The sequence below is a fragment of the Colias philodice genome, chromosome 22 (genome assembly GCF_061535455.1).
Source record: "Colias philodice isolate Cphi_HAF_F1 chromosome 22, ilColPhil1 Martin Lab GWU primary, whole genome shotgun sequence".
NCBI lineage: Eukaryota > Metazoa > Arthropoda > Insecta > Lepidoptera > Pieridae > Colias > Colias philodice.
In genome coordinates, this window is record NC_143107.1 from 5,871,847 (window position 1) to 5,943,935 (window position 72,089).

The following is a 72,089-nucleotide window of genomic DNA, read 5'->3' on the forward strand; positions in this document are numbered from 1 at the left end:
TATCTTTCTTGCCATTTAATTCTTTTTTTTATTCCATTCAAAGATCTAACGATAGTAAATGTTACCATACTGAATTGGCCTATCTTTCAGCTTAGCACACAAAAAAAATCAAGCATCTTCCGCAATCATTGACGTCAGCATGAGTGAAAATATCATCGTACTCGGCGATAGGTGAAAAATTGAAAAAATCGTCATAACTCCGAAAATACGAAAAATCGCATAACATACATGGGGGTGATTCGGATAGCCCTCTAGGTCCTCTACCTCTCAGCTTCCGTTCATCACTACTTTTTGGTACACCCTGTATAAGATATGTATTGTAATACCAAACCATATTCTCTTCACTATCTTCACTAAACTTTATATTGTCTAGCAAATATTAGATCGCGGCACAAGTGAGCCTAACTTACCAAATTACTAAGTCGAGCCCTCATTACGCCTCTTACCAACGAAACTTTGACTAATTCTCGCAAGGTTAAATAGATTACACTGAAATATTTATTTGGCGGTTACCTAATTAGAACTTCTTAAGTTCTTAAGTAAAACATGAATTTTTGATTTGAAATTTTTGAGTGTAATAAAATTTTAAAAGGAGCCTTTTCTTAATTTTTACAATTTTCCTATCACACTATATTTGACAGGATAGTAGGAATACCACTACACTTGAATGATATCAATTATTAAAATATTGCCTCTTATTTAAACTATGTTCATGTAGTAGATAATATATAATAGTAGTTAGCACCATAGAAGTATTTTTAATTATTTATTTATGACACTTCATTGTACACAATTATAACGAATTTAAAATAAATGAATACATAAAATTGGAAAGTGTACAATAAGCGGCCTTATTGCTTAAAAGCAGAAGTATAATATTAAAACATCGTTAGAAATAATATTCTTATTATTTTTCCTTTTACAGTAGGTAACAATTTTCTTCGGTATTGGTAACATTATCTAGCTTTCCTACTTCTTGATTCATTATTACTCGTACTATAAGCTTTATTTTTACTATCCTTTATAAAAGACCTATATCAATACCTCTACCAACAAACAGTTCATTCGTTTCATCACTACCCACAAAAACAATGTTATTTAGTTCCAAAAAGTTTCAAGTGGCTTCATTGCTTATCTATACTTATATTATAAAGCTGAAGAATTTGTTTGTATGAACGCACAAATCTCAGAAACTACTGGTCCGATTTGAAAAATTCTTTCAGTGTTAGATAGCCCATTTATCGAGAAAGGTTATAGGCTATATATATCATCACGCTAAGACCAACAGTAGCGGAGCAATGTGGGTAAAACCGCGGGGCACAGCTAGTTTAAAACAAAACTTTATTCTGTTTGAATTGCAGCTCCTTTTCTTAAAACTAGGCGCCATTAAATATTGCAGAACCTCAATGGCATTACCGCGGTTGACCTATTTTAAAGCACGATTATGGAATTAATAAATTCGTTTGACCGATTTTTAATATATTTTTAAATACTTTTTGATATTGACTACAATATGATAAAAAGAAGATTTGTTTTTAGGACCTTGTCGGAAAAACAAGCCGATTATGTTCTTAGTTACTAAAGAATAGATGGTATTGGTATAAACATTAGAAAATAATTTTGGGTATTTGAACCTATAAATTTCTTGCCAACATTTATTGGAAAATTTTCTATCCGAACCGGCGATAACAGTGTATTTACACCAAACGAACTAAGAGCTAGAGCAAGAGCATTCTTTCGTGAACTTTTAGTGTAAACGAAAACTCGTATACAGTGTTGTTCAGTATTAGAACATGGCATAGAAGCTTTTCTAACGAAAGAATGCTCTACGCCTGTTTACACTAAAAGAATTTGACACAGTGGGGTTAGAACTAGAATGAGCATTCTATCGTTTGATGCACCGTAATACGAAGAAACATAAACGCTTCTGAAAGAGGTCTGGTTGTATACATAAATAATTTATTTATGGATATTATAATATAGGCTACCTACTTATTATCATGTTTGATATTATGCAAAACACATGATTAATAATTTCCATGTTGCAGTTTGATAAATTTCTAATTGAAATGCACATTTTTATAGAAAATATATGTGTTTAATTATTATTCAGCAAAATTTTATGAGAAGACTAATTTAAAATTCAAATTTTAGCCGCAAACAATGTATATCATGAATAATCGACGTATTCGTAATTAACGTTTCTTTATGGCCTAATATAATATTAGTAAAGTGTTCATAATAAATTCTCAAGGTATGACTTCAATTTTGGTAAAAAAAAAATAATAAGACTTAAGTCTGTGTTATACTAGCTAAACAATTCAGTAATGTTTTCTTTGGCATTATTTTTAATATTGAAGGTAGTGTAGCGGCAGAATTTAGAGAAAGAGAAAAAATTAAATACCCAGGAAGCCATCTTAGCAAAAGGGATAGCAAATTCTAAAAAATGAATAATATAAGTCACTCTTGAATAGTATTTTGTAAAACGTGGTCCGTGAAATTCGCTAAATTCTAATGAAAGGAATTAACTACCAATTGGCAATATTCAATAACCACTTGATATAATATTGCTATAATTATTATTGAAGTGAAACTTCTTTGTCGGGGTTGGAAAAAAATTTAGTGTAACATTTTTTCATTACGCGTCACATTTTTCCGTTACGCGCCATCTTTTTCTTATCCCTACCACGCGTAATTCGACGTATTTCTGTAAAAATGCATATAGTAAATTATTTTTTGAAAAATAATGACATAAAGAAGTAACTTCTTACGTGTGTACACTAGTACGCGCACACATTTTTATTTGTTATTATGTAATGAATATTGCTAATTCTCTTTATTACAATTTAATATAAGTTAACGTATAATACTATCACATACTACATATAAAAGAAAAGTGATATCATAACCAGAAGCTTGACTACAGTTTACAAGGATTCAGATCCAATTATTTACTCAGAAATTCCACGAAAGAGATAATACAGCGCAAAGATTGGATCGCTGATTCAAATATGGTTTCTAGGAACACACTTGTATGTAGAGCAATAACCACATTTATAATTATGTCAATACTACTATGTAAACATTTCTGTTAGAATAATAATAGATTTCACAATATGAAGGTTGATGAGGCTTCTGAACACTTTCTCTTCTAAACACTTGTACATACCACGTTAGTTTGTTCTAGCAATGGCATCTCGTTTATGTATAATATTTTTATTTTTCGCCTGTGTGTGTAATGGTGCTAGGATATTAGGAATATTTCCAAACCCATCAATCAGTCATCAGTTGGTGTTTCGATCGATAATGCATGAACTTGCAAAACGGGGACATGATGTTATAATCGTCACGCCTCAACCAGCATTTTCTAAAGGAACAGCTCCAGAAAACTTAACTGAAATTGATATCTACGATATAGGAGCTTCATTTAAAAGGAAACTGGTTTCAAATCGGACTGGAAACAAGAAAGATTCCCTTCCAGAAATCAGGAAGGTGGTCGAAATTACAGTAGAGATTATGGATCTTGTGTTTGAAAGTCCGAATGTCATGAAACTGTTAAAATTGAAAGATAGAATTGATTTGATAATTCTAGAAGGTTATGTTCGATCTGCTTTAGCACTGTCGCATGTTTTTAAAGCACCGGTAATTCTAGCAAGTTCGTTTGGAACTATTCCATACAAAAATTCCAAGTTAGGTGGTCCTACACATTCTTGGATTTACCCTTATATGTTTCAACAAAAGTTGTATAACTTATCTCTTATGGATAAAATTAAATCTCTAATGATGTACAAGGAAATGGACGATATAATGGATTCTGTTGAAGATAGTGAATCTAATGTGATTCGTAAATATTTTGGTGAAGGATTGCCAAATATTAAACAATTAGAGAAAAATGTTCAAATGATGTTTGTGAACTATCATCCGCTTTGGGCTAACAATCAACCACTGCCAACAAATATGCAGTTTATAGGTGGAGTACATAAAACACTTGATGAACCTCTGACTCTGGTATGTAGTTTTTTTAATTAAATTTATGATCATAATATGAATATTGTATTTTATAATCTCATCTTTTTTTAGGATTTACAAAATTATTTAGATTCGTCACAGAATGGTGTTATTTACGTAAGTTTTGGCACAAATGTAAATCCGTCTGGCTTGCCAAATGAGGGGATGAATAAAATAATGAATGTTTTGTCCAAAACTCCGTACGATGTCCTATTTAAATGGGATTCGGATAAGATTCCTGAAGAATTCCCTAATATTAAATTCGCAAAATGGCTGCCGCAATCGACTCTGCTCAGTAAGTTAATTAAGTTAATAATTAATCATAATATAATTCTCTTATTGTGTCATTAGAATATTAACCGAATTCCCAGAAGCGGTAGGCGTAATTGCAAAAACAGTGCACTAAATTTTTACTGTTTTTTTAACTATGAACCAAGTACTAAGATAGCGAGTTAACTTACACAATAAACTTTAAAGAAATCGACAGAAAAATCTAGAACTGACTTGTTTTAAGATAATTATTGGTAGCACTCTACTCTTCTTATTGAAATAATTACCTATCCAAAGGGATAAATTATAATCGTTGTTGTTAATATGGCTCTTATTTAATAGACCGATTGTTCTTGAACAAATTATCAAAACAATTGTACAAATAATGTTGCCTTTATTTACAGAGCATCCACAAGTAAAAGTTTTCATCACACAAGGTGGTCTACAATCATCAGTGGAGGGAATGAATGCTGGTGTTCCATTAATTGGATTTCCGATTTATGCTGATCAGTTTTATAATGCAGAAAAATATGCTCACTATAAGATTGGTTTCAATTTAGATTTTTTGACTTTTACTGAAGATGAATTAAAGAATGCTATTGATAAAGCTATCAATGATACGAGGTACGGTACAAATTACAATGTTTAATATTTACCTATAGACAAAACAGTAAAATACAGTTGTATATTGTATAGAAAATAAAGTCCTTACTATTTCAAGATATTCGTTTTTAACATTTTTATAAAGTACTAGCGGTCCGCCCCGGCTTCGCCCGTGGTACATGTTTACGTTTTCTCTACATAAGAACCATCCTCGTACTTCAAGGAATATAATACAAAAAGAATTATCGAAATCGGTTCAGCCGTTCTCGAGGTATGCGCTTACCAACACATTTTGCGATTCATTTTTATATATAAGACTAGCGGTCCGCCCCGGCTTCGCCCGTGGTACATGTTTACGTTTTCTCTACATAAGAACCATCCTCGTACTTCAAGGAATATAATACAAAAAGAATTATCGAAATCGGTTCAGCCGTTCTCGAGTTATGCGCTTACCAACACATTTTGCGATTCATTTTTATATATAAAAAGATTAATTGCTTTGAAAATTCTGAAACATCGATTTTTTATATTAAGTAGACTTCCAAGATATACATTGAAAAAGTAGTATATAAAAATGATGAATATTCTCACTGATCAAACTTAACACGGAGTAAACCAATTTCTAAATTCTTATTTTTCAGTTACAAGAGAAACATCGAAAACTTTGGCGCCTATATGAAAGATCTGCCCATACAACCTCTGGATAAAGTTGTGTGGTGGGCAGAACATATCATTCAGCATGGTGGTGCACATTTACAGCCATTATCAGCTCATTTATCGTGGACAGAATATTTTGAAATACATTTAATTGTAACTGTTTTAATACTATTGGTTGTATTAATAGTAATAGTTGTAGCTATGCTAAGATTTTTGTGTGCGTTGCTGTATAGAATGTGTTGTGGTAAATTAAATAAAAAGAATCTATAGACAATTACTTGTATCAAGTTTTAATTATCCCTGTTATGTTAAGACTTAATTATGAACGATTTATGGAAGAATTATTATCAAAGTCTTCTTTCACATTATTACAATTCTACAATTCCTCATTTAAGGCTTTGTCAGACAGGACGCGTACTTAGCGCGCGTCAGAGCGTTAAGTTGACGCCGCGATATGACGCTAAGATGTGTTCTACTACCATCGTAGAATACCGTCAAACAGAGCGCCGGCGCTAGCAGTACGCAACGCTCTGTCGCGGCGTTAGGACGCTTTAACGTCGGGTGTTGTATTTTTTTACAAATTTTATTTTAGCGTCGGAGTTAATAGGCGTAAAATAATAATAAAATACTGCATAATGACCGAAAATTTGATAGAATTGGTTAGAAAATATCCATGCTTATATAATACGAAGGATAGTTCATATAAACTATAAAGATATATCAATGAAGGCAAAATTGTGGGCACAAATCGGAGAAGAAATTAATGAAACTGGTAAGTAAAAAATTCTTCCGACTCCGGAGTTAATATCGCTGTACCTTGTTTTGTTCGTAAGTAATAATTATGTAAACAACATGCAGCTTTAATAATATCAATTGCTGTGTCCTAACGCGCGCTAAAGCGTTCTGTTTGACGAAGCCTCGCGCGACGTTAAAACAGGACGCTGCAGCGCTACTACGCAGCGCTAAAATACGCGTCCTATCTGACAAAGCCTTTACAGTGAAGGCTATTCGACTATGGAATGACTTACCAATAGCCATACGCAAAGCGAGATCCATCGATGCTTTCAAAAACATGCTTTTTGACCACTACATCTCCTTAGTGGCCAAATGATGACTTTAATAATTTTTCCCTTATCTATATGTATTTTGTATATATATTATATGTGTATACAGGGTGTCCCGTTGTTGGTATACTAAGCTCAAAGGAGGTTATAGTTTTGCATACGCTGAGTTCGTAAAAAATACTTATAAAATTCCAGACGCATTTTTTTTTCAAATAGATTAATTCTTAAAACTCTATGTGTACACCCATAACAAGCAACCCGCCCAACTTTACCACCAGCACGTGAGCTATCGTTTAAGATTATGTTTTCATAGACAAAATGCTCACATAAGCGAAGCGGTATATGCCGGCTGCGCGAAGCTAGAGAAGAAAACATGGATTTTCAGGAAAAATTTAACAAAAATTTTTTGACGTAATTTTGTTGTTTAAGTATTTTTTACGTGATCAGTGTATGCTAAACTACAAGTCTCGTCGCGCTTAGTATACCAATAGTGGGACACCCTGTAGGCCAGTGGAAATTAACATTAAATTCGCAAAGCACGATGTAGATTTCAATTTTTGGTATGTTGTTTGGATCAGTTAGGGTGATGTAAATCCCAATTTGCAACTTCGAAAAAGTTGTGCTCGCTACGCACCACGTGATAAACTGCGAAAATTTTGGACTTTTTTCACTTTTTGCTCTAAAAGTCATAAACTATGCGTTTCCGACAAGTATGATTCAGTACATAACTTAAGGTTATTAAATTTGCAACAATTTAAGCCTAACCGCAGCTCTCTAAACCTTATAACGACTAAACTGTGGCCATTCGAAGATGGTTCATTTTTCCGGAAATATTGAAATTTTTAGTTTTGCTCCCGTTTGAAGCAAAATATTGGCAAAAACCGCTCGTTCTATGAGAAGTTCGTATAATAAAGTTGTAGTGCATTTAATTTTCTTTCATAAGAGTATAGAACAAAGTCTGTGAGACAAATATTTCACACACAATATCTGAAAAACAAAAAGAAGGTAGAAATAGATTTTTAAAGAATTGAAACTGAGAGCATATAAAATCATAAAAAGAATAATACTTTTTCATTTGCAGGATAGGTAATTAACAAAATTACAAAATTTGGGAAAGTAGGAAAAAAGATTATACGCAAATAATAAACTGCGAAAATTTTGGACTTTTTTCACTTTTTGCTCTAAAAGTCATAAACTATGCGTTTCCGACAAGTATCATTCAGTACATAAATTAAGGTTATTAAATTTGCAACAATTTAAGCCTAATTAAAGCTCTCTAAATCCTATAGTGACTAAACTGTGGCCATTCGAAGATGGTTCATTTTTCCCGAAATATTGAAATTTTTAGTTTTGCTCCCGTTTGAAGCAAAATATTGGCAAAAACCGCTCGTTCTATGAGAAGGTCGTATAATAAAGTTGTAGTGCATTTGATTTTCTTTCATTAGAGCATAGAACAAAGTCTGTGAGACAAATAGTTCACTCACAATATCTGAAAAACAAAAAGAAGGTAGAAATAGATTTTTAAAGAATTGAAACTGAGGGCATATAAAATCATAAAAAGGATAATACTTTTTCATTTGCAGTATAGGTAATTAACAAAATTACAAAGCTAATTAAATTTGCAACAATTTAACCAAACTGCAGCTCTCTAAACCTTATAACAACTAAGCTGTGGCCTTTCAAAGATAGTCAGTTTTTCCCGAAAATTTCAAATTTTTAGTTTTGCTCCCGTTTGAACCAAAATATTGGCAAAAACCGCTCGTTCTATGAGAAAGTCGTATAATAAAGTTGTAGTGCATTTAATTTTCTTTCATTAGAGCATAGAACAAAGTCTGTGAGACAAATAGTTCACTCACAATATCTGAAAAACAAAAAGAAGGTAGAAATAGATTTTTAAAGAATTGAAACTGAGGGCATATAAAATCATAAAAAGGATAATACTTTTTCATTTGCAGGATTGGTAATTAACAAAATTAAATTTTCTACAACTTAATTTTATGACCTTCTCATAGAACGAGCGGTTTTGCCAATATTTTGGTTCAAACGGGAGCAAAACTAAAAATTTGAAAATTTCGGGAAAAACTGACTATCTTTGAAAGGCCACAGCTTAGTTGTTATAAGGTTTAGAGAGCTGCGGTTAGGCTTAAATTGTTGCAAATTTAATTATCTTTGTAATTTTGTTAATTACCTATCCTGCAAATGAAAAAGTATTATCCTTTTTATGATTTTATATGCCCTCAGTTTCAATTCTTTAAAAGTCTATTTCTACCTTCTTTTTGTTTTTCAGATATTGTGAGTGAACTATTTGTCTCACAGACTTTGTTCTATGCTCTTATGAAAGAAAATTAAATGCACTACAACTTTATTATACGAACTTCTCATAGAACGAGCGGTTTTTGCCAATATTTTGCTTCAAACGGGAGCAAAACTAAAAATTTCAATATTTCCGGAAAAATGAACCATCTTCGAATGGCCACAGTTTAGTCGTTATAAGGTTTAGAGAGCTGCGGTTAGGCTTAAATTGTTGCAAATTTAATAACCTTAATTTATGTACTGAATCATACTTGTCGGAAACGCATAGTTTATGACTTTTAGAGCAAAAAGTGAAAAAAGTCCAAAATTTTCGCAGTTTATCACGTGGTGCGCAGCGAGCACAACTTTTTCGAAGTTGCAAATTGGGATTTACATCACCCTAACTGATCCAAACAACATACCAAAAATTGAAATCTACATCGTGCTTTGCGAATTTAGGGTTTTTTAGTGTCGATTTCTACTGGTCTACTGTATATATGTATTTATTTATATTATGAATATGTATATATTATTTATACTTTTGCTTTTCTAGTATTTATACTTATTTTATCATTGCTTCATTTTTAGTATACACCGCCTACTTGTATTCGTAATTTATTATTGTTTTCCTTGATTGGGTCACCTGGAAGAGATGGCTCTGTAGCCATAAGGTCACCCATTGTGCAATTTATTTGTATCTTATTTTATGTTATTTCTTTCAACTGGTGTGTGCAATAAAGTATTCATTCATTCATTCATACATAAAACGCAATTGCTTAATTTTTTACAGAAGGCGTAGAATATTGTGATAGAACATATTTTCTTTGCTTGTAAATTCAAGTCGTCAAATATAAAATAAATCGTCAACTGTATAGTATGAACGTCACCACAAGGTCACCACGACCAGAAAAATTATCAATCTTATCAATAACTATCATACCATCCAGATTTACAAAAATAGTGTGATTTTTTAATTTATGATATACGTCTCTAATCCATTATTTATCTATATTTGTGTTGATAATGTTTTAAATGAAGATATAATTATAATGTTAATCAGTTTTTTGTAATGTGTCCAAAATGTTACAAGTGTTGTTATTATTATGTGCTGCCAATGTGTTCAATACTGCAGAGTCTGCAAGAATTTTAGCTTTCTTTCCCGCTCCATCAATAAGCCATCAAGTGGTATTTCGACCATTGACACAAGAACTGGTAAAACGGGGCCATGAAGTAGTTGTTATAACTCCCGATCCTGCTTTTCCAAAAGGTAAAGCACCAGCTAACCTTACAGAAATAGACGTGCATGATATTTCTTATGCATTCGCTGATAAATTCCTAACTAAAGACAGAGGAAAGAAAGAAGATTTCTACTCACAATTTGCCGCTCTGATGGAAGTTTTTCCCGCTATTTTCGAAGCTCAACTACAAGTACCCGAAGTAAACAGAATTATCACGGAAGAAAGACACGCGTTTGATTTATTAATTATAGAATCGTGTGCGCGAGCCGCCTTGGGACTGAGCCACATCATTAAAGCTCCTATGATACAAATAAGTTCACTTGGAGTTACAGGACTTCAATATGCCCTAGCTGGTACTCCAATCCAGCCATTTTTGTATCCAACGTCTATGCAGCAACGAATTTATAACCTATCGCTGTTTGAAAAAATAAGACAAACGTATGATTTGATTTACTTGATGTACAGCATATATAGAACGCAGCACCTAGATTACGCTGTTACCAAAAAGTATTTTGGAGACGATATGCCTATATTTGAAATATTATTTAGTAATACAAAAATACTATTCATAAACGAACACCCATTCTGGGCTGATAACCGACCTGTAGCTCCAAATGTTGTATACATTGGTGGTATACATCAAACAAAGGATAAACCATTACCAAATGTATGGTAAATATTAACTTAAGTTTTTATTTGTCTATCAAGTGACAAACTGTCAATTAATACAACTAAATTATTGCAGGATCTCAAAGCGTATCTGGATTCTTCTAAAAATGGTGTTATCTATGTAAGCTTTGGTACTAATGTCAAACCGCATATGCTCGCGATGGACAAAATTAAAATAATGGTGGATGTATTATCAGAAATGCCATATGACGTGCTCTGGAAGTGGGATGCTAACGAATTGCCAGGAATCTCAAAGAATATCAAAATATCAAAGTGGTTGCCGCAGTCTGATCTATTAAGTACGTGTAAGGAAAATATAATAAATAAAAAGTTTCCAATCTGGTACAACCAAAATTTAAATAATCTTCATTATTACCAAAAGAATAAATCTCGGTGTTTATCTACTACTTTTTTAAGTGAAATTTCTTTAGGCGCATTGAGAGTAAAATTTCATAATCACGTTATGGCAATCCCGGCAATACCGTCACGTCATGGAGTAAGGTGACGATTTTGGTATCTTTGAATCTTGCCAAAGTTTTACTTCTGACAAGTGTGCGCTTTATTACACTCGCTATTTTTTATATCTGTTGAGCTTAAGTGGGTATAAATGTAGTATTACTCTTTTACAGAACATCCTAAAATTAAATTATTCATAACACAAGGTGGATTACAATCGACAGACGAAGCGATTAGTGCTGGAGTTCCTCTCATTGGTATTCCTCTACTAGCAGACCAATGGTATAATGTTGAGAAATACGTGTTTCATAAAATAGGTCTACATCAAGATTATTCTAGTATTACAGCTGATGGATTTAAAAATGCGCTTGATACTATTTTGCATAATTCTAGGTAAGTATTATCCTAACTTAATATTATAAATACAAAAGTAAATCTATATACTTATGTTTCTGTCTCTTGAGATGAAATTTGGTACAGAGATATTTTGAGACCCGAGTATGGAAATAGGATAGTTTTCTGTCTGAAGGTCTCTTCTTCACGCCTCAACCATTCAACCGATTTAGATGAAATTGACTACAGAGATACTTTGATATCCGAGAAAGTACAAAAGAAAGGTTTTTATCCTGGAAATCCCACAGAAACTAAGCGGGTTTTCCTTCACAACGCGGGCGAAGCCGCGGGCAGAAAGCTAGTAGGAGATAAAGTAACTTGCTTACAAAAATATTAACTTCCCTAAATACGCCATACCTGTTTTCTCTATCTTCTCTTTATCGATTAAATATCTGTCTTAAATAAGATAAATATTTCTTAGCACTGATATTGCAAAGGCGCGGAAATGAATGATATTAAGTTTTATATTAAATTTTATATTAAAAGTTAATATAAAACTTAATAGTCCCTGATGTTATATTAAGAGCTACCTATCTGTTTAATAAAATTGTTTTCGTGGTGTTAAGTGCACTTGACTTGACTACCTACACGATTTGTTTACCTACTAATTAAAATGAGTTGATGAGAATCACGCATAATAAGAATACATCAATATAACCCAGAGTGGTCGGAAAATAAAACAGGATAATGACTGCCACACACACTACGGTTCAATGGTGGGTTCAGACGCTTGCGTTCAAAGTGACATTCAACGAGCACAAGCACGGGCACAAGCTGTGGGCACAAGCATGTAAACATGTTGTTTGTGCATACGCCTGTGTTTATTTGTTAGTACCGCAAGCGCACGGGCTGCTTGCCACGCGTCTGAACGTACCATGACAGATCGACTGTACGGGTATACCTGCACATTAGGGTGGAGTGATAATGTATGAAAGAAATTTTTTTTTGTTTTTTTCAAACGGCATAGCAACAGAAAGGTGCCTTTTAATGAGTGAATTCAGCATACAAAATATTGTTTACCTGTCTTGATGTTTTGAGGTGCCCCAACCCAATTGAAAATTAGAAAAATATGATTTTTTCGCAAACTTTGATTTATTTTTTAATCACAGTATTTTTATGGCCGTCAAGTCTATTATATAACAAACTTCTTTGTGATACACTAAATAATAGCCTGATTAGTTGTTTTAACGTATTTCATTAATGAAAATGATATTATAGAGGTATGAAAATATCAGAAATAAGTAATTATTTAGTACTAGCTGCGCTCGCGGTTGCCTCGCGCTTTCACCCGCGTGGCTCCGCTCCTGTTAATCTAAGCGTAATGATATGTAACCTATAGCCTTCCTCGATAAATGGGCTATCGAACACCGAAAGAACTTTTCAAATCGGATCAGTAGTTCTTGAGATTAACGCGTTCAAACAAACAATATCTTCAGCTTTATAATATTAGTATAGATTATAATATTAGTATAGATAACGCTGTTTTTTTTTCAAAATTAGGCATTAGCAGTCGTGATACTGATGCTCTTGCCATTATAAAATCATTTTGTTTACTTTTTCAGCAAACTGCACTTGAAGCTTATGTCACCAATTTGATAAAATGCTTTACGGCCTGGGCAAGGCATAGAAAATCTTTGATATTCTGAAACGTAGTCAAACCGCTTTTCACGATGTCTTTTAAGGTTTCTTCAGATAAATTAGAAGTCAGAGGCTCAGTTTTCTTTTATTCTTGCCACATAGTTAAGTCGGTATAATCTTTTGAGCAAGTACAAGAGAGTTAAAAAAAATGGCATTTGCAACTTCAAATATCAAATAACCTTTGGTACTGAGTGACAAAATACTTTAGTTATCTTTTCTTGTTCTTTTTTGTTAGTTTGTCGGTCTTGATAAGGTTTTAATAAGCGTCTATGTTCATCGAATATAGTGTGTCGAATAAGTTGTAGTACTCTATTAAATCTAATAGTGGGAAGCGATGCTTTTCGCCACACATCAAACATTTCCGTAGCTAATCTTTCGGATAAATCATGAATTTTGTTATTTTATCAGGTTTAAATTCATATCTAATAAATAAGTAATAGTTTTTTAGCATCAGTACAAGTTGGTAATTGAGACACTGGGTAGGTACTTCTCTGGCAAACAAAATACAGGACAACATGTCGTTTGTCGTATTTTGACTTGCAACACTTTACTGTAACAAAGCGAAATTATAGATAGAACTCACATCAAAAATATTAAATTATGATCTTAATTGTATTTACGTGTAAAATGTAATTAAGAAATATTACTAACATTAGTGTTATTTCCTTAACGGCACTGTTCACAATCAACGTTTCCTACAATAAGAGTCGGCGCAAACGGGCCACCGACCAGAGCCACTGGTAGCCAGCGATAGCCACTTTTTTATATATTGAAATATTATGTATTCTGTGTCTTCCTGTTGGCAACCAACGAGATAACACAGAATCTGATTTAGCGTTAATTTGTCAAAATTAAACTTTACTGATTTTCGACTAAATTTTTTTGAATTTCTGAAAGTTCATGATGTTGGGGGCACCTCTAAATGTATCATCTGCAAAGTATAATTTTGCAGGTGTATTTATGAGCAATAATGACATCTTTTTACAGGTATGCCGAAACGAAAATGAAAAAAAATATTTTTCACTCCACCCTACTGCACATGTAGACCGTAGGGCAAGACCTGTGCAGTTTTCTGAGCCTGCCTATCCTGCGCAGGTATACAAGCGAACCTGTACGTGTACCTGTAGATCATAGCGTGTACCTTTGTACCTGTAAAAATGCATGACGGATGCACGCATGCATATATTATGCATGCGTGCATCTCATCATCATCATCATCATTCTATTAGAAGTGGTTAAGAGAGAGAGAGAGAAGAGTCTAATAAAAGAACATTTGTTATCTACAATTATATTATTAAAAAGAGGAAAAATTTGATTGTTTGTTTGAATTTAATTGGCTCCGAAACTAATGGAAAGATTTAAAAAAATATTGGACTACTAATTTCGGCCCGCGGCTGCGCCCAAGTTTTACAAAGAAAAACAAGCATAGTTCCTGTTTCTGTAAGATAAATCCGGAATAAAAAGTATCCTTTGTCTTATTTTGGATTTTCAGCTACCTACATACCAAATTTTATTGTAATCGATTCAGTAGCATTTGCGTGAAAGAGTAACAAAACATCCAACCATCCATCTCCGAAATTCCTCCATCCTCACAAACTTTCCCATTTATAATATTAGTAGGATTAGAATCCTACATTATCCCTGACGAACATAGCCTATAATTTATGATCTTTTTATCCCGAAAGCGGAGCTGGAGCCAGGACGAGCGGGTAGTAATATAGAAATTTTTAATTATATTTTCAGTTACAAGGCCAACATAGAGCGTCTGCGAGGCTTAATGCGTGAACATCCAGTTAAACCCCTAGATACGGCAGTTTTTTGGACGGAACACGTAATCAAACACGGTGGGGACCACTTACAACCACCAAACGCAGGGATATCAGGAATAATAGCATACTGCGAGTTCCCACTCTTGTTTACCATTCTTTCGATTCTGATATCAGCAACGGCCTTGGTAGCAATCACATTATCTTACATATGGAAATTAATGATAAGCAAAGTACTACTGAAAATTAAATTAAAAGTATTGTGATAATCTGTGTTTTATTTACCTTATCTTACTCGGGCGAATTCAATGAATTGGTTAATACTTTGATTGCGCAAGTTATTAACGACCTATTACTGAATACAATATGTTATATTATAACTGAGTAAAAAGTAAAGTCTGGAAATATCTTTGTTACATTGTTACAGTCCTGGTTCATGCAAAGAACTGTAAATGGAAGACACAGGCTCCTGAAAAACAGTTCTTACTATCTTAGGAGCCTGGGTCGCTCTTATTTGTAAAATGTTTTAAGTGGAATAAATGATTTATTTATTTATTTATTTATAAAGAGGCCAGTCAGGCTTTTCACGGCACTGAAATAAATTCACATAATAATTGAGACAACGCGAGCAAAGCCTCAGCTAACAGCTAGCTTTCTATAATTCTTAATACACTTAGAATAGCAGTCGTAGACTATAAATTGCAGGATTTACATCCAGATAATATACGCGTAAACGTAATTGCTAATATTTTTTTATCAGGATTTGAAAATATATATTTTACATTATAATTACTAGTGGTCAGCTCCGGCTTCACCCGTGGTACATGTTTACGTTTTCTCTCCATAAGAACCATCTTCAAACTTCAAGGAATATTATTAAAAAAGAATTAACGAAATCGGTTCAGCCGCTCTCAAGTTATGCGCTTACCAATACATTTTGCGATTTATTTTCTACTAGCTTACCGCCTGCGGCTTCGCCCGCTTTTTCTAAAACCTAATAAAATATATACTAAAACCTTCCTCTTGAATCGCTCTATCTATTAAAAAAACCGCATCAAAATCCGTTGCGTAGTTTTAAAGATTTAAGCATACAAAGAGACATAGGGACAGAGAAAGCGACTTTGTTTTATACTATGTAGTGATTATAGAAGATTATATTATTGAAAAGCGTACAATAAAAACGATAGATACAATTAGTTGTACAGCCAAATGAAATTAATTACACAGTTCAAGCAAAGGGCAGTATTAAATACAGCCGTTTATGGTTAATTCGGCAACAGCTAAACGTTGTTGACACAAGCAATGGATTAACCACATTAACGTTAGTCAAGTCACGCGATTTTCTAAGCAAACTAGTTCCGTTCACGCACATTAGTAATATTTTATTAGAATGTGTTTTGTGATCAGAATAATAATATTAGGTATGTTATGTTGTGGTGTTTTAATCATATTATTAGCATTGTATATCAATAGCTCGCCTTCCCCGATAAATGGGCTATCCAACAACCACAGACATAGATAGACTACGCAAGTACCGCGATCTGTATGAAAACCAAGCGTGTCATATTTTTTGTACTGACCTTGACGCGTTATGACGTCACGAGCGCTTTTTAGTGATGGTAATTTCATTTTACGCTAAATCGATTAGGACGCCACTCGCGCGGCGATTCTAGTATCGTCCTATCCCATCGAAGTAAATCGAAAGAAATCAGATCAAACTAGATCTATGTCTAAGAGGTAATTAAAAAAATGAATCGTAATCGATTACTAAATCGATTCAAGACAGAAAAATGATAATTACCATAGACAGAGGAATGATAAAATAAATTTATAAACCTTTTAATATTCTAACAAGTAAACTAATGTGTTTTAGCTTTTTCTTACATATGCCCATTGAGTTACCGTGTACTACGTACTAGAGAGGCCATCGAAAGAAAGTAATGAAACTGTCAATCAATCAATCTTTATGTCCCGTTGCATCAATCCATTTTTCTTTTATGTTCGGGTTACTTGGAAAACTGAAAAAACAAACATAGTCTAAGCAATAAGGAGTTTTGACAAAAAAAATCTATGCCTTTTTTTCTGAAAAATTGCTCCTTCAAATTATCATTTTTCTGTTCGATTATAAAATCGATTAGAATCGAGAACTGTTGCATCAAATGAACATCACTAACCACAAAATTGGACAGAAAAATGAGAACAGAAAAATGAGAAGACGCTATACATTGCTTGTTATCATACGACTCGATCTTTACCGTGCCAAGTAAAAGCCGCAATGTATTCCGAATCATTTCGTATGATTTGGTATCCGTGTTTGTCACGATCGTTTTCCACAGATATTCTTTATTTGATTTTAAAATAAATAGTGCATATTCTGATTAGAAAATTACTTACCGGTGGAAGGAAACATCTCTGCTAACTCGGCCACTCACAGCTGTGGAGTTTCTACAGTTTATAACGGCGTAATTCGGCATTTTACTTTATTCAGCTTCACGTCTTTCCTTGGCGAACTGCAAGCGCGGACTGAGTGTAGGCCAGCGTCAAGTAAGTTTCATAATCTTAGTTTGGACACGGGAAGTACATACACTCGCTTAGTCTATCTTGATACATGTCCGTGCCAACAACGAAATTTTTCAAATCGGATCACTAGTTCTTGAGATTAGCGCGTTCAAACAAACAAGCAAACACTTCAACTTTATAATATTAGTATAGATTTGATACTACCACAATATACTACTGTATATATATCAATATAGGAAGATATTAAATAAAATACGTATTAATATATAGGTAACAGTGTTTCGGATAAACCGGATAAACCGCGGTCTGCAAACAAAATATATAGGTAGATTTAGTCTTGTTGCAATTTTTCTAATTTTGGATATTTAAATACTTTTCTTAAAATAAATACTATTTTAATAAAAGGAGATCCGCAGTAATTCATATGCTTAACATTTCTTACATTTGTTTACAATTATAATTAGGTATATAAGTATTAATATTCACGACACAAAAAAATGCAAGAAAAAACTATAGAAACTGGTTGATAGCAGTTGACGTAATTTATTGCAATTATCATATCAATATTATGAAGGTTGAATTTAATTTAAACTTAGATAAAGTATAAACTTATTTAACACATTATTGTTTCTAATAATAATTAAAGTTTTTATGAACAATTAAGACACTTTTATGGAAAGTTACATGACGACTCTTGATAGCAATCACTGCCATAATAAGCGGATTGTAATTTGTAAAAAATATATTTAAATACAGTCGCTAGCAAAGATGACAGGCAGTTAAATGTATGTATTACATAAGGATAGAGCTTAGTGTGTAGACGCGTTTAGTGAGCTCTCAAAATGAGATTGTTTTTCTTTTTAATAATATTGCTATTTGGTTTCGAAGTGGACAGTGCAAGAATATTAGTGATGGTTCCAACTCCTTCTATAAGCCATCAAGTGGTGTTCCGACCGTTAATAAAAGAACTACACAAAAGGGGTCACGAGTGTGTTGTTATAACTACAGATCCTGTCTATCCCAAGGGAGAAACACCAAAGAACCTCACCGAAGTAGATATCCACGATATGTCATATAACAGCATAGTTGACATTTTGCAGAGTATAGATGGTGATAAGGATAACTATCTAACCCTATTTAGTAGGATTTTCCACCGTATGTCAATTGTTTTTGAGAAGCAAGTGCAACTGCCAGAGGTGAAAGAAGTATTAGATTCTGGAAACTATGATTTGGTGATCGGTGAGGCGTACATTCGACCCCTGCTCGGACTATCCCATTATTTAAAAGCACCTGCTATTTTGTTGAGCACGTTTGGTGGTCTGCCAACGCAATATAATCTGCTTGGAGCTCCGACACATCCACTGCTATTCCCGTACTCTGTACAGGCAAGATTATACAATTTATCGTTTTTCGAGAAGATTCTCCAGATCCTTAATTATTTGCGATACGAATGGCATTCGTATAATTTGGAACAGTTAGACTATGAGATAATGAAGCGAAATTTTGGAAATGATGTGCCGAGTTTTAGAGAATTGTATAGGAATAATGTGCATTTGCTGTTTTTGAATGAACATCCTCTTTGGGCGGAAAATAGACCAGTTCCACCAAATATAAAGTATATAGGTGGGATGCATACACCTAAGGAAAAACCATTACCAAAGGTACTATTTTTTCTTTGTTTTGGTAGAAAATATTATTTTGTATATAGTATTTCTACAGATGATGTTAAGTGTTCGTTTTATGGTGCGACAGTCACGATGTTTTTAACAGAGCGATTATCTTAAAAGTTTGTGTCTAATGAATTTGCAATGCGAATTTTGTACAAAAATGTTAATATAAACATTCCCTTGTATTTATAATGAGGCGTTCGATGGCTCAAAGCTGAGTCTAGACAGATTTATTCACAACTAGCGGTCCGCCCCGGCTTCGCCCGTGGTACATATTTACGTTTTCTCTACATAAGAACCATCCTCGTACTTCAAGGAATATAATAAAAAAAGAATTATCGAAATCGGTTCAGCCGTTCTCGAGTTATGCGCTTACCAACACATTTTGCGATTCATTTTTATATATAAGATATATTCACAATATATTTACAAGGTTATATCCGGGACTTTTGTTATCGGCTTGTTTGGTTTTACGTTTGACGTCTCTATACAAAAAATCGATACAACATAACTCTATTTATAGACATAGTTTTTGCACCGTGACGAGATACAAACAAGGAAGAACATTAAAATATAATTTATGATAATATAAAACGATTACTTAATGATATTGTAATTTAAATTCCTAACTTCGTGACTAGATTTGTAATACTATTTTTAATACATATTATATTTTTAAAATGACTACTAGATGAAGTATAGAAACTTCTGGGAAAACAATATTATTCAGTTATGAAAATGAATGTTCTACGAAGATGTTAATTTTTCATATTATTAACATTTTTTAAATATCTAGGTAGGTAAGTACTTACTATTATTTTGTAATTTAAAATATTAATGTAATTTTCATATCGTAAGGTGATTATTTTACTTGTCTTGATAAATTAAGTAGTTACTCTACATATTCAGAAATCATAGTATGTGCATTACGCTTATATTGCAGTGATAAAAAGTGCTTAATAATAATATATTATGAAGGGTCGGTGATAATACAACAATTATATGAGTTTATGTGTGTTTTTTAAGTTAATGTTTATTTTTATTTCTAGTGTTTTTGAACCGAACAAGCGCTCGTATTAAAATACACAAACAAAAAAATAATAATTTCTTTATTTTTTTCAGGAACTAAAAGATTATCTAGATGCTGCAAAAAGGGGCGTTATTTACTTCAGCCTCGGGTCCAATGTAAAACCTTCTCTTATGCCCGCAAACAAAATGAATATGATGCTAAATGTATTATCTAAAATGCCATACGACGTTCTATTTAAATGGGACAGTAAGGAATTTCCCACGGGATACGATAATATTAAATTTTTCACTTGGTTACCGCAATCGGATCTTTTGAGTAAGTAATCTATACTAATACTATAAAGCTGAAGAGTTTGATTGAACGCGCTAATCTCAGGAACTACTGGTCCGATTTGAAAAATTCTTTCAGTCTTATATAGCTCATTTATCGAGAAAGGCTATAGGCTTATATCTTCAGGCTAAGACCAACAGGAGCGGAGTAATGCGGGTAAAAAGCGGGCGGAAAGTTATTTTTATAACTGATATCCTATCCTATCCTATCCTATCCTACTTCCTATCCTACTAACATTATTATTTATTAATGCGAAAGTTTGTGAGGATGGATGAGTATGTGAATGTTTGTTACTCTTTCACGCAAATACTACTGAAACGATTATAATGAAATTTAGCACACATATAGAGGGTAAATTAGATTAATACATAGGATAGGTTTTATCCCGGAAATCCCACGGGAACGGGAACTATGCGGGTTTTTCTTTAAAAACGCCGGCGAAGTCGCGGGCGGAAAGCTAGTAGGTAATATAAGTAATATTCAACGTATTCATAGAGCATCAAGAACTTCTTAATAAGGAATAAATATAAACCAGACTATTATTGCAGAGCATCCAAACATAAAGGTCTTCATCACACAAGCTGGTCTACAGTCAACAGACGAAGCCATAGATGCAGCAGTACCGCTGATCGCATTCCCAGTTTTTGGTGACCAATTTTATAATGCTGAGAAATACGTGAAACTGAACGTTGGTCAGCAATTGGATATCAGCACAGTGACTGAAAAACAGTTCCAAAACGCGTTGAATGCTGTGACTGGTGATGATAAGTAAGTTTAATATATTTTTTTTGGTATTTTCTAGTGTTTGATTTTACGAGAGTATTATACATTTAGAAATTAAAGATATTTTAACGGATTTTAAACGCGATTTATTCATTATATGTATAATTTGAGTGACCACGCTCGCTGTAAAGTGTTCGAAACGTCGGGAAAATAATATATTGAATATTTTTATTTATTTATCTTTTTAATAATTAGTACGTAATTAAAAGGTTTTTGATTGCTTATAGTGTTATGAATAAATCAAAAAATATTGCAAATTTTAAGTTAATCGTATCGAATTCAAATTGACTTAAATAAATAATATTATAATAAAATATATTATTTAAGATAAAAGTTCATAGAATGCTTAAGCCATAAGTCAATCAAAAATGGAGTTAGGCCAATGAATAAAAATTTTATCAATTTGTATTATAATTACTTTGAAGAGTCTCTACATTTTGAATCGACTGTTTCAATATTTACCTTATAAAAATACTTTTATTAGCACTTTGTGTTTGTGTTTGATTTTTTTTTCAAACTAATATAATATTACCTTTTTCGAACACTCAAACTTTATTAATAACTAGCTGTGCCCGCGACTTCGTCCGCGTGGAATAGTGACTGCATAGTAGGTAGTTACTACTTAACTTTTATTGAATAAACACGTACTACCATAAATAATTAAACGAACTGTTAGTAAAATTTATTACTAAACTGAGCTAAAAAATAAAAATAAATTCCTTCATTGTATGGATGTTTTTGACAATATATATAACCGTTTCTACGAAAAATCTATTTTTTCATTCGTTGATCTCAAAAATAAAAATTCCAATCACCAGAACGACAGGAAATTTTAATAATTTATTTTTAATTGTGTTTTGCACAATTTTGTTAAATTACGACTGGATGAAAATTTTGTTCGTGGTCGTCGTCGTCGTTGGTAAGGTGAACAAATCCTTATCAAAACATCATACGCGTAAGACAATAATTAGTATCGATAGCAGATTCTATTCCTTTGCGTTTTGACGTTTGTCTCAGCGCTCAGATCTTTCCTGTCTCACGCCGTAGTAACTAAACCGTTTAGACCGTGCAATAAAAATTAAATAAAAAAAAAACTCAACGCAACGAAGAAAAGTGCATAGAAAAAGGAAAAAATGTTGTGTGGTTTTATGAAACCACGGTAAAAGTGAAACTTAGGCACAAAATTATCGTATTTGTACGATAATGACTCCGAACACTGCTTTATACCTACTCGGCAGCCGACCGTCACGCGACATGCGCTACACAGACCAAAAAGTTTGAGACGATGTAATAAAAGTTTCACTAATTTTACAAACTTCCCGAAGATCTTTAAAAATAAATACCATTTTAAATATTTATAAAAATAAAAAAACAAAGTCGTCGGAGCTGCCATACCATCATTATCATATCATATACAATTATATTTTTTTTATAATGGTACTTAATTTTAAAGATCGTCGGGAAGTTTGTAAAATTATTATTTATTCCTTTTCCTTCGTTGCGTTGGGTTTTTCTTTTTAATTTTTAAATTTTTAACTTCGGTTTCTTATTTTCATGTGATATTTTCAAGTGAGCGAGACCTACCTCTACCTCCATATTACATTCCTACATCATATTGATATCTATAAGTTTGTTGCTCCTTGACATCTTTTAAGTTGGGCCGTAACCGTGCACAAATTGTAATGGATCACAGTGGCAAAAGAAGTGGTATCTTTAGGAAAAAAAATTGCCAAGAGCCAGGCCTATGTGGCTTTGAGTAGAGTTCAAAATTTCCAGGGTGTGGCTATCCTCTCGCTCCCATATCCCCCTCTTCTTTCACAGACTTTCAACCCTTCTCTTTCCACACCTAGTAAATGGCAGAACCGATTTTGATGTAAACCATATTATCTAATTATACCTATATGTACACGTCATATCCTGTCGTTTGATGCTCCATTTGGTTTATTTATCTAACCACTGTCACCCCTAAATGTAATAAACGGATGAACCGATTTCGATAAAACACGTTGCTCTTTTATATTTTGATATGCCGCTTGAGTATATTATTTGACCACATTCGATTATTGTTCATTCCCACTTTCACCGCTGTAATCTAATAAATGGATAAACCGAATTGGATAAAAATATAACTAATATTTTTTCCCACATTCCCACTTTTACCTCTATATACCTAGGTATAATAAATGGATGAACCGATTTTGATACACTTTATCTAAGAACCAGCGTCGGAAAATATGCTGCCTAACACGCATCTAATTCGTATTACCTGTTAGCGAGCTACGGTGGCAGAAACAGACAAACATAGCGGTCAAACACTTATCACCCATCTTTTTGATGGTTAAAAATGGTTAAAAGGGGTTAAAAAATATAATACGACATAATTTAAAGGACATTTTATGTATAAAATTTACCTAGAAGTAAGCATAATTCTAATTTGACCCCTTCCCCCCCTACTACCTCAGCTTACCCCCCCACCCTTGGGGACTTTCGATATGATCACCTGGACATTTATAAGGAATAATTACTGTAGCGTATAACAGATAACTTACGTTTTATCGTACACTGTATAGTGTACAATAGAATGCCTTTGCAAATGTTCGACGTGAATACTTAAATGGTCATAACTTTTTTATTTACAAACCCATTAACATGAAATAAACACTTAATGTTAAATGAAGATTACCACAATATATTAGTGAAAACCGCATCTAAATCGGATAAGCCGTTTCTGAGATTAGCGTGCACAAACATACAGACAAACAGACAAAAAAAAAATTATAACTACAGTTTTGGGTTTGAGATCGATTTAATAATAACCCCTGCTATTTTTTTTATAATATATTTTCATTGTACAGACATCACTTTTCTAGAATTTTATTATAATATGTATTGAATATTGATTGACCACGCGCAAGGTTACTAATTTCCACTACATCCTCACGCAAATCGTCAATTTTTATGAACATTGAATCTGTAAATAAAAAAAAATCAAAAGATAAATGTACCTAATTTTAATAAAAAGCTACTAACAAATAAAGTTTTATCAAGAACTAAAGTGACCTTCTTTGGGCGTATAATATAGTCTTGTAAAAGTTATACATGATAAAAATAAAATTTCATCATTTTCTTATTTTGTCATAACTTTAACTAATTAAAAACATGAGTCTAACTATATAATTATAATAAACAATAAATATAAAAGCTACAACTTACCTTTTGTGGGAACGCAAGAAGGCGAAAATTAAAAAAAAGCCGAAGATTTTTAAAAATGTAACCAATGAACACAATCACTGTTATCTACTATTACCCAAAGAGAATACAAATACTACGTCTATTACCTATATAACTGTAACTAACATCAAATAATAAACATCTACCCTCACTTATAAAAATTTAGTATATTCACATGAAATATAAGCGCACCTGACTCTGGGAAGATATGAATTATTTATTTAACTTTAAAAAAAAAACAAACTCACCAACATCATAATATTTAAATTATGAATTTCCAAGGAGCGTTAATATTATGTAAATTGATTTAATTTTAATGAAATCTCATAGATGGCGCTGTTTTAAATTTGTCTTTATACTACTAAGATTCATTGTACTGTTTCTCTGCCAAAATTACTTAAATGATGTAGTTTTTATAGTGTAAAGGTAGACAATAACAACTCTCAAAAACAACATTTAAACATGAGTCTTTATATTGTACGCTGTCGTAGTACACGGAATACGTAAGAAAAATAAAGGTTCACAGCTCCTCCCCCGAAGGTGATAGCATGATAATATGTATATAACAGCCTGACCCGACCTGTTAGTAATATTCATGCAAAATTTTAAGTAAATCCGTGCAGTACTTTCTGAGATTAGCCTGGACAAACATACAGACAAACAGACAAACAGACAAACCGACAAACAGACAAACAGACAAAAATTCTAAAAACTATGTTTTTGGCTTCTATATCGATTATAGATCATGGATTATGTATTCTTTTAAAAAAATATTCAATGTACAGTTTTGACTTTCCTACGATTTTATTATATGTATAGATAAGACCTAGTGAGATAACTTATCAGTGTTGATATGCGCTATATTGACTTGTTCAAAAAACAATCAAATAATGAAACAAAATCATAACCTTTATAATATTACTACGTTTACTCTACGGACAAACTCATAGCTCATACATTACTAGCTTTTCGCCCGCAGCTTTGCCCGCGTAATAGCGCGAGATTTTTGGGATATAACTATGTGTTAATCCAAGTTTCCTTTTATGTGTGTTCCAAATTTCATGAAAATCGGTTCAGCAGTTTTTGCGTGAAGTGGTAACAAACGTACAAACTTTTGCATTTATAATATTAGGCTTTATTTATTATTAAGGCCGGCAAAGCACCTGTAACACTCCTAGTGTTACAAGTGTTTATGGGCGGTGGTGACCACTTAACATCAGGTGGCCCATCTGCTCCTTTGCTTGCTCTGACATAAAAAAAAAAAAAAAATTAAGCAGTAGGATTATGATATTACTATGAAGAACCTTAAATTATCCATTTCCTAACAGTAATTCTTTCAGATATAAAAACAACATGTTAAAGCTACGCGGCCAAATGCGAGAGATGCCCATAAACACCCTGGAATTAGCAGTATGGTGGACGGAACACGTTTTGAAATTCGGCGGGATACATCTCCAATCAGCATCTGCTGGCCTCACTTGGTTTGAATATTACGAACTATACATTGTATTTACATTCTTATTTATAATAGCATTAATGGTTATAATTCCTTATCTTGTATTGAAGTATTTGTGGAGATCAGTATTATCAAAGAGTAAATTAAAGAAGAGCTGAAGATTTATTGTTTATTTATTAATAACGATTGTAAAATTACATTTACTGTGAAAGTTGAAATGCGTATTGTGTTTATTTGCCTATAATGGCTTTGCTAGCGAATAAATAATTACTTTAAATTAAAGGGATATTCACAATAGAGTAGAATTTTTTGAACAAACTATTTGAGACCATTATTTTAAATATACAGAGAAAATATACTTAACAAATATTGTAATTTAGTGTGTACTTATGTAGTATCCATACTAATATTATAAATGCGAAAGTAACTCTGTCTGTCTGTCTGTTACTCAATCACGCCTTAACTACTGAACCAATTTGCATGAAATTTGGTATAGAGATATTTTGATACCCGAGAAAGGACATAGGATAGGTTTTATCCCGGAAATCCTACGGGAACGGGTTTTTCTTTGAAAACGCGGGCGAACCCGCGGGCGGAAAGCTAGTTACCTATATGTTACAGAAATATGTCTCAAAATAACAAAAATTGTCATAATATTGTTGTGTATTCTATGTTAGATAATAAGCACAGTTTATAAAAAAAGAACGAGAATACAAATAATATTATATCAGACATACAAATAATACATGTTTTTTTTAGTTTATCGGTAAAGAACTTTATGATGTTCAAAATATTGTCAAATTGTATAAATGTTTTATTATATTACTAGATTTCCGCCCGCGGCTTCGCCCGCGGCTTCGCCCGCGTTTTCAAAGAAAAACTCGCATAGTTCCCGTTCCCGTGGGATTTCCGGGATAAAACCTATCCTATGTGTTAATCCAAGTTACCCTCTATATGTGTGCTAAATTTCATTGTAATCGGTTCAGTAGTTTTTACGTGAAAGAGTAACAAACATCCATACTTCCATACAAACTTTCGCCTTTTTATTAGTATTAAGATAAGATTGTTGGAATAAAACATTATCACAAATGTTAGTTTTATTTATTTTATTTTTAAAAACACGTAAGTATGATAATATTATAAGTAATAAATATTCAAGTCCGCCCCTGCTTCACCCGTGGCACATGTTTACATTTTCTCTGCATAAGAACCATCCTCGTACTTCAAGGATTATTATTAAAAAATAATTAATGAAATCGGTTCAGCTGTTCTCGAGATTTGCGCTTAGCAATTATAAATCTCATACTGTATAATTGTTTAACATGCATATTATATTATTATACACTATCATTCCCTAGGTCAATATAAATAAGTAGGTCATTGTAGAAACTAGATTTACACTTAAATACTTACTCATAAAATGCTGTAAATGGTCATTCATAATTGCACGCCTCATAAGCGAAGCGTTGAGGTGGGTACTACTGTCACTTCGCGCAAAACATCTGATTTTTCAAACTTAAAATGTCTTTATGTATCATACATTGCACTTGTAAGATAATACATACACACACATATTAAGAAAAAACACTATTTTTAACGTTCATGATATTTTTGATGTCATTTTTGTTATTTAAACTAGTTAAAAAACAGTTTAAAAAAGTTCTGTCTTGGACGTCCGTGTGTCTGTATGTGCGGATCCTTTTTCTTGTTAACACGATAGCGACCGAAATACTTTACTAATCGAGTCTTTTTTTTTCTCTTACGCTTGAGTATGCTCAGGAATAGAACCCTTTCATTTTTCAGAGTCTGATTCGATGTGGTTTAATTGTTATTAAATAAACAAAAATAATTATTAAAAAAAAATTATGAGGCGTGCACTTTTGGATTTTCCAAATTATATTATGATGCTTTCAATTATAATATTGGCCATGGAAATACTCTGACCTAATTTTAAGACATTTATCTGAATAATCCGGTATAGATAAGAATAAATATTATTTAATACTAGACGATTCGCTTGCTATCAAAAGGAATATTTTTCATTGACCCTCCACTTTTTTTATTTGTTTGAATTTGAACTAGAAGTCACTGAGATTAGCATTTATCCAAAGAAACAACCACTTTATAATATAAATAAGTAGTACAGATTATTATCTACAAAAGAAAGACACAGTGATAATCATTTTAAATTTATTAATTATGAACTCTCTCTCTCTATTATCAGCTACTAAAATATAAATTAAAATTGTGAATGAATGTTCAATTTAGAACGCCTGTTGCTTTTCACGAGCAACAGCTGTGAATAAAAACTAAAAAAACAGCGCATTTAGAATTCCTGCCGTAAAATATTAGCAATATTACAGCCTTTGATCCACTTGTTTACGTAAATGTTCCTATTAATATATCGGTTTGATGTTGTGATTATTTAGTAAATCCATCTTTATTTTAAACGTCACTTTTAAGGGGGCGCATAAAGCAAAATAACCAATCTTCTAGGTATTAGATGATACGTGTAATATGCAAGACCATATCTAAAAAATAAAATATATATCAAACTAGATGATATGTTCAACGATTCTGTTTAATCAAAAACATAAAATATTAAAATTTACTCGATAAAAAAAAATCACCAAGTTAGCTCTAATTTTCACACTTTTACGTTTTCTACTTGACATGGTAATACTTATTATGATTTTTTTTTCATAAACAATTATATTAAAACATTTGCAAGATATTTGTCAGAGCATTTTGTGTAATTACTTTTAGTTTTGGTTTTATCTGCGATAAACCACTTTTATCGTGACAAAATCAAACGTTTATCTCGAGAAAAAAAGAGCGCCAAAAGTGGTTTATCGCAGATAAAACCAAAACTAAAAGTAATTACACAAAATGCTCTGACAAATATCTTGCAAATGTTTTAATATAATTGTTTATGAAAAAAAAAATCATGATAAGTATTACCATGTCAAGTAGAAAACGTAAAAGTGTGAAAATTAGAGCTAACTTGGTGATTTTTTTTTATCGAGTAAATTTTAATATTTTATGTTTTTGATTCAACAGAATCGTTGAACATATCATCTAGTTTGATATATATTTTATTTTTTAGATATGGTCTTGCATATTACACGTATCATCTAATAGAAGATTGGTTATTTTGCTTTATGCGCCCCCTTAACTTGAAAATATTCAGAACTAGCGGTCCACCCCGGCTTCGCCTGTGGTACATATTTACGTTTTCTCTACATAAAAACCATCCTGGTACTTCAAGGAATATAATAAAAAAAGAATTATCGAAATCGGTTCAGCCGTTCTCGAGCTATGCGCTTACCAACACATTTTGCGATTCATTTTTATATATAAGAAGATAAGATAATAATTAAAGGCATGTACTTACCAGTTTCAATAAACAAAGAAATCAATTAAATTAACGCCAGCAAGTTCTCAATTCTAGCAGTATAAAAAAGAAAAAAACAAATATTATATTATACACAATATAATATGATGATATTATAATATGTAATCAAGGAAATAAAACTTCTTATAAATAAAAGCTTAGTCTCTTCTACAACCAAAATCATATATTATTTTCTACAACTAAACCTAATTATATCTATTAGAAGTACATTTTATTATAACCTTTATTTTATACTGATATTATTAATCTGAAATTCATCACATCATTCATCACGCCAATACCAACAGAAGCGGAGCTACGCTAGCGGAGCCGCGGGGCGCAGCTATGTAATATGTTGACAAAAAGTACAGTTTATTACTTGGAAAACGTTGCTTTTCTGCAAGGTGTGTTTCTATTTAAATGGTATTAATTAGCTGAGTGAAGCAATTACCCATATTTCATGTACTGCATGTTTCTTTGAAATGGTATCGATGAGAGAAACCCTTTTCAAAGTTAACATTTCATGTAAAATCTTAGAACTTAAAGCAACCCTCATGTTTAGTTATATATCTATCTATAGCTGGCTTTCCGCCCGCGGCTTCACCTGCACAGTCAAATATGTATTTATAATTCAGATGTTCCACCGCGCTAAGAAGTAGCCAATATGTCATTCTCTAGCTCTCACTATCTCGGTAGGTACATAATACAACCATAAATATCAAGAAATCGCTGCTTTGCGACGTAGAGACGACAAAAAAAGGATCAAACACACTTTTGCAATTACTAAGGACAAGTAAGGAAAAATTGTGGTAAAAAATGCATAAAAAAATCTATACTAACACCTATTATATTAATAATCTCATAAACTTCTGATCCGATTTGAAAAAAAATCTGTGTTCTAACACATAATATTCTAACACAAATTGGACTATAGATAGTCCAATTATAGGATATGGCTATAGGCTATATTTATCATCACGCTAAGACCAACAGGAGCGGAGCACTGCAGGTGAAGCCGCGGGGCACAGCTAGTATTTAATAATATTCAAGATTACCCCCTAAGAAAGTAATAATAACCATTGCGCATGTTAATAATTTTATCGTGTCATGATTACTGCACAATCCGTAGAAATTTTATTTAGGTATATTATCATGCCTTATTTATTGATTAAATTTAATTAAAGATAAACAATTTTCCCCTTTGTTAAAATGTAACAAATTTCGTTTTATTTTCATTAGAGTTTAAGTACCTATCATCATTAGTTTTAAAGATACCCATCTACACCCAATTATTTATTATTTCATAAATAACTAGCGGTCCGCCCCGGCTTCGCCCGTGGTACATAATATTTACGTTTTCTCTACATAAGAACCATCCTCGTACTTCAAGGAATATAATAAAAAAAGAATTATCGAAATCGGTTCAGCCGTTCTCGAGTTATGCGCTTACCAACACATTTTGCGATTCATTTTTATATATAAGAAGAAGATATGCATTATCTTGGCAGCAAGAAATCTCAAAAAACAACATACAAAAAATGTGACAGAATTATATTGAATGTCAGCACAAGTTTTCGCTATAAATTATTGTGCGTAAGATATGAGAAATGAATACATATTTATGATGAGAGATAAATATATTTTATTTTATTAATGGTATATTACGTGGTATTTGTACCAAAACTTTATTGCCAGCTGAATAGAGAAGAGAAGTTTGATCGCATGCTCACGAACTAATAATTCTAAGACGAAATAGCTTTACATTTTTAATTCTCGACTCGGCCTTCATGCTTTAAAATTTTAACGTAGTTACCTACTAGCTGCCCAGGTAGACGTTATTCTGTCCTATTGGACCTTTTTGTGGTTTCTCTCCATAAGAACCTTCCTTGTGTCTTAGCAAAAACGTTGAAAAATAGCTGGTAAAAATAATAAATTGGTTGAGCCGTTCTCGAGTTTTATGCTTTATTATTTGGCTTTTCATTTTTCTTATAAAGAAGATTTGTTGTTCAAGATTAGTCGATAATCAGTTACAGCGATATCTGGTTTACTCTGCTGAGTGAACAACATCTAAGTAACTGAGTTTTGTGCTTTAGGCATACGATATAATATTTATTATAGCAAACTGAGTTGCTGCAATCGATATATCTTTGCATGAACTTCATCGTTTTGCTGTTATAATGTTTTGTAGATTATTTTCCATGAAAACATTATTAGATAACACGTCATGTTAAAAACCCGTGCAACAATTATCGCATATGATTTACATATAATTGCATGATTCAATCCATTATCAAACGAAGTAAATTTTAACCCAGATATGAGAACTTTATAAAAATCCAATTATTAGTATTCACATATCGGCTTGTAAAACTGATAAAATTAGTGATAAAGCATTGATTGAACGCATTGATAGAGTGCCATAAATTAAAATGTACTATTAGTTTCTGTATTTTCAAATAATGTGGCGGACGATAAACATAATATTTACAATATGTGTTCTGTGTGGTTCGTTCGTGAACGCAGCAAGGATTCTGGCTGTGTTCCCGATGCCATCTATAAGTCACCAGCTAGCGTTTCGACCCCTGACACATGAACTAGCGAAAAGAGGTCATGAAGTAGTAGTTATCACTCCAGACCCGGCATTCCCGAAAGGAAAAACACCTACAAATTTTACAGAGATCGATGTTCATGATATATCTTATGAAATCTGGCAAGAAATGTTCAACAGCCATACAGGAGATAAAGATGATGTCTTACGAAACATAGTTTTGATGTTTGAATTGATAACCAAAACATTTGAAAAACAAATACAAACTCCTGAAGTGCAGCGGTTAATAAAGGAAGAATACGATAAATTTGACATTGTCCTTATTGAGGCATGTGTACGTCCTACTATAGCTTTGGGTCATATTTTCAAAGCTCCTCTTGTTATGGTTAGCTCATTTGGTGCAGTTCCAGCGCAATACGATTTATTCGGAGCACCCATGCATCCACTATTATATCCAAGCAGCGGAAGAGTCAGGGTATACAATTTGACAATGTGGGAAAAGGCGAAAGAAATGTTCATATCAATATTTCTACAGAGGTTAATAATGACAACGGAGGAAAATGATTATCAAATGATGAAACGAAATTTCGGAGAAGATTTACCGAGTCTGGCAGAGTTGTTTATGAATGCGGATATGTTGATGTTAAATGAACATCATATTTGGGCAGACAACCATCCAGTTGCTCCAAATATTGTTTATATAGGTGGTATGTATTACAGGCCAGAAAGTGAATTGCCAAAGGTAATTAAAGGCTAAACTTTATTGATATTTTAATCATATACCTAATCTTAGTTAAATTTTACGTAACATATCTTATCTTCCAGGACATTAAGGAATTCTTAGATTCATCTAAGCATGGTGTCATATACATAAGTTTTGGAACAAACATTATACCATCAGTTCTTCCTCGTGAAAGCATTCAAGCGATGGCCAATGTATTAAAACAACTACCCTATGATGTTCTGTGGAAATGGGATGATGATAAAGTGCCGATACAAACGAAGAATATTAAATTTTCTAAATGGTTCCCTCAATCTGATCTTCTAAGTAAGTATTTCTTTATAAATATAATATGCTATGGCCCAAATAAACTTTTTCTTTATAATAATAATAATAATAATAAGGGCGTAGGGATGTGACGACCCCATCGCCCACGGTTGGAATATCTATTGTCTACGTGACAATAGATATTCCACCCGTGCAATCAGTCAACCCGCAGGACACCTTGTGGCGGGGTGTCGGGGAGTAGCGACCCCGCGGGAACCGAGTGCTCCCGGGGGAGGCCCCTGTCTTCATCTCCGGCTCGCCTTCACCGGCCGGTCGGAGTGAAGCCTGACGAGGACAGGACCCCCACCTCTGGCTTGCCTTAACCGGCCGGCCAGAGTGGAGTCGCGAGAGCTTTTAGCTCGAAGGGTGGATGCGAAGCGTAAGTGGCGAGTGGGCACGTGATGCTGGACCCTCAGGGAGCGCGTGATCGTAGTTTAAAGTCCAGGGACGCCTCTCCACTCTTAGCTGCTCACAATATGTTGCCCCCTCGTCGCACTTTTGCAGCGACTTATTTCGGGGGCCCATACAGTGAGAGGGCGAGTCACCACCTGCCAACATATTTTTACTTTATTTTAGTAGAAAGGCAGGTGCCATAGTTTCCAATAGTTCCCAAATACCGGCCCATTTAACATCCCACTCCATAGCCCAGTTTATTTTGTTTTCCATATCTCGAAATAGTCCTACATCGGCCGCGGACTGCCTAGGACTGTATCTCTATAGTGCAGTCATGGGCAGGCTGCGGCTGGTGTCCCACAACACAGTAAAGTTCTCTATAGGGCCTCTGCGTGTTGGATCCGTGTCCCCACGTAAGCCTTCCAAAGGACCGGGTACCTTCCTTATGATGGTACCCGAGTATTATGGATGAGATACAATAATAATAATAATAATACAAAAGATTTATTGCAACCAACAGAACATACATAATAATACACAATACAAAAAAAAGGAAAACAGACATAAAATAACACAAAATTATAAGGAATTTACAACACTTACAGTTATTAGTTACACTTATAGTTAAAAAAAAAGTACACGAATGTATTATCTGTGTTGCGCGCTGGCTGCAATTAGGCCCTGGCTCAGCATAGTGTTGTGGGAGCAAGCTCCACAACGCTGATAATTCTGCCAGATACCCAGATGAATAGTTTGCGCCTCCAATCAAGTAGGTATATATAAGTATAATAAAAATAGAATAATTAATTATGAATGTAAAGAGATAATAAATGTGTAATAATAATAATATATAAGCAGTAGAATAGATATATTTGGTCAAGTAAAATCAGTATTTATATGTAGGTATATAGGTAGGTATGTATGTATGTATAATGTGTTAATTTATAAGTTTGGATACGTATAGTCAGAGGAAATAAAATTATGATGATTGTAATTTGAGCAGTAGTGATTTGTAAGTGCGACGAAAGTTGGATTTGCACTTGAGTTTTTTTATAGGAGGTGGTATGTTGTTCCAACATTTCGTCGCATTATATTTAAATGACCCACGAAAGGCGGTAGTTTTATGTTGGGGGATGGATAAATCTTGAGTTCCACTTCTTATTTCACCCCTTTTAGTATCCTTACGCCATAATAGTTTTGTGTACAGATATCCAGGCTGCTTTGTATGGATCGTATCAAATAAAAGGCAAGCCAATAATAAATCTTGCCAACCTTTCATTTTTAAAAACTTTATGCTATTAAGAAAAGGGGTGACATGAGACCTGGGTGGGATTGTCACGCAAAATCTGGCACAGGAGTTTTGCACTCTCTGAATAAGACGCTGCACTTTTGCCGTTAGACAAGGTCCATAAACAGGGAGAGCGTAATTTAATTTAGAAAGTACGATGCTTTCGCACAACCTTATTCGTAGGTCAACACTCAAGAAAGGTCGAATATTGTAAAGCACTTTGAGTCTATAAAAGCAATTGCTAACTAAATTAGTGACATAATTTTCGAACCTTAACTGGCCGTCAAAATCGATGCCCAGGTTACGAGCAACTGTAACCCGCTCTATAGGAGTGGAGTTTACAAAAACAGTAGGACCAGCTGTGACCAAATTAGAGACTTGCTTCTTAGAGCCAACAACAAGATATTTAGACTTGGATGGATTTAGAACCAACGAGTTTTTACGAGACCAGTCAGATATGCGTTCCAAATCCTCATTCATTTTCCTGGTGCATTCTTCTATTCGATCTCTATCAACAGGCATGTAAAGTTGCAAATCATCGGCATATAAATGATATTGGGAGTTATGTATGCAAGAGGTGATATCTGCCGTATATATTATAAATAAAAGAGGACCGAGAATGGAGCCCTGGGGAACTCCTCTATTGACAGGCACCAGCGAAGAAAAGTCTCTGTTTCCGTCACCTTTAACCAGCATTACTCTTTGGTGACGTTGGCGAAGATAGCTATCAAACCAAGATGAAGAAATAGGATTGAAACCATAGAAATTAAGCTTTGAGAGAAGAAGAGAAACATTTATCTTAGGACTAAGAGACCTTCTTACAAAATTAACAAATTGACACTTTTCTTTCAGGACACCCAAATCTAAAACTATTTATAACACAAGGAGGTCTACAATCAACAGACGAAGCTATAAATGCTGCAGTACCCTTAATAGGTTTTCCAATGTTGGGTGACCAATGGTATAATGTAGAAAAGTATGTAAAATTCAATTTTGGGAAACAATTGGATATAATGTCGCTAACTGAAGATGAGTTTAAGGAAGCTGTTGTTATGGTTATCAAAGATCCAAGGTAATTTATAGTTATAATTTCATTTCCTTATAATAAATTGGTTTGAATAGAACACGAATCATTAGATGCTAATGAATGATTAGATGCTATCTTTAATTAAATAATTATTTTCCTTTTTTATCAGAGATAACTAGATAAATAACTAATTTTTAATCAGTATCCGGTATAAATGGACTTTCCTTATTATATAGTTATTTTTATTTCAAAATATCAATAAGTATTAAAAATTGTGCCAACTAAGTGTCATTATATATTTAATGAATCTTTGCTTTTTTACCTACAAATTTCGTTTTTGACAATGTTTTCATTCCAAATCCATTATTCTTATGAAGATTATCGTATATTTTAGAAGGTTAATGTTTTATTTTGTTTCAGTTATAAACAAAATGTGAAGAAATTGCGGGATCTAATGAGGGAGAGTCCAATAAAACCACTAGATCGAGCTGTATGGTCTATAGAGCATGTTATAAAATATGGAGCTAAACATTTGCGTCCTCCAACTTTTGGAGGCATGAGTGCGTTTGAGTATTATGAAGTTCCTCTTATATTGCTCCTTCTTACCATCTTGACAGCCATTTTGTTAGCTGTGATAATTGTAATAGTTTTGGTTATACGTTGTTTTAAAAGATTGACGAATAATAAAATTAAAAGAAGTTAGATAATCATAGATTTAGATGATAAGTATAAAAAAAATATTTAATTAAAATGTGCCATTTGTTATGCTGTTGTATTTATTTTGGTACCTTTAAAAAAATCAAGGATAAGACACAACAATCCCAGAATTCATCTAAATTGGTTCTGCAGGTTTGGTATGATTTATTTAGAAATTTAGCATAGATTTACATATTATATATTATAGGTTGGTGCAATAGAATTGGAATAGAATAGTAAAATAGATTTTTTGTTGTTACCTTAACTATAATATTTTTATACCTAAACTAATATAACTATATTAATCCCATAAATTAATCTAAGTAGCTAAAATTAATTTAGGTTTAGAAAACAAAAGGGGGTTGGTCCTAATATGATAGAATCATAAGCCACAAGATATAGGAATAAATAATAAATTATTTTAGTAAAAACAGATTTGTGCCAATTTCAAGACGCGATAGCTAAAGACTTTTTTTATAAAATTATCCGCCTGAATATTTTGTGTTGATTTACTTCGCACCTGAACAAATTTGCCAATATATTTTGGATAGGTAAAAATAATTTTTTGAGGTACACTGTAACAAAAATATTAAATCCTAATACTATTGGGAGCTGTCCTCAATCAACTAATTATTTTATAGTCCTACAATTCTCTTAGAGTAATTATTTAATATTTCATATCATCACCATCATCATCGGCCTATATTTTTCCAATGCTGGGCCACGACGAAGGTACAAGCCATAATCCACCACGCTGGCCAGGTGCGTGCAGATGTCAACATATTATCTTTGAACTTTTTTAATTCCTTGACATAGGGGAGGGGTTACTATGTGGATAATGTACTGAATTAGAAAAAATAAAATTAATTTGTATAATTATGCTTGTCTTGTGAAAAATATTACTTTTCATATTTGAAGGCTCTTACGAAATAAAGTGTTTAAGATATTTTTTCCTCGTAAAATAAATAAGCCTTATGGCTTATTAGAAGATCAAAAATACCTTATACTGGCTTCATATTATTCCACGAAAAGTCTCTATAAATATTAAATATTTATAAAGTTAATACAAAATTTCAAGTGATATTTTTCTTCTTGGAAAATGACAACAAAATTTAAAATTATTGAGTTAATTTTATAAGAATTTTATCAGAACGATGAGAATTATAAACATTTTATTTTTAAGTTGCGGTCTAGATGGATATAAATGATTGTTTGTCAACTTAGAACTTAGTTAACGTTAGCATAACTGCGCAATGCGCATATAATATTTGTTCAATTTAACTGCGCATGTGAATAAAATGACAATAGCTTATATTAAAGTGAAACTTTTATTACATCGTCTCAAACTTTTTGGTCTGTGTAGCGCATGTCGCGTGTATCGCGGCTGCCGAGTAGGTATACCTACTCGTCAGCCGACTGTCACGCGACATGCGCTACACAAAGCAGTGTTCGGAACCGTTCGAACAGTTTCACTTTTACCGTGGTTTCATAAAACCACACAACATTTTTTTTTCTACCTTATTTTTATCACCAGATAGGCGATATAGATCTAGAATATACCGGGTGTAATCGTTAAGTGTGCACAGGCGATTATTCCGTAACTATTGCAGATATCAAAAAACTTTATACTGATATCGAAAGCTCTTTGCCTAAGGAGTAAAATGACAACAATAACTTTTAAAAAATAGAACGGGAAATATCTATAGCTATAATTATACCGTCATTGAAATACAAATAAAGACAAAAGAAGATAATAAAATCACAGCATCATAAATAACATTTATTTCCATATGTACAACTTACCACTAAACTAATCTACTTCTTTTTGATTTTCACATTAAAAGTGTACATTTTTCTCACCGATCTATATAAAAATCGTAACACCATGAAGACTGTTATATTAAAAGTTAGTACTATTAATAATAATGATAGTAATAAATTGATTTCATAGTACTCCGTCCACGATAGGCCCATGGCCGGTGGTCTTAAGTGGTCGCCACCGTGCTTGATCACGTGTTCTATCCACCAGATAGCGTTATCTAGCGGTTTGATGGGCGCATCTCGCATTATGGCGCTCAGTTTTAGCATGTTCTTCTTGTAACTGCGAAGAGAATTTCGTATGAAAAAATTTAAGGATTTAGATTTGATTTTAAGAAGCTTTTTCGATTTACTATATTATGATGATTTTGAAAAAAAAAAGCGTGCGTGCCGACCCTACGTGTCAGGAGTTATACTTTTATTTGGCAATATTCAAAGATACCAAAATCGTCGCTTTACTCCATGACGTGTCGATATTGCCATGACGCGACCTTGAAATTTGACTATCAACGCACCTAAAGAAGTTCCACTTCAAAAAAAATCATTCCAATATTTATCTTAAAGCTACACACTTCGCTTTAAATACGTCTTTTTCTTAAATGTTTCTATTTTCCACGCATCCCGTACAACCAAATATTCACCGTCAATTAAAAAGGAAAAAAGTAATTACATATAATAATTAAAAATACATTACAGAAATAAATAATTTCCCAACTTGTAGTCAATTGTTTCAAGGTAAGCGGATAAGCTTATCAAAAATTTTAGCATGTAGTAATGATAACATCTTATTAAATACGTCAAAAATAGATTGTATTAATTTCCATTTCTATATCAGTTTAATACATGGCGTGATTGCTTCATAAAGATAATGTTTCATTCAGTGTTATATGATATTCTAAGTAAATAATAATAACGATGGACTTTGACATTATAGGTGTTAGGACTATGTGGAAATAACAAATAACAATAGATCGTTTTATGTTTTCTTTAAATGTTATTTCATAGTTTGTTCAATTTTATAGAACTTTAGAGGATTATAGGAAGTCTAGCCGCTCCAAGTTGATCAAAATTCCTGCATTTTTCCACTCAGTACCAAATGTTAATTTATGTCAAAACCGTACAAGTCTGTCTGACTGAAATTTGGGTCCTGTCTCTCCCATATTATAATATACTGTAAATTGGGAGAGTCCCTGTTTTTTTGGACTGGAGCCATTAATTAAGAGAAGAAGAAGAAGAAATGTCGGCGTCGACAAATAATATAATAAAGTTAAATGCGGGTTGCATTTATTACCGTAGTTAATCAAACCATAACCAATTAATGATTATTCTGTTATTCCTATTATTAACAAAAAAGTAATTTTTAATATGAAAAATCGAAAATTGGAAAACAGAAAATGCTTGTTATTCTTTAATGCAATTTCATATTATATTTTTATTTATTTATTTATTTAGAACACTTTACTATGCTAGTAATTATACAAATTACTTAAAACTAAAACTTATAGCTAAACTAGCACAGAGGGCGGCCTTATCACTAAAGAGTGATCTCTTCCAGGCAACCCACTGTGTGAAGTGATAAATTATATTTTTGATTAGTCTAGTATCTGCTAGATTAACATTATTTAAAATAAAACATATTTGAAAATCTCTTCTCCACAGGGATTTACGAAAAATAACAAGCATTAATTCAAGCATGAAAGAAATAAAGTATTTGTTCTGTTTGCTTGTGCAGTGGTACTTGTGAAAATATTATTATTTTTCAAATAAAACTTCCTCTGTATTGCATTCTTAGGATGTTGAATAATCTATATGTTGTTTATTTTGTTTGGAGCTTGTATTATCTTTGCACCAGGAATTTTATAAATAGTAAGAAGTATGTTTGGAACAAAAGATATCGATAACATAAAAGATATCTTAGTACTTTATCTTTAAAATTTTAACAAAGGACCGTTTATTTAACAGTATTTTTAATGGTTAGTTAGTGACGATTCTTTACTTTAGATATAATTATGGAGAAACTGCCGAATTGAGTGATTTTTATTAATTCGTAACAATAAGACCAATATAAACTTTTAAAAAGATAAAAATTCTGCGTAAGAATGTATTTAATCAATTCATATTTCTTGAAATCTTGCTTCATCGTTAGTTCAGGGAAAAGTAATTCATTTGGATATAATTAATTATAAAATGTCTTGTACCTACTAGTTACTTTTATATGTATAAAATCATATTATAATAATATCACCGGAGAGCTTATATAGCAATACCTACCGTCTCGTCAAGGAGTAATGCGACGATTTTGGTATCTTTGAATCTTGCCAAAGAAGTTTCACTTCTGACACGTATGCTCGGCGCACACGCACTTTTTTTAACAGTCTAGGTTTCTCACTGTGTGTTGAATTAAAAGTTATTTCTTTATTCGATTATCTATAAACAAAATATTTACCTTGGGTCTCCAATAACAGTCTGTATGGCGTTTTCAAAAGATTCCTCCGTCAATGTATACAAATCTAGTTTCAGACCAATCCTGTGATGTACATATTTTTCTGCATTGTACCACTGATCTCCCAATACAGGCATGCCGATAACAGGCACTCCGGCTGTGATCGCTTCATCCGTTGATTGTAAACCCGCTTGGGTTATAAAGAGCTTAACTTTAGGATGTCCTGAAATTTGGCGTCATTTATTAGTATTAAAAGAAGACATTGAATTGGGTAACAAATAATTATTCAGTGTCTCCGTAATCTTGCGTTGAATTTTTTTTAGATGTAGTCTTTCAGGACAACAAATGCTGACCTATTTCCAAAGAAATATAATCAACTACCCAGCTCTCCGCCCGCGGCTTTGCATGGTTTGACTAAAACCATTAGGTTTTAATGTGTAATCTATTAAAATTACATACTAAAACCTTCCTTTTGAATTATTCTATCTATGAAACAAAACTGCATCAAAATACGTTTTAAAGTTTTAAAGGTATATGCTTACATATTATACATACAGATTTATACTCTGTAGGAACTGAACACTTGAACGTGAACAAGGATACCCGTATCCGTGTCTCCTTGTTCACGTTCCAGTGTGATTAAATTCATGTCTAAAAGAAACCATATAGCTTATCTTCAGAAAAATTATTATATTTATTACGTTAGGTAACTATAGGTACCATAACAGCATCATACAACAATGTTATCGTATGAATAAACGTAAGACAAAGATTCTACAGGGCGACCAAAGAACTGCAAGGGAACAATAGAATGAGTTACTATTATTAAACCTTGCATTATCATGTACCCTTATTCTATTCATACCTGGTTCTATTTTAATAAAATGCAGTAATGGGGTTATGAGGTAACTATGCTTCAGTATCACAGAATAAATAATAATTTGGAAAATCCAAAAGTGCACGCCTCATAATTTTTTTTTAATAAATATTTATTAATTATTATTTTTGTTTATTTAATAACAATTAAACCACATCGAATCAGACCCTGAAAAATAAAAGGGTTCTATTCCTGAGCACACTCAAGCGTAAGAGAAAAAAAAGACTCGATTAGTAAAGTATTTCGGTCGCTATCGTGTTAACAAGAAAAAGGATCCGCACATACAGACACACGGACGTCCAAGACAGAACTTTTTTAAACTGTTTTTTAACTAGTTTAAATAACAAAAATGACATCAAAAATATCATGAACGTTAAAAATAGTGTTTTTTCTTAATATGTGTGTGTAACAGTGTATGTATTATCTTACAAGTGCAATGTATGATACATAAAGACATTTTAAGTTTGAATAAAACCGGCCAAGTGCGAGTCGGGCTCGCGCACAAAGGGTTCCGTAGCAGCAAATATAATAAATTACAGTTAAATCAACCTATCTCAAAAACTATAAGAGATACTTTGATCAAACCAAAAATCGTTGAAAGAGTTAATTAGCATGCATTACCTCTATTTTTTTTAGAATTTTATACCCCGTAGTTATAAAAATAGAGGGGGGGGGACATACTTTTTACGACTTTGAGAGCTGATATCTCAAAAACCGTTCACTTTAAGAAAAATGTTTTTTAGAAAACTTTATATCATTTTAAAAGACCTTTCCATTGATACCCCACACGGGTATGTACATCGAAAAAAAAAATTTCATCCCTCAGTTACATGTATGGGGGGCCCCACCCCCAATTCTTTTTTTTACTATTTAGTGTCATATTTTTGTAGCGGTTCATACAACACATATTCCCATCAAATTTCATCACTGTAGTACTTATAGTTTCCGAGTAAATCGGCTGTGACAGACGGACAGACGGACAGACGGACAGACGGACATGACGAAACTATAAGGGTTCCGTTTTTGCCATTTTGGCTACGGAACCCTAAAAATCAGATGTTTTGCGCGAAGTGACAGTAGTACCCACCTCAACGCTTCGCTTATGAGGCGTGCAATATTTCAGTTAGTCTCTAATATAATAAAAATGAATCGCCAAATGTTCTAATTCGAGGACGGCTGAGCTGATTTCGTTTTTCTTTGATAATCCTTGAAGTACGAGGATGGTTCTTGGAGAGAGTTAACGTTAACAGGTATCACGGGTGAAGCCGGGGCAGACCGCTAGTCTTTTTTTATGGTGATTAGACACAGATAATATAGTACAAAAACACTGCCTTTTTATTATTCTAACATCATATCATCATAAAAATTGTCTCCGTTTTAAAAATAGATTACGAAACAGCAGGTGCGATTCCTTTATCAATTTGATTAATGATATAATTATTATGGTGCTGATAAAAATTCAAGGTTTTGCTCCAATTCTGTCACAGATAATTTCCATTCTAATCAATTACATCGCGCTTGCTATCAATTCCAATTTAAATATATATTATATTTTTTAAATTTCAAATGAAATTATGCCTTGAAATTGCGTGAACTTCATCTGCTTTCATTATTAGGTACTCATTAAGAACCATTGAAATTTCCTTGATCACCAAAACTACCTGCATGTATTAACATCTCTAATTAAACTTCATTTTATCTACTCTATCATTCTAATTTACGCCTTATTTCATTAACATCACGACATATTTTCCATTGCTACTTACTCAAAAGATCTGCTTGCGGGAACCACTTCGCTGTTTTTATGTTCTTTGGTTTACCAGGTAGGTCTTCGTCCCATTTCCATAAAATGTCGTATGGCAATCGAGAAAGCACTTTGATCATAGCATCAATAACTTCGGGTGCTAATAGAGAAGTTTTCACGTTTGTACCGTAACTTATGTATATGACACCGTTTTTGGAAGAATCCAGGTATTGTTTAAGGTCCTGTGAAGAATTGTCTTTTATAATAATTTGTTTATGGTTTAAAGTAAGAAAGAGAAAGGAAGTTTAGAAAGTACATGATATCAAAGCAAGAATATCAAAGCTTTTGACTAGATATATTTTTGTATATTCATTTATTCACTAAAAATTTATGTAGAAGTTTAAATAACAAAATATTACTCGTAGTATGCATTAAGTTCAAATGGTAGAAAACGTTATCAAAAGCACAAGAAATTACTTCATTATTAATGTTAAATTGCATCTATTAAACGTAATTATTACCTTTGGCAATTCATTTTGCGGTTTCTGATGAACACCTCCAATATATTTAATATTAGGTCCCACAGGATGATTATCAGCCCAGAGTGGGTGTTCATTCACCAACAGCAGTTTTACATGGTTACTCAGATCATCAAAACTTGGCACATCTTCACCAAAATGTTTCCTCATTATCTGGTAATCGTATTCTTCAGTTGTACTCACTATAGCACCTAATGTAATCATACTTACAATTTCTGTAGCTTTTTCAGCAAGCGTCAAATTGTATAACCTTTGCCGTTCAGGTGTTGGAAACAAGAATGGTTGAAACGGAGCGCCATAAGCACTGTACTGTATAGCCACTAGGCCAAAGGAACTTATTAGGACAACTGGTTTTTTGAAATGGTGTCCCAACGCGCCAGTCACACGAACACACGCTTCAGTGATTATCAAGTCAAAGCTATCCTTTTCTTCTTTCACAATCCGTTTCACTTCTGGTACTTCATTTTGTTTATCGAACACAATTGTGAATCTTTCTATGAATGCTCTGATTTGTGCTATCATTTGTTGCTTGTCCAGTCTCTTGTCTATAAGCATTTCTTGCCAATGAGCGTATGATACGTCATGGACATCTATTTGGGTTAGATTTGCGAGGCTCTTATCTAATGGTACTGGATCTGTAGTGATCAGTACTACCTGGTGACCTCGTCTTGCTAGTTCGTGGATGATGGGACGAAATACCACTTGATGACTTATTGATGGTGTTGGAAACCATGCCAGGATCTTCGCCGATTCTATCCCGGTAAGGGATAGAATTATAAGGGCGAATACAGCCACTACCTTCGGCATGACTTAATGCAATCAAATCATTCAGCAAGAATGGATAATTTTCATATCAAAGCGATATCTTAATTTGTTGATAAATAGCCAGTTTTAGTTTTCGTGGAGATAATGAAATAAGTAATTATATAATTATAACATATTAATTGAAGATATTTCGCAAACATACAAGTGTATTATTAAAAGATGAATGAGCCTTAAACCTTAATAAAAACGCATGGTTAAATTTAGAAATAAGCTGCTAGATACAAAATATTGTTAATGAAATTATAGAACGTTTATCTATTGTTTTCTGAATTAACTAATGTTGTATTTTTTTTATAAAATAAACTAAAGGATTCTCACTTGGATATCACTGTTATTATCACTATGAAAATTTATGTAATGTATTTTCTAATAAATCATCGTTATATTTTGTAGTAGGAACAATCTAGACGACCAATTCGAATCGAATTGAAATTATTATAATGCAGTGTTTAAAATAACCTTTGGAAATATCAAATAATGTTTAATTAACACCCAGTAGGTAATTGAAGAAAACGTGTTCCAATTTTATTAGCGACAACGTGTTAAAATAAAAATATAGTCTTTTACATAATTGGCTAAGCTTTATTATAAACTAGCGGTCCGCCCCGGCTTCGCCTGTGGTACATATTTACGTTTTCTCTACATAAGAACCATCCTCGTACTTCAAGGAATATAATAAAAAAAGAATTATCGAAATCGGTCCACCCGTTCTCGAGTTATGCGCTTACCAACACATTTTGCGATTCATCTTTCTTATATATAAAATTCTCGTGTCACAATGTTAGTCTGCATACTCCTCCGAAACGGGTGGACCGATTCTCATGAAATTTTCTGTGCATATCGGGTAAGTCTGAGAATCGGCCAACATCTATTTTTCATATGTACCACGGGCGAAGCCGGGGCGGGCCGCTAGTTTTTATATAAAAGATATTCCAGACACAGTTCAAAATTCCCGATAACCGCACATAATTAATTAGGTTATTTATCAAAGGAAGGTAAATGAGAATGCTTCACCATAACAAATAATATAGGAGTAGCCGCAAAGGGGTGCCAATTAAATTGGAATATAATTAACTATTATTCCTCCTCACTTTGGTCGGCTGTAACAATCTTATATTATATTCAATTATATTAATAGCTTGGTCTCAAGGACTCGTATTAAGATTAATTCTACACTATATACGTATTTAATGGTCCCTAGAATAACAATTATGAAAACCACATTTCATTTCGTGTTCCATTACTTCTAAAAATAGCACATGCTCGTCTTTGCAATATTACTCCCAAGTCCCAAACCTGGTTCCCTTTTTGGATAGCAAATTGCTGTGTTCCTTTTAAATCCATACTTAATATTATAAATGCGAAAGTAACTCTGTCTGTCTGTCTGTTACTCAATCACGCCTAAACTACTGAACCAATTTGCATGAAATTTGGTATGGAGATATTTTAATACCCGAGAAAGGACATAGGCTACTTTTTATTGCGAAATATGTACCACGGGCGAAGCCGGGGCGGACCGCTAGTAAACTATAAATATTGTTATAAAACTTCTGATTCTCTAGATCGATAAATCAAAGGAATAGGTAGGTTATACACAAAGTTACAATATTACTTTTTTAATAGCATGGGAGTTGGGACGTTTACGCGATCTTTCTCTTTAATATAATATAATTACAACAATTACATAACTTCAAAAATATCGTAGGCAAATACATCGTTTATGTATAGAAAACTTGACATCCCTTTTCCTCAAATCGTAAAATAAAACTGAAACATTTTTATTCATTTAGACTTCTTCTATACACTTTTGAATCATCACAGAGTTTACCGATTCGGAAAGCAGTTTATAGAATGGCAAATCCCATTAATTCACGAACTTACGAATTATTGCATCGGCCCTCCCATACACATTAATCTCTACAACAGGACAGCAAACACTCAAGTGGGACATTAGGGGATCTATAATTCTGAACAACCACCAACTTACCTATTAAACTAGATATATGTACCATTGTAACAATCTGTCGTCAATGTGACGTCATAAATAAATAAAAATTAAATATAAATATTTCAGGACAATTTTCACATACGGCACGATCTGATCCCATACTAAGCTTTTGTTTGGGTTATGGAAATCAGATGGCTGATAAACATACATGGGTATATAATTTTAAATAAATAAATTAACACCCAAGGGTTTTTGATTCCCGGTGGAGACGAAGAAAAAAAATGTCTCGGTCTGGTAGGACACAGAAGGTTGATCACCTACTTGTCCCTAAAGAAAATGGATAAGTGAAACAGATGTATAATGCATCTGCCCCTTACCCCACTAGGGGACATAGGACTTCACTTTAACTTTAAAAAAATCATTGCCTTTCTCCATGACGTGACGGTATTGCCATTGCGATCTTGAAATTTTACTCTCAACGCGCCTAAAGAAGTTTCACTTCAAAAAGGTGTACAAAAGAACATCACGCTGGAAACAATAAGAAGCAAACGCAGCCCAATCGTTCAATATACAATCCTTTCTTGCAAATGATTAAGTAAATCCTTAAATAATGGACAAGGATACAATTCAAAGAAAAAGGTCGTTCAAAAGACGTCCTTTTAAATGGACATGACGGATTGTGTCTCGCTGGATTTGATGTCGTTAAAGTTCAAAAAGATTTTATTCAAATCGAATCTTGGTTCATCAATCATGAACAGATTAAATTGCCAAGAGACAGTTTAATGTTTTCAGGGCATTTGAGACCTTATTAAAGGGGGATAAAGTTAAAAGTGTAGTAGCGGGAGCGAAATAAATTGGTAGGTAATTAATTGTTTGTGCGTTTAAATAAATGGTTTCGGATAAGCAATTTCTTTATCCGATACATTAATAGAATTGTCCCTATTATTTATGCTCTTCCATAATTCTATTGTCTTTTTGTTTTTTATTTAACTAATTATTGTTGAGGTAAGTTCTTCAATTTCTGTTGCTTCTAAGCTTTTGCACTTAAAGTAATTTTCAAGTTATCATCACTAGTAAAACAACCAACGATGCATGCTTTGTATTATTTCTCTATGTATTAAAGGTTGTCTGGAAGAAATCGATCTTAAGCGAAAAGACCGTCAATTGCACTTAGTTTTAGCTATTTGTAAGTTAACTTATTGTATTTTTTCTCTCTTTATAAGTGCAATAAAGATTAGAGAAATTTGTTTAAAATATCAACATTTAATTATTTCTAGATTCCTTAACTTGCAGGAAATATGGTCACATTACATAATTAATTCTCTATTCTTAATCAAACTCAAAGAAACGCTACCTACATAATATATAATAATAAAGGTTAAATATGAGATATATATGTCACGGCTAAAGGTAGGTGAGAACATAAACTTAAGATTAGCCGGCTAAACTTAGGTTTATTTTCGACGAGGTGTTAATGTTAGTTTGTTCTATCTTTAGCCGGCTAAACTTAAGTGTAACCGCAGGCCCGTGGCTAAAAATGTCGGGGTGGGTAGATTTGGTTAGCGCCGGGCCGGTGGAGGGCTTGAGGGGCCCGCACAGTGCCAGAAAACACTCGCCCTGTTCCTTACATGTATTATAGTAACCAAATCTACCCACCCCGACTCAGGGCAGAAAGCTGGTGGCTAGGTTAGGTTAGGTTAGAACTCTTAAGACCCGCACGAGCCGAGCGAGCGCAGCGAGCGTGCTGCGGCAGCAGCCGGCGAAGTGCCAGAAAACACTCGCCCTGTTCCTTACATGTATTATAGTAACCAAATCTACCCACCCCGACATTTTTAGCCACGGGCCTGCGGTTACACTTAAGTTTAGCCGGCTAAAGATAGAACAAACTAACATTAACACCTCGTCGAAAATAAACCTAAGTTTAGCCGGCTAATCTTAAGTTTATGTTCTCACCTACCTTTAGCCGTAACATATATAACAAATACAAACCGTTCATAACACAGCACGGGCAATATCTTCGACCCATTTGTAAGCACCATAAAGAAGTAAAAATACGCGTTCACCCGTCGCAGAATATTGTACCGTGTTTCAAAATCATCGACAATGTTATAGAGGATTGTGAAATTGTGGATAATTTAAGGGTATTTTATAGTAAATTAATGAGAATGTATTTTATTAATGTCATTAATAATTGTATAAAGTACCTATACAATTTATGTAATAATAAGCCGTTTATGTGATACTGAATTATATTATGAATACAGATAAGATGAAACCTACATTTTTTCCGTTATTTTATGTAGCGTTAATCTTTGTTTTAATCATGTTTTCACTCTAAATAAAAAAAAATTTAAACTTATCTATCCGCTTTAAGCCAAAAGTATTAAAAAACAACCCAAAATTGACGTAGAACGTCTCAAACTTTCAAAAGACTATAAAGCTATATTTTTTTTTCCAAATAAACATTGTTTTAAAATAACGTATCTACAAAATGTAAAATTCGGACATAAACATTAAACAAACTGCATCATAAATCTAAAACATAGTAAACATCTAAAACGTATACAAAATTATATCCACTATCCATAGATTTTTCGTACAACCTGACCCAGTTCTCGTATGGCGACCGAAATTATCCATCAATACATTTCCTTGGTCCATAATGAAGGCCATACGTCAGTAAGATGAGCCTACATCCACTTTGCTCATTGCTGCTTCGCTTTGTCATCTCGGCATTATGTGGGCGGTCATTTTCTGGTCGCGTTCGTTTGGGTGTTTGGTCCATGTTAGGTGGTGAAGCGATAGTTATTCCTACTAATATTATAAACGCCACAGTTTATAATAAAATGCGTGAAAGAGTAACAAACGTACATACATATATATACATCCATCCTCACAAACTTTCGCATTTATAATATTAGTAGGATAGGATAAACTGACAACTAGAAAAATTAAAACTGTCCGTGAAAAGTCACAAAGTTTTGTTAATATTTTTGTTACAATAAATACAGTTAAATCCCGTACTACGAAACATAACTATAGTGTTTTCTCATATGACTACATTTCATTAGAATGCATATTATGTATTAGGCTTCAATATGTATCATCTTGTGCAATTTCATAGAAGTCCTGTAGCCATACCTTACTCTGAAACGCGAGACATGTTTTCTCTACAGAGCATAATCAATACAACTTTTTGAAATCAACCATTGGGGGCTTTACCGGCTGGCCAGTCATGTGTAAAACATATAAGAAACATACGTTTAAAAATGTTTGTAACAGAGACAGAACAGAGAGCTCATTTTAATATCAGCTTATAAATTAAGGCACAGTTACATCGTGATGACATTTGATGAAGTTAAGGTGCGACACACATGGGGCTAACGACAGCGATTTATTTAACAACCCCTTCTAAATCCACGTTCGCTCTATCAGATGGGTTTTATAGGTTATAATATACTTTTATTACGTTTTGAACTAGATTATTTGCAGTAACTATAGTAATAAATTAATAAGGAAACGATTTGGTTGTTTGTAAGTTTTCGCAGTTGAAACATCGCTACAAGAACAAGCTACGTAATTCCGAAGTGAAATAGATTATTTTCTTCTAACTAACAATTCATGATTGATATTTAATAATTACGAACCACACATTACAGAATTGAGTTGTATTTAAAAATTAATATGCTTTCTTGTATCACAATATTTAACAAATATGCTGATAAAATGTCATCTAAAAATATCTATATCTACTACTATGTCTTAAATCTTGTAGTATTACGATTCACATAAAATTGTGCCGCCTATCTCAAAGACGAATTATCCTTATCATCATCATAGTATAAAACAAAGTCGCTTTCTCTGTCCCTATGTCCCTTTGTATGCTTAAATCTTTAAAACTACGCAACGGATTTTGATGCGGTTTTTTTAATAGATAGAGTGATTCAAGTGGACGGTTTTAGTATATCATTTATTAGGTTTAAGACAAAGCGGGCGAAGCCGCGGGTGGTAAGCTAGTGCAACTATAAAACTTGTTTTATCTCCTCCAATCCACAGTTCTCAGCTGTCAAATTATTTAGGAATAGCTTTAGTTCCCACCATTAAAGGATTCCAGTCTTAAAGCAATTTAGTTCCACTGTCAAGTGCGAGACGTCAAATTAAAGTCGTGTCGATTAGCCTGAACGTAGATAGATTGACATAGTGACAAGTAATGTTCGTTTTATTTGGTTTATTTTTAGTTATCCTACTAATATTATAATCCATACTAATATTATAAATGCGAAAGTAACTCTGTCTGTCTGTCTGTTACTCAATCACGCCTAAACTACTGAACCAATTTGCATGAAATTTGGTATGGAGATATTTTGATACCCGAGAAAGGCTACCTTTTATTGCGAAATATGTACCACGGGCGAAGCCGGGGTGTACCTCTAGTTGCGAAAGTTTGTGGGTATGTACATGGGTTGATCCAAAAGCAATGATAATCAATATTAAACAAGGTCATTACAGTTGAAATAATTATGTATTTCTCTAGATAGTCTTCTAACTAGATAATATACTTCGATATTTTTTTCCTAAAATTAAAAAAAAACTTTGACTTCATCCACAAAAACCCCTCTACTGCGACCATCACTTCGCTGTGGTCTTAAAATTTCTTGCTAAGACGGTGTTTCTTGTGCCGAGGAAAGGGATAGAAATAACTAGGAGCTAGATCTAACAAACAGGGTGGGTGTTCAAGCATTTGAAAGGCCGATTTTTGAATGGCAGCCATTGCAACTGACGCTTTGTGATCTGGTGCATTGTCTATAAGTAATTAGGTTTGTTACACTTTCACGAAAACACTACTTAACGTTTATGAATGAAACTTTACAGTAATATAGGTTATACATCGGAATAACACATATAAGCTTTAGAATAATTTGATTTTTCCAGCGGGTGAAATGGCGCGACACAGCTAGTTATATGATTAAGCAAAGGATCAAGACGTGTTGTTGAATGGTTGCTATGTCGCGTAGACACTCGTAGACCTCGTTAAACACTTCAATCAATTATGTAGCAGACTGCTACGTCAGTGATCGGGGCTACAGTAAATGCTTTTTCAACCGTGTTAGAATGTATTCTCCTTTCGTCTAAGCAACAATGTTGCGGTGACGAACACACACAACAGTAGAAGGTAGTTCCAAAGCTTTATCGTATGAAAATAATAATAATAATAATAAATACACTTTATTTAGCACCAAATAAAAACAGAGAATATAACAAAAGAAAAAGACAATATAATATAAAGCCAAAAAGGCGGCCTTATCGCTACTGAGCGATTTCTACCAGGCAACCTATGGGTAGGATTTTGAATTAAAAAGGAGAAAAACAATAGGTGGTGCAGTAATGAAAATTTAATTGTAAAAGATTTAAACCAAATAACTACTTATATTATAAATACATATATAGATAATGAATATAATTTAAAAATACATATGTATGATATATATATATAATTATATATTAATACAAATATACAAATAATACATATATGTAATATACAAAAAAATAAATAAAAATAAACAAATACAGTGAAAATACTAACTATTTATCTGGGAGGAGAAATGATTGAAAATTAAATTTTTAAATATATTTAGCGATTTCGCACGTCTGATTTCTATTGGTAGAGCATTCCAAAGGAGTATGGACTGTACATGGTAGGATTTGTGGTAACATTTGGATTTGTGGGGAGGGATTTTCAATAGCAGGTTGCCAGTGCATTGCAGATTTAACTCGACATTCGAACGGAATTCAAATTTTTCCTTAAGGTAAACAGGGGATTGGGGATAGAAAAGGATTTTGTACAATGATGTTAGGATATGCATGTTACGACGTAGACGTATAGGTAACCACTTCAGCCTGTTACGATACTCTGTGACGTGATCATACTTGCGGAGGCCAAATACGAACCGTATACATACATTTTGTAGCCGTTCGAGTTTGTCTAATTGTAATTCGGTAAGGTCTGGATAGCAAATGTCGGCATAATCGAGGATGGGAAGGAGGAGGGATTGTGCAAGAGAAATTTTTGTTGGAATGGGTAAGAAATTCCGAATACGTCTTAAGGAGTGTGATGCTGCAAATACTTTCTTATTCAGTTCATTAACTTGTTTGTGCCACGATAAAGTACGATCAAACATAACACCCAGATTTTTAACCGAATCGCTTACAGGTATGATGGAAATAGTATCGTAAGGTATATGAAGTAAGGTATTATGAATGAATAGATGTAATAGCAATGATGTTATTTATAAGACAAATATATTAAGTATTTTACTTGCTGTTTGCTCCGGCTCTACTTATTTTTGCTGGTTAGAAAATAAAAATGAATTGCCTCTTTCTTTCTACCAGCGAAAGAATTAACATCCAGTTAAGTTTAGTCTTACTTTTCGAAACACAGTAGGTGCCAGCTATTTTAAAAATTAAGATACATTCATAGACCATAATTATTATTTATAATTTAAACACACATTTCATAACCAAAAATATTCCTTACAAAACTGATACAAAACCGCTCACACTGATCAAGCATGTCACATGGTACAGTCGCAAAGACAATGCAACAATTCAGTGATATGAAACAGCTCATTAGCAAGTATCATGGTACAGTCGCGCGCATCGGTGAGTAATATGTCTGGAACCATGCCAAAAGAATGCAATGCGACGTGTCGTCTTCTGCTCATTTAGGTTTTTTGGTTATGCAACAGTGTGACATTATTTTTGAATAATCTTAATAAAAATTGGAATCGGAGCTAAAAAAGACAGAAGTTTGAACTAAAGAAAATGTACCACTGAACACATAAATTATTATAATGAGAAGTTGGTTTTCAGATTTCGATTGTGTATTTATAAATATAAATTTTAATAATAAAGGTAACAACTTTGAGTGATTATTTTCTCCTAGACACGATGCCACACAAAATATAGATACAAATAAGATTCATTTCATTTCATCATTTCCTTTGACGATAAAAAAACAAGCAAAAATAAAACAATATTCAAACATGGCTACAATTTAAAAATTGCTTCTACCGTTAGTCTTTAATACAGGTGAGATTAAATTAAGGATCTCGTGTTTGAGTTTGGAATTGAGTTTGATGCTTCACGGATGTGAAATGTGCCCTTTTCCCTCCAACGCTTCGGAAAACTTTTACATCACGTTTTAGACTTTAAATCTTATTATAACTTGTGTACACGCGTAACGAATTTATTGTGGACTTGTTTATAAAGACGTATGTTTATCTTCATTTCTTATATGACTTTTTGAGATGTTCTTGCTGTAAAATTGAGTTTGCGTGATAGAACATGACAATCTATACTTTATCTATACTAATATTATAAAGCTGAAGAGTTTGTTTGTTTAAACGCGCTAATCTCAGAAACTACTGGTCCGATTTGAAAAATTCTTTCGGTGTTAGATAGCCCATTCATCAAGGAAGGCTATAGGCTATATATCATCACGCTAAACCCAACAGGAACGGAACCACGCGGGTGAAACCGCGGAGCGCAGCTAGTAATATTATAAAGCTGAAGAGTTTGTTTGTTTGAACGCGCTAATCTCAGGAACTACTTGTCTGATTTGGAAAATTCTTTCGGTGTTGGATAACCCATTCATAGAGGAAGGCTATAGGCTATACATCATCACGCTAAGACCAACAGGAGCGGAGCAATGCGGATAAAACCACGGGGCACAGCTAGTGGCTCTATATTTCTAATGAGGCATTTAACACGAAAATGTACAAGCATATATTTCCGAATTATAAATTATTTAGCCCGTTTACCAGTAATACATTTATGAGAAGCTACACTGCACAGCTTAAACCTCAATTAATTAACAGCTTTGATTAATAATGAAATTAACAAAATACGCTACAAGCGCAGCAAGATAGCTTCACTTTAAAATTACGTCAGACTGCATCAGACATATAATTCACAATAAACAAAAACATTAAACATCATCAAGCTCACGACAGCCATAATAAGTGTTCCATTATACAAAATTGCTTTTAAGTAAATTAAATTTAAACTCATTTAACTTTTCCACGTTTGCTCGCTACACTCTCGAATAAAGAACAATATGTAATGGCGGGAAACAAAAGCGAGCGTGTAAGCATGGACAATCGGGCGCGCGTTCATTGTAACAGTCATGACCGACATACCGCCTTATTGGAGCGACTTTTTGCAATATTGAAAATCGTGGACTCATTTTTCTGTTTGGAAACTCTTACACGCTGGTGAGGATAATACTTACCTTCCTCGATAAATGGACTATCTAACACCGAAACAATTTTTTAAATCAGACCAGTAGTTCCTGAGATTAGCACGTTCAAAACAAACAAACAAACAAACTCTTTAGCTTTATAAGTGTAGATAATATAAAACTACCCAATCTTCTACCACTTATTTCACGACTATTTTTATCCAAACCCCTATAACAAACATACCCATACGTCAGTTTATTCGTTGACCCATTTTGTACGATTTGAACGTACCATAAACAATGTGAGGAAACAATAGGTACGGGCAATCGCGCTCACTAAGTCACGACTGAGCTGGGAAGTTATGTGAGCAAGTTTAATGAACATGCATGTCAGTATTGGATGTTATACGTTTTGGGTAAGAAGATACGGTGTTATAAGATGTTTTGTTTGATATACCTAGCTTTCCGCCCGCTGCTGCACCCGCTTCATCTAAAACCTATTAAATTAAATACTAAAATGACTAAAACCTTCGTCTTGAATCACTCTATCTATAAAAAAAACGCATCAAAATCCGTAGCATACCTAGTTTTCAAGATTTAAGCATACACAGGGACATAGGGATAAAGAAAGCGACCTTGTTTGTATGTAGTGTTTATAGGGATACTTGATATTATGTTCTGTTTATCTTATTTTTCAGTTTAAATAACAATGCACAAAAATTTACGTCATACCGGCTATCAGGAGAGATTAACGACGAAATCAAGGAGTCTTCGTTGTAGTCTTGAGCTTGTAAATGTCTAGAAATTTACAAGCTGACAGTATTTTTATGTATACCTACAACACACAATAGAGTTCAATTTGCAACATGTCGTAATTCACAATTAAATATATTTATATTATAAGAATATCGCTTGGCGTATCATACTAGTTCCTAACAAGTCAATAACTGCGTTAAAAACAACCGACTTCAAACTTGCACTTGCAACATTTACAAATACAGACAAAAATGCTCATAAAATAAAAACTACTGGGCCTATCCGAATAAAATTTTTATGGGACCAATTCGACACCATCCCGCATCGAACAAAAAAAGAATCACGTAAATCGGTCCAGAAACCACGGAGTAATCGGTGTACATACATAAAAAAAAAAAAAAACATACCGGCCGAATTGATAACCTCCTCCTTTTTTTTGAAGTCGGTTAAAAATAAACTCCATGCATTAAATCTCAATTTACGCACAATACTCTCTCATGTTTTCGATAACGAAATAATATAAAAACATAGTACAATATCAGATACACTTGTAGCGAAATTCGATTTGCTTTTGATACGCGCAGATGTCCAGAGATGCTTCTAGAATAACTTATATATTTGTTGAAGCTTCTCCAAAGAATGTACGCGATCTGTAAATTGGTTGCGGATTAGTTGATACATGTTTTTTTATTAAGCTATTGCATAGCTTCTATCGCGGGCCTTGAGCGCGGGGACCGAATCCAGAAATTGCGTAACGAAAAACCTCACACTCCCCACTCCGACGGGCGCGGAGGTGTGGCTTGAAGGCATAGCATGCAATAGCTTTGCCACACGTCTTTTTTTATTTACGGCATACGTCAAAGCATAATATATAAAACTCAATTCTAAACTTATCACTATGTCCTCAGCTATAGGTACCTCGTACATTCGTTACCTATTATTCCCATCCCTGACACAAACAAATCATATACTGGGGCAGAATTGAGGAATGAGTTCAGCAGTGAAAGCATGCGAGGCACCGGAGACTGCTGGCGTTGAACCGTGCGTGTGCGCCAAGCAGCTAACAGTTGGTGGCTACGACCCTGTGTATTTATCCGTAAGAGCATTTCTAATAAATTTTTGTATTTGTATTAAGTATTTTATAATGTGGTGGTTTATATTTGTATTCTAATATACGTAATGAGATTAAGACATAATTAAACCGCTGAAATGGAAGGCAAATATAAACTTAATCGTTTACAGGTATTAATTTCTTTTGAAGTGGTATTAAATTAGTAAGATAATATATTTTGTGATATTAAAAATTATTAAAAGGGGTAGAAAATGTGAATGCTTGCAACTTAATCATCATAAAATATTATAAATATAATTATATAAGTGATAAATCTTACCTTATTTTCTAAAGATAAAAGATTAGTTTATATTTATTTGATATGATTTAAATAAAAAGGCACGTAATCAAATAGCTTTCGATTACCAAAAAAAATAGCATCGAACAAATGAAAAACGCCTTATGTCCTGTAATCCGTTTTTGTTTATTTGTGATTATTTTTCCGACCCAAATATCGACCAATAGAATTGCACCATTACACGTCACGTGGTACAACCTACATGGTATTATACTGATATTTTTTTGAAAATTTTCTCTGGTCGTTGACGTCAAACTGACAGGTTCAATTCAATTGTGAAATTATTGGCCGACATTTGGGACGGAAAAATAATCTCCCGAATACCACACGAGCTTCAAAATTATCTGGCATTTCCCTCAAGGTTCCCTGCAAACAAATAAAGTCGTCAAGTTTTTCAGGAAAAATCACTCGCGCTTCGCGCTCGTGATTTTTTAACCTTGGCTAAAAACTTGACTCCTTCATTTGTTTGCAACGAACCTATCGGAAAATACCCGATAATTTTGAAGCTCTTGTGGTATTATAAGTGATTATTTTTCCGACCCAAATATCGACCAATAGAATTGCACCATTCGACGTCACGTGGTACAACCTACATGGTATTATACTGATAATTTTTTGAAAATTTTCTCTGGTCGTTGACGTCAAACTGACAGGTACAATTCAATTGTGAAATTATTGGCCGACATTTGGGACGGAAAAATAATCTCCCGAATACCACACGAGCTTCAAAATTCTCTGGCATTTCCCTCAAGGTTCCCTGCAAACAAATAAAGTCGTCAAGTTTTTCAGGAAAAATCACTCGCGCTTCGCGCTCGTGATTTTTTAACCTTGACTAAAAACTTGACTCCTTCATTTGTTTGCAACGAACCTATCGGAAAATACCCGATAATTTTGAAGCTCTTGTGGTATTATAAGTGAATATTATTAGTTTGGTGTGGTACATTAAGTTTTTAAATAAATATAATGCAAAGTCCTTACTTAAGAGGTCGTGTTCATTTAAAATCAGATATTATAATAAACTAATATAACTTCATAAGAATCCCAACAAGCGATTTCAGTAATGGATTACTTCAGTTACATTTCTCGAATTAATCAAGTTCAAGGGATTTTTCTTATCCCTTTTAATTAACGATTTGTTAAGTTTGAAGGTGAAATGTACTTTTAATAATTCATTATTTTCCGAATTAAGTGGTTACTAAACAGTTTTACTTAACTTTGGCAGTATTAAAAAGGTTTAACAGGTTCATAAAAAAAGACGATAGTAATACTGAAATTATTATATGATATTGAATAAATAATTTATTTAAAAAAGGTATAAAATACCTCAATTTGATCAATAAGGCAGAGTCAGTTATGACTCTATATAGAGATATTCAAGTACTAGCTGTGCCCGCGGTTTTACCCGCATTGCTCAACCTATTGGTCTTAACGTGATGAAATACTAATATTTTTGTGTGCAGCCTTCCACGATAAATGGACTATCTAATAGTGAAATAATTTTTCTACTCAGATCCGTGGTTCCTTATATTAGCGCGTTCAAACAAACAGACTCTTCAGCTTTACAACATTAGTATAGATTTACAAGATTTCCGTGTAAGAGATAAATTGAGTTATCATTTACCATTCCTCCTCCTCCTCCTTGGACGACAGGGGAAAGGTACCGCCTACTATCTCGCGGTGCCAGTACTTTATGTCCGATGTACGCTTTACTCAACGTGAAGTGCGTAAGGTACTTTTCTCTCTTGACACCCATAAAGCGAGTGGCCCTGATGGTATCCCTGCAATTGTTTTGAGAACGTGTGCTCCAGAATTGGCTCCTGTTTTTGCGCATTTGTTTCAGCACTCTTATGATGTCGGCATTGCTCCAGCTTCGTGGAAAACCGCCGCCGTGCACCCGATCCCTAAGAAAGGCGATCAATCAGACCCCTCTAACTACAGGCCCATTGCTATTACCTCTTTGCTCTCAAAAGTCATGGAAAGCATAATCAACCGTCAGCTCTTAGGTTACCTGGAGGAGAACCAGCTGATCAGTGACCATCAGTATGGTTTTCGCCATGGACGTTCGGCTGGTGATCTCTTGGCCTTTCTAACTCACCGATGGGCTGCGGCTATTGAGAGTAAAGGGGAAGCATTAGCCGTTAGTCTTGATGTCGCAAAAGCCTTTGATCGGGTGTGGTACCGGGCTCTACTATCGAAGCTAACATCATATGGACTCCCCGAGAAGTTACGCACATGGATAGCCAGCTTTCTTGCAGCACGAAATATTCGGGTCTTGGTTGACGGATCGTGCTCGGAGCTTATGCCCGTAAACGCTGGCGTCCCCCAAGGCTGTGTTCTTTCACCCACACTATTTCTTCTGCATATCAATGACATGTTACAAATTAGTAACATTCATTGTTATGCAGATGATAGTACTGGTGACGCCTCTTACCCTGGCCATGCTAACTTCTCGAGAGAAAATGTCGATGAGTGCAGAAACACTTTGGTGTCCAAGATTGAAACTCTTTTGGAAGAAGTTTCAAAGTGGGGTCGTAAAAACCTCGTAGAGTTTAACCCCACTAAGACACAACTATGTGCATTTACGGCCAAAAAAAAGCCATTCGAATCAGCTCCCCTCTTTATGAACACTCCCCTCAGCGTCAAGTCTAGCATCGCGATTCTTGGCGTCAATATTTCTGACGATGTTCAGTTTCGCGATCATTTGGAAGGCAAAGCTTCTCTAGCTTCAAAAAAACTGGGCGTCCTATACAGAGCGAAGCAGTATTTCAGGCCTGACCATCTTCTATCACTGTATAAAGCTCAGATACGGCCACACATGGAATACTGCTCACATCTCTGGGCCGGCGCCCCGTTATACCAACTCCTTCCACTTGATCGCGTTCAACGTAGAGCAGTCAGAATGGTTGGCGACCCAAGACTTAGCGATCGGCTTGACCCTCTTGCTTTGCGACGAGACATTGCTTCACTGTGTGTCTTTTATCGCATATACCATGGGGAGTGTTCAGAGGAGTTATTCGAGCTCATACCTGCAGCGGAATTTCACCACCGCTCCGCCCGTCACAAAGCATACTTCCATCCACACCATTTGGACCGCTGGCGAACGAGTACCGTACGCTTCTCGCGACACTTTTTACCCCGCACTACCACCTTGTGGAACAGTCTACCCTCTTCTGTATTCCCGCACGTGTATGACTTAAATTCCTTTAAAAAGAGAGCCTACATCCATCTTCGACAGCCGGTAACAGCCTCACAAAGGTAACTTTGTCAGTGCTCATGGGCGGTGGTGTCACTTCATTAGGTGATCCACCTGCTCAGTTACCTGCTCTTACATAAAAAAAAAAAAAAAAAAATTCCTCCATAACAAATACAAGACACGTATCTTGTAAGATACAGCCTTCGAGAAGCTTCGAGGTAATTTGTCGTCTGATTGGCCTTGAACTGAGAAAATTCAATATTATTAATGGAAACCTTATACAATTTATTATTTATCATCACTATTAAATTAAAAATGTGTGCGTTATTCCAAGCATAAAAAAATGTGTGCGTGTACTAGTGTACCTACACACGTAAGAAGTGAAACTTCTTTATCACCTTATTTTTCAAAAATAATTTACTACATATTATATGCAACTTTACAGAAATACGTCGAATCACGCGTGGTAGGGATAAGAAAAAGATGGCGCGTAAGGGCCGGCGCCCAGTGCCGGCACGGCACGGCATGGCACGGCAGAGCATCCCGCGGCGTGCAATGGCATCCCGCGGCATGCCGTGGCATCCTACTAAAAGCCCCACTAATGCTGCATAAGTTTCAACCTTATTTCAACTAGCTAGCAATCATAATTCCTCGACCCCAAAGCAAGACACGTCATGCCGCCGCATCCTGCGGCGTGCCGCGTCATGCTGCAGCATCCTGCGATACGCCGCGGCATCGTGGCATCGAAATAAAGTAACTTGAATTCTAAACTGATTGAAATAAGATTCAAAATAACTTCATTAGTAATAAAATCCTCTGCCCTGCCATGCCACGCCGTGCCGGCAGTGGGCGCCGGCCCTAACGGAAAAATGTCACGCGTAACGAATAAATGTTACACTAAATTTTTTTCCAACCCCGATAAAGAAGTTTCACTTCAATAATATAAATATGTATTTAATAAACAATAAAAAGGTATAAATAAAAGAAAAATAACCTATGTTTTTAAATTAATAATAATACTAAAATGTATTTTATTTTGATACAAGGGGTTTGAATAGAAAAAATATTGTATCTTAGGTATATCATAGAATATTGAATAGTCTATCTATTGGGGCAAGTAATAGGGTCAGTATCACACTATTTCTACTAAGAGCACCAGAAAAAAATGTTGGAAAAAACATTCTCGATGTGAATGACACCTTATATTATTCTATATAAGGCTTAAATTCCCGTAAATACCTTCTTATCAGTATACGAAAAAACTTTCAAAGTAAAAAAATAATATTTCATAATATTGGTGATTAGTTTCCGTTACTTGACTTCCACAAGAAAGTGTCAAGAGGTGATTTATTATATCTGGCAGCTTCGACAATTTATGTAGTTTGTAAAAAACCTGAATATAGTACCTACACTGATATTTTATTTAAGCATTTTCTTTCTTGTTTGTAACAACTTTACTCAAGATTTTCTCGGGCAATTCTAAAAACGCTTTCACCATAATAAAAGCTAGTTTTAGCTAATATATACAAAATTATCGTGTCGCGGAGTTTGTAGTTAAACTCCTCCGAAATAGCTTGACCGATTCTCATGAAATGTGTACATATCGGGTAGGTCTGGAAACACGACAAGGTCAATTTATCATCCTCCAAATTCATAAGAGAGCCATAACAACGTTTAGCGGGCCACCTAGTAGTAATATTATCTGTGACTTAGGTAACAAAGGCATATTAAATACGTGATACATATGTAACAATATTATTGTTTGACGGGCACAAGGCAAAGCCGTGACACATAGATTGTTTAAAAAAAATTAAATCCTTTAAAAATGGAGGAAAACTGAAAAATACCGATACAAGATTTTTCTGCACCAATGCTATTCCTTCATAATTTCTTTTTACAAAGATCACTTTAATTTAATTCAAAATATTCATCAATAAAGCAGATGTTTAATTCATTATTCTTTGATCGCAAGAAGGGCTTATTAGCATTAATTCCTCATTGTAATTTCAAGTAACTCAATGTCAATCAGGTTTATTGATTAAAAATTGTCGAGTATTTTTTGAAGTGAAAATTCCTTATCGCGTCTTGGAAATATCGTCACGTCGTGGAGTGGGCGGCCGTACACGGACCGCTTCAAGCAGTTGACACCAACGGGTGAACTATGGACATTCATTCACTGCCGTACATGGACTGCTCGGCTGCTCAAGCCGTCAATTGCGCGGTTTGTAGCGACAGCTCGATCAGTCAACGACCGACCGCTCGAGCAGTCCGTAGAGCCGTTGAGCAGGAGTAGGTGGCCTATGTAATTCTGCGGACGCGGTTCTATCGAATACCCGCGGCCCCGTCAATACACGGCGGAACGCAGTGGAGTTTAGTCGGAAGGTCCCTGAGTCCGACATAACCCAGGGCTTCCCCGAGCGATCTGGGTATGCCTAAATGCATTCTCCACTATAAAAAAGGTGGCCTATGTCCTAATTCAGACTATACTCTATCTCTGTGCCAAAATTCATAATGAACGGATCAGCTGCTTTTATGTGAAAGAGTGACAAACATCCATTCAACCTAGTGTTGCCGCTCGATAGTCCACTATCGATAGTCTATCGATTAACTATCGATAGTTGGGGAAAAGCAATAGTATCGATAGCACTATCGATACTATCGATAGTGTCGATACTATCGATAGTATCGATAGTCCTATAAGCGTAAATACTATCGACACATAGCAATACCATCGATAGTATCGATGCTATCGAAGCTCAATATCGAACGAACTATCGATACTATCGATAGTGTCGATACTATCGAAGCTCAATATCGAACGAACTATCGATACTATCGATAGTGTCGATACTATCGATAATATCGTCCCATCGATAGTGACCTTTTTCTCGATAGTATTGCTTTATCAATAATATTATAGTGGATGACAGAGAACTAGATGTTAGAACTAGATGTCTCTTTATTACAACGATTAAACCAAATACTAGTCTTAACTTTTAAACTGAGTCATAATATGGGTCGGTGGCACTGACTGACCCATTATACCAAGAAATCGTGAACAATACTATTGCACAATTTACTACTATCGATAGCTCAAAACTATCGATAGTATCAGTACTATCGATAGTATCGATTGTAGTTGCAATATTCAGTAGCAATAGTATCGATACTATCGACAGTATCGATAGTATAGCAACTATTGGCAATCAATACTGTCGATTTTATCGATACTATTGCAGTTCATCAATAGTATTCCATGATTAACGCTATCGATAGTATCGATAGTATCGATAATATCGATACTATCGATAGTGCTATCGATATTCTGACTTATTTTCAAGGTCAACTATCGATAGTCAAACTATCGATAGTTCGGCAACACTAATTCAACCCTACATTCGCGTTTACAATAATAGATAGTATCAGGGATTAATATCCATCTAAAAATGTAGAGCCTTTCTCATGGTAAAGTTGATTTATAATCAGTCATAATATTATCTCCATATATTGTATTAGCACAGATATGACGGGAGAAGGGGCCCCAAGGCTATTTTTAAAAAGAGTGACGTCAGCAATTCTGACGTCACCATCATCAGGGCAGGCGCTCATACTCGAAGTAGAACGCCCGTGGGTATTTTTACTGCCTTTTTAATCTACGTGGAAATTATAGAGAGAGCTCCGAACGCTCCGACGGCCGGCGAGTGAATGTGTTCTGTGCCGTCGGGCGATCGCATTTAAAGCAAACCATGACTCACAAGAATTAGTTTGAGTGTTGCCACTCGAATTTTTACAATGAATTTTTATCATTTTTAACAAAGATTAATTATTTCGTTAATTTAATTATTTCATTAGTGGTTGATTAATGAATCAACCACTTATTTAAAAAGATCAAAGTAAACTTTAGCTAGTTATAATTATTTAGTAGTTTGAGGGTAGTCGTTTATCGTCGTTGCGCCGACACGGCCATACTGACAGGCGGTGCGCGCTCTGCACCAGCCTCGTTGTAAATGTCTCGTTGTAAAAGCAGGCCACTAATGCGCTGGACTGACCAAGTGAAATCTGCTATAGGAATTTGTGTATCAGACTGCACCAGACAGTCTAGTAACAGGAAGACATGGCGGGAGATCGTGCGGAAAGCTGTGTCCGCCTCCACTACCAATGTGAATGTCTCAACGTGACCACGACCACTCTGCCAAGAGTGAATCGACAAAGAAGAAGAGAAATATTCTCGGCGTATTTTGTGTCGGTTCTCGGAGAGTCTCGAAGGTTCTCGTAGATTTCTCGGAGGGTCTCGTAGTTTCTCGGAGGTTCTCGAAGGTTCTCGTAGATTTTAAGTCTAACACGGCCATATTGACAATCGTACGTCCTCGTACGCCTTTTCTCGTATTACAACACTACGGTAGTTCATCTCAGGATTTCAAAAACACACTGCCTCGGCCACACTGACCTTTCAGAATACTGAACACTCCACATGACAGAGACAGTCCGTTCGCGTATCATGTGATCAACACCTACTCATTTGTGATATAGGCAGATTCTCGAAGGTTCTCGTAGATTTCTCGGAGGTTCTCGTAGATTTCTCGGAGGTTCTCGTAGATTTATGCTTATCACAAAGAGAGGCGCAGCTCAGATAACACACACAATTCCTTCGATGAACTACACTCCCGTTACAATAATCCACGTAACAAACTTTTACTTTACACAACGCACGAAAAAACACAAACGCCAGTATGCCGTTACAAAACTACGTAAACGTTTAACATTTAAAAAGAGAGAGCTTGAATTCTATCCAACTTCTGATGACGGGAGAAGGGCCCGAAGGCTATTTTTAAAAAGAGTGACATCAGCGATTCTGACGTCAACATCATCAGGGCAGGCACTCATACTCGAAGTAGAACGCCCGTGGGTATTTTTACTGCCTTTTTAATCTACGTGGAAATTATAGAGAGAGCTCCGAACGCTCCGACGGCCGGCGAGTGAATGTGTTCTGTGCCGTCGGGCGATCGCATTTAAAGCAAACCATGACTCACAAGAATTAGTTTGAGTGTTGCCACTCGAATTTTTACAATGAATTTTTATCATTTTTAACAAAGATTAATTATTTCGTTAATTTAATTATTTCATTAGTGGTTGATTAATGAATCAACCACTTATTTAAAAAGATCAAAGTAAACTTTAGCTAGTTATAATTATTTAGTAGTTTGAGGGTAGTCGTTTATCGTCGTTGCGCCGACAGATACAATACCATAGGTATTAGTTTGGATGTGCGTGTCTTGATAAATAACGCAATCGCAATAACCATTCGTTAGTTTCTATTGGAAGCAAAAGAAGGGGAAATTCCATAGATATTTGATTGATTGTGGCTGTTTTTCTTTTTTCCTTTAACCGAAAAAGCGTTAAGGTTACGCTGAGTATTTTTATTTGTATCTATGATACTAATTTCATTGAAAACGTAATATTGTAAGCATATTATAATAGAAAGAAAATTAGGCTTCTAAATTCTCGTATGAATCTTTTTATGGCTATTTGTTAATATAAATTATGTTTATATACAGGGTGTCCCACTATCGGTATACTAAGCGCGAAGGGATTTGTAGTTTTGCATACACTGATCACGTAATTATTACTTAAACAACAAAATTAAGTCAAAAATTTTTTGCTAAATTTTTCCTTAAAATCCATGTTTTCTTCTCTAACTTCTTGCAGCCGGCATATTATATCGCTTCGCTAATGTGAGCATTTTATCTATGAAAACATAATTTTAAAAGAAAATTCACTTGCGGGTGACAAAGTTAGGCGGGTTGCTTGTTAGGGGTGTACAGTGTACACATAGTTTTAAGAATTCATCTATTTGAAAAAAAAATGCGTCTGGAATTTATTAAAGTATTTTTTACGTACTCAGCGTATGCAAAACTATAACCTCCTTTGAGCTTAGTATACCAATGGTGGGACACCCTGTATATTTATTTTTATTTACATTACTGACAACTTGTTACGATTTCGCCCTGATTGACTCATAAAAATAAAACAATGTATCATAATGTGACGCTTTAAAATCTTTAAGCTTCATTATGGTGAATTAATTTTCAAAACTTTTGAGTTCATCTATTTATAGGAATCATATTGTATTAATCCCCTTTAACATTGTAAAAAAATCATCAAATACATTCACATTGTTTTTTTTACACATATTTTTGTTTATCTTTTCGGTTACTGTAAAATACTGTCCGACCCACAGATCACAGAAACTAAAGGCCGACCCCTTCAACGCGTAATTAACTCAATTAATATGTAAATATGAGTTCATCAACTGAATTACAGTAAGAGTAAATTTTATGTAAATTACATATATTTAAAATATTTCTCATTACTGACGTTATGTTTAAAGTGAACGAACTGTAAGCGTTAATTAATTAAATTTTGGGTTTTTTAAATAGTACAATATAATATAAAAATGGATAAATCATAACAATAAATTGAACAATTATTTTTATGTTTGTTAATCACGCTAAGAAATAATCAACATATTCAACTGCTAAAACATCCCTACTGATATTATAAATGCGAATAAATCTGTCTGTCTGCTACGCTTTCCCGCTTAAACCTCTCAACCGATTTTGATGAAATTTGGCATAGACAATATTTAGACCCTGAGAAAGAACATAGGCTACTTTTTATCAAAACACCACGCGGGCGAAGCCGCGGGCGGAAGAAACATATTTCAAGACAAAAAATTTAAAGCAGGTAAACAAAATATATTCTCAAATGCACATTATCTAAATTGAAATCTCGGTTTCAAAGGACTTTGGAGTCCAGTTTATTTGATGTCAAGGAACGGCTAGATGGGGCCATCTATCGTGTTTCAAATAAAAAAGTGAAAATATTTTTATCTGATATGTAAAAACGTTTTGTCATATGAATAATTTATTTTATGTATTTCAGGTGTTTGAAGATTTATAGCGCACGCTTTTATTTTATTTTAACAAAGTTAACTTTTAACGGGTTTAAATCGAGTTTAACAGAACTGTACATTGTACATATTAGGTATTATATTTACATTTTAAAATATGCTATTTCATAGTTGAACTGCAACAATAATGTGCATGATATTTGTATAGAGAGACTCCCTAATATGGACGGCTTAAACATAGCTTGTAGGTTAAGCCAGCGCTGTGAAAATTAAAATTGTACTTGCATTTCACTGAATATTTTCACCGATTTTACTATTTATCAGGCGTACGCTGTTATATAATTGCTAATAAAGAATTTTTCAATGTTTGAATATTTTTTCAACCTATTTTTTTGATAGATTTAATATACGCAATAGATAGTGGAGGTAGGGATAAGGTTAAAAGTTCCCAATTTGCCACAAATATTTTCTACCAGGCTTTATGTCTTAAATGTCGCTTATTTTGCACAAATTTTATCATTTTTCATAAACGCATTGCGAAATCGGTTTAATCGTTTACTTCGGATAGCGTGATCAAAATATTATGATATAAATAACCATTTTTATAGAAACATAATCTTTTATGTAAAATATATGAATAGTGTCTTTTGTGTATTTCCCAATTGAAGCAAATATAAACCAATTTTATTGATACTACAAGATGGTACTTCAGAGTTAAGCGGACAAAACAATGAATCTCTTTGTTCTTTAATATTAAGACAGTAGCGATTCCAATTACTTGTTAAAAATAGATATTTGCCTGTTTTCAATGTAAATAAGCCTGCCTTTTTAATATTATTATTTAATCTTTTGTAGTCAAAGTTAAGGCTATATAAATAAAAGTTCCAACATTAATTATAAAACTAACAAAGTCTTAAGGTAGCTGCATTTAATTAAAAACTCACGCTTTTAAAGAACAAAGTCTACTTTCCTTTGTAGTATTATTTAGTCTTTTAGATTGTCTTGGTGTCACAAACATTGTTGTAAATTCTAAAGGCCCTGGGATATGTTGAAATTTAAATAAGAAGTATAACATTGTCCTTAATCACTACATAGTATAAAACAAAGCCTCCTCTGTCCCTATGTCCTTTTGTATGCTTAAATCTTTAAAACTACGCACCGGATTTTGATGCGGTTTCTTTTAATAGATAGAGTTATTCAAGAGGAAGGACGCGCTAATCTCAAGAACTACTGATTTGAAAAATTATTTAGGTGTTAGATAGCCCATTCATCGAGGAAGGCTATAAGGCTATAATACAATATCATCACGCTAAGACCAACAGGAGCGGAGCAATGCGGGTGAAACCGCGGAGATATTATAGCAGTATTAATTATATTATTCCATTAAATATTTCTTTAAACCTTATTTCGCATTACTTACTTAATTACTCCTCTGGCGCTGAAACCCCAAAGTGGGTCTTGGCCTCTGAGACGAGAACTCTCCATCTTCCCCGGTCCTGAGCGGTCTCTTGCCAATTATTATTGGCTCGTAGCACGCGCAGGTCCGTCTCTACTCGATCGCGCCAGCGATACCTAGGTCGTCCAACCGGCCGTCGGCCCAGGGGTCGCCCCAAGTATGCCCTCTTCAGTCCTCGTTCCTCACCCATTCTTTCTACATGACCGAGCCAACGGAGCCGTTGTTATTTCGCATTGCGATATTTTTTTCAAATCGCTTACATTAGTCGAATATAATATTATAATAGAGATACTACAAATACCAACTTTTAGAACGTCAATTAAAATTGGTATACACATAGAGTGCCAACTGCGAAGAGCTGTCTAATACAATCCCGTTCTAATTCTTTTCAAGATAATTTCCTTTCACTTTGAAACTTGAGATTATTGAGACTAATTGATAAGAAGCCCGTCTTCCTGGAATTGACTTTAATACACTTAAGATAAAATTTATTAGCGTTCGATTCAATACACGCTTTGAGTGAAAATAAACTTATTTTAAATGCATTTTCTGACAATTTAGATTGAAATATTTATAAGTCACATACATCAGATACAGTGTTCTGGGAAATTGTGTTTTACACAAGTTTCAAAGGGAAAATTTATGATGTATAAAATATTGATGAGTTGTAAGTTTATCTTGCAGTGATATAATATTGTATAAACAGTACTTATTTCAATTGGTTTATTTTGTGATTGGCGCGTGAGCGTAGAACCGAGGGGCCTGGGTTCTTTTCCCGGTGGAGACAGAGAAAAAAATGTCTCGGTCTGGCAGGACACAGAAGGTTAATCACCTACTTGTCCCTAAACAAAATCGATCAGTGAAACAGATGTATGCATAATGCATCTGTCCCTTTCCCCACTAGGGGACACGGGACTTCATTTCAGTTTGGAAGTTATGACATAATAATATATTTTATGTATTCGTTTAAATATACGCGTTATTAAATGCCTGTAAAGGAATAAACATATACTATATAGTAGTATAGTTTACTATCATGTTTCGTCTTTTCAAATATTTTCTAATATTTTCTGTATTTTCCTAGTTTCTTTATTTATTTATTTAAGCTTTATTACTCTAGATAAATTACAAATTATAAATTACATTATAACAAACGGCGGCCTTATCACTAAATAGCGATTTCTTCCAAACGACCAGTTTTATAAATTATTTATGTAGATATCTGTATATTTTAGCCTATTCTCACGTTTCAGTGAAACTAAAATATTTCTGGACGTTATGAAAATTGTGCCTATAAATCTGCCTAGACCCAACTAGAAATGCTAAGGTCATAGTATGATAAAATACTCTGATATGTCATTGTCTACATCATCTGTTAAAAGTGATGTTTGAATATTTTTCTTATTTGTTACCCCACTACGACGACTACCAATTTTCGGGGGTTATGTTTTTGAGTGTATGCATGTATGTGGCACGTTCAGAGCATAATCGGCTTGTATTTTTAAGTGGTGTCAATAGATAAGTCTAAAGTCGTTACAGTGACACTAGGTACATAAGAAAAGTGGCAGCAAAAAGTAATTAATATTAATATTAGCATTTTGTTTTTATACTTGCTTTTCGTCCGCAGCTTCGCCCGCGTAGTCCAAGAAAAACCCGCATAGTTCCCGTTTCCGTGGGAACTTCGAGATAAAAACTAACCTATGTGATAATCCAATTTATCCTCTTTGTATCTGCCAAATTTCATGAAAATCGGTTCAGTAGTTTTTACGTGAAGGAGTAACAAACATACAAACTTTCACATTTATACGTACGTACGGACACATATTTGATGAATAAATTATTGAAACAAAAACGTTATTTTCTATGGGAAATACAACCGAAGAATGGTGGGTTTATAAATAGCAAAAATTATAAGGATATTTTGTCGTAAATAATATCTCTACCACAAAATTGTTTGAGGAAAAATGTTACTTCACGCTTCAATTATTTTAGTTATAATACCTACATATAACAGAAAATAATATTATAGGTTTAAGATGGCAATATACAATTATACAGGGTATAATCATTCGTGCAAAGAATGATAGCATACGTAAAACTATTTAGTTAAAACATACCATACCTATAATCCTTATATTATAATGTCTCGTACCATCGATTTTGATTTTTGATTTTAATAAGAATATCTTTTTTAAAACCTACAAAGATAGAAACAGAAAATGGTCAAACTAGGTGATTTTGGGTTTCTGTTGAAATTTATCGATTAGGTCGACCTTCAGTTTGCCAGTATTCAAAACTAAAGATTCTAATTTCGATGCAATATATTCAGTAATCCAATTATTTTGTGACCTCTATTGTAATGGAAACAACAAAGAAAGGTTAAGTAAATTTAGACAAATGTTTGCGAAGTGGTAACAATATTTTTTCATTGCACAAACAAAAACACCGTTTGCGTTGAAAATTTTAAGAGTTTTCAAACAGTAACTAGCTGATTTAGTACATTTTAATGTACTATATTGAGTTACTAGGTTTCCACCTGCGGCTTCGCCCGCGTTTTAAAAGAAAACCCGCATAGTTCCCGTTCCCGTGGGTTTTCCGGGATAAAACCTATCCTGTGTGTAAATCCAAGTTACCCTCTATATGTGTGCTAAATTTCATTGCAATCGGTTCAGTAGTATTTGCGTGAAAGAGTAACAAACTCACATACATATCACTACATAGTATAAAACAAAGTCGCTTTCCCTGTCCCTATGTCCCTATGTCCCTTTGTACGCTTAAATCTTTGAAACTACGCAACGGATTTTGATACGGTTTTTTTTAATAGATAGAGTGATTCAAGAGGAAGGTTTATATGTATAATAACATCCATTAAATAGTGGAGAAGTACTGTTATTTTTGAGGTTTTTAATGTGATGTCGTAAAAAATTACATTTTTTCCGCTTACATTGCAAACGCAGGCTGAACCCTACGAGTTTTATCAAAACAATGTACTAAGTATTATACACATTGAAAAGGTCTACAGAAAAGTCCGCGATGGTATACCTAATAACTTTTTTTGTCATTTACTTTTTACGAAAAATAATGGCTAATTTTCGATGCGATTTTAACCAATACAGCATTAATCCTTAACCAATTAAATACCTTGAATACATTGTTCATTTAATATAGATCTATATGGCCTTTTACACCGTATGATTTAAGTGAATATTTTCGAAGATATTACAGATTTAAAAATTGCGGGACGTAGCGTTTGCGGCGGTACCGGCCGGCCGCCCGGCTATAGGTATATTTTATACCCGTGCGAAGCCGGAGCGGGCCGCTATGTTTTTATATACAACGTTCACAGTTTTTCTGTAGTGTTTTTAGTATCAGCATTGCACCCGTGCGAAGCCGGGGCTGGTCGCTAGTATATTTATATTTAGGGTATTAGCATAGACTAATAAGTTTCCTATCGCATTGGATTTTGG

General features: G+C 33.9%; 5 protein-coding genes across 7 annotated transcripts; 4 read left to right on the forward strand and 1 right to left on the reverse strand.

Annotated features, from left to right (window-relative positions):
* The first annotated feature begins 2,963 nt into the window (after positions 1-2,963).
* Positions 2,964-5,815, forward strand: LOC149478472 (UDP-glucosyltransferase 2-like). The gene is made up of 4 exons (XM_089709336.1): positions 2,964-4,008; positions 4,081-4,303; positions 4,683-4,902; positions 5,523-5,815. Exons 1-4 carry the CDS (start codon positions 3,190-3,192, stop codon positions 5,806-5,808), a joined length of 1,548 nt encoding a protein of 515 aa, XP_089565462.1. The 5' UTR covers positions 2,964-3,189; the 3' UTR covers positions 5,809-5,815.
* A 4,112-nt stretch (positions 5,816-9,927) lies between these two features.
* LOC149478473 (UDP-glucosyltransferase 2-like) lies at positions 9,928-15,323 on the forward strand. 2 transcript variants are annotated; one of them, XM_089709332.1, is made up of 4 exons: positions 9,934-10,799; positions 10,878-11,100; positions 11,431-11,650; positions 15,032-15,323. In XM_089709332.1, the coding sequence occupies exons 1-4, from the start codon at positions 9,975-9,977 to the stop codon at positions 15,318-15,320; spliced, it is 1,557 nt and encodes a 518-aa protein (XP_089565458.1). In that variant the 5' UTR covers positions 9,934-9,974; the 3' UTR covers positions 15,321-15,323. The 2 variants fall into 2 exon arrangements, with proteins under 2 accessions (XP_089565459.1, XP_089565458.1); XM_089709333.1 differs by lacking the exon at positions 15,032-15,323 and having other exon boundaries at positions 9,928-10,799; positions 11,431-11,654.
* A 3,029-nt stretch (positions 15,324-18,352) lies between these two features.
* Positions 18,353-26,236, forward strand: LOC149478474 (UDP-glucosyltransferase 2-like). The gene is made up of 4 exons (XM_089709209.1): positions 18,353-19,235; positions 20,364-20,586; positions 21,150-21,369; positions 25,956-26,236. Exons 1-4 carry the CDS (start codon positions 18,417-18,419, stop codon positions 26,227-26,229), a joined length of 1,536 nt encoding a protein of 511 aa, XP_089565335.1. The 5' UTR covers positions 18,353-18,416; the 3' UTR covers positions 26,230-26,236.
* Positions 26,237-31,925: 5,689 nt separating this feature from the next.
* On the forward strand, positions 31,926-36,534 carry LOC149478475 (UDP-glycosyltransferase UGT5-like). Of its 2 annotated transcripts, XM_089709394.1 has the most exons (4): positions 31,926-32,755; positions 32,839-33,061; positions 35,595-35,814; positions 36,190-36,534. In XM_089709394.1, the coding sequence occupies exons 1-4, from the start codon at positions 32,012-32,014 to the stop codon at positions 36,470-36,472; spliced, it is 1,470 nt and encodes a 489-aa protein (XP_089565520.1). In that variant the 5' UTR covers positions 31,926-32,011; the 3' UTR covers positions 36,473-36,534. The 2 variants fall into 2 exon arrangements, with proteins under 2 accessions (XP_089565520.1, XP_089565521.1); XM_089709395.1 differs by lacking the exon at positions 36,190-36,534 and having other exon boundaries at positions 35,595-35,818.
* Positions 36,535-38,232: 1,698 nt separating this feature from the next.
* On the reverse strand, positions 38,233-44,747 carry LOC149478476 (UDP-glucosyltransferase 2-like). The gene is made up of 4 exons (XM_089709400.1): positions 43,869-44,747; positions 43,370-43,589; positions 40,730-40,949; positions 38,233-38,566 (listed from the first exon to the last, which is right to left on the reverse strand). Exons 1-4 carry the CDS (start codon positions 44,691-44,693, stop codon positions 38,281-38,283), a joined length of 1,551 nt encoding a protein of 516 aa, XP_089565526.1. The 5' UTR covers positions 44,694-44,747; the 3' UTR covers positions 38,233-38,280.
* Positions 44,748-72,089: the final 27,342 nt, after the last annotated feature.

Bases quoted from the DNA above. Each gene is read 5' to 3' on its own strand.
- LOC149478472 (XM_089709336.1), top strand. From the start codon at position 3,190: ATGGCATCTCGTTTATGTATAATATTTTTATTTTTCGCCTGTGTGTGT. The intron at 4,304-4,682 runs GTAAGTTAATTA...CTTTATTTACAG, and splicing joins GCCGCAATCGACTCTGCTCA to AGCATCCACAAGTAAAAGTT. The intron at 4,903-5,522 runs GTACGGTACAAA...CTTATTTTTCAG, and splicing joins AAAGCTATCAATGATACGAG to TTACAAGAGAAACATCGAAA.
- LOC149478473 (XM_089709332.1), top strand. From the start codon at position 9,975: ATGTTACAAGTGTTGTTATTATTATGTGCTGCCAATGTGTTCAATACT. The intron at 10,800-10,877 runs GTATGGTAAATA...AAATTATTGCAG, and splicing joins AGGATAAACCATTACCAAAT to GATCTCAAAGCGTATCTGGA. The intron at 11,651-15,031 runs GTAAGTATTATC...TTATATTTTCAG, and splicing joins ACTATTTTGCATAATTCTAG to TTACAAGGCCAACATAGAGC.
- LOC149478474 (XM_089709209.1), top strand. From the start codon at position 18,417: ATGAGATTGTTTTTCTTTTTAATAATATTGCTATTTGGTTTCGAAGTG. The intron at 19,236-20,363 runs GTACTATTTTTT...TATTTTTTTCAG, and splicing joins AGGAAAAACCATTACCAAAG to GAACTAAAAGATTATCTAGA. The intron at 21,370-25,955 runs GTAAGTTTAATA...TAATTCTTTCAG, and splicing joins GCTGTGACTGGTGATGATAA to ATATAAAAACAACATGTTAA.
- LOC149478475 (XM_089709394.1), top strand. From the start codon at position 32,012: ATGCCATCTATAAGTCACCAGCTAGCGTTTCGACCCCTGACACATGAA. The intron at 32,756-32,838 runs GTAATTAAAGGC...CTTATCTTCCAG, and splicing joins CAGAAAGTGAATTGCCAAAG to GACATTAAGGAATTCTTAGA. The intron at 33,062-35,594 runs GTAAGTATTTCT...CTTTTCTTTCAG, and splicing joins CCCTCAATCTGATCTTCTAA to GACACCCAAATCTAAAACTA.
- LOC149478476 (XM_089709400.1), bottom strand. From the start codon at position 44,693: ATGCCGAAGGTAGTGGCTGTATTCGCCCTTATAATTCTATCCCTTACC. The intron at 43,590-43,868 runs GTAATAATTACG...AATTCTTCACAG, and splicing joins CGCAAAATGAATTGCCAAAG to GACCTTAAACAATACCTGGA. The intron at 40,950-43,369 runs GTAAGTAGCAAT...GCCAAATTTCAG, and splicing joins CCCGCAAGCAGATCTTTTGA to GACATCCTAAAGTTAAGCTC.